The sequence below is a fragment of the Amblyraja radiata genome, chromosome 12, assembly GCF_010909765.2.
Source record: "Amblyraja radiata isolate CabotCenter1 chromosome 12, sAmbRad1.1.pri, whole genome shotgun sequence".
NCBI classification, from domain to species: domain Eukaryota; kingdom Metazoa; phylum Chordata; class Chondrichthyes; order Rajiformes; family Rajidae; genus Amblyraja; species Amblyraja radiata.
The window spans coordinates 56,149,119-56,221,207 of NC_045967.1; the positions used below are offsets into that span (position 1 = coordinate 56,149,119).

Below are 72,089 nucleotides of genomic sequence, written 5' to 3' on the forward strand. Positions count from 1 at the left end.
TAATGTTATTACTGAATGTGTCCTGTGATAGTGAGGAGTCCACATGGACATTTTGTCAATTCCCAGTTTGCATCAGTTGGGTCACATTGTACCATTATTCTTTGCGTTTTATTTTATTTGGCAGGTGAACCTTGTTACATATGGACAAGATCAGAATGTTTTACTTGGAATAGAAAAACGTGATCCGATATTCATTGCACAATGGAAAGAGAAATTAACACTGCAGAATTACCTCGATCATATTTAATATGAATGATACATGCCAATGATTCTTCACAAAAAATCAAGATAAATATCTGCATAAGGTTTCTTCACTATGGATGGTAATTCCTTCATTGAATTTGATAGAATCTACGTTTAATAAACAGTCGTCAAAATAAGCAGATTATTTTTTATTATTTTCTAGTCTAGTAATGGAAGCATAATGCCGTCTCTTTTGTGTAGGAAGGAACTGCAGATGCTAGTTTATACAATAGATAGACACAAAATGCTGGACTAACTCAGCGGGTCAGGCAGCATCTTGGAGAAATGGAATAGGTGACGTTTTGGGTCAGAACCCTACGTCAGACTGAAACATCTATCATGTACGGTCTCATTTAATTACTTTTATCTTTTATCTTTTCCTTTGATTCCAGTTTTCTCACACAGAGAGTGGTGAATCTGTGGAATTCTCTGCCACAGAGGGTGGTTGAGGCCATTTCATTGGCTATATTTAAGAGGGAGTTAGATGTGGCCCTTGTGGCTAAAGGGATCAGGGGGTATGGAGAGAAGGCAGGTACAGGATACTGAGTTGGATGGTCAGCCATGATCATATTGAATGGCAGTGCAGGCTCGAAGGGCCGAATGGCCTACTCCTGCACCTATATTCTATGTTTCCTGCCTTCTCCCAATGTTAACTCTGGGCATGGTGTTGTGAAGCGAGAATATGCTAGAGAGCTCCAGATTACTATCAGGATTTCAAATAACCATTCTAATTTTGTCACAGGGAATTGAGGTAAAATTTCAAAAGTGACTTTTTTTTAAATATTGCCTTGTTTCTTTGCTAGGATAAGGCTTTATCATGTGTACTATTTTATAACTGCATCTTAATGATAAATAACTGGTGATCATTTACCTGGGTACAATAATCCAGTGACTTTGATAATGAGTTTATATTCCCACCATTCCAGATGAATGAAACTGCATTGAATTTTATAATTTGTGGACTGACTCTAGATATAAATGACTGTATAAATCGTTTGATTAGCTGGCTGCAAAGAGAGGTGTAATTGGCAGAAGGTTTTGTGAGGTGATTCTACTTCTGCCGTCTGATAGGATTGCTGTGCCAACTACCTACTTTCTGGAGCTCGGGCTCCTCCTCCTCCTCCCCTTTTCCTTCTTTCTTTCCCCCCCCCCCACCCCCCATCAGTCTGAAGAAGGGTTTCGGCCCGAAACATCGCCTATTTCCTTCGCTCCATAGATGCTGCTGCACCCGCTGAGTTTCCCCAGCAATTTTGTGTACCTTCGATATTCCAGCATCTGCAGTTCCCTTTTGAATACTTTCTGGAGCTGTCTGGTTTCATCTTCATTTTGTGGTTGGATTTTCCAACCGCTGGGAAAGCTAGCCTGGAGTTGTTGCATTTACATCAGCCTTCCTTATGCCCCTGTCCCACATAGGAAACCTGAACGGAAACCTCTGGAGACTTTGCGCCCCACCCGAGGTTTCCGTGCGGTTCCCAGAGGTTGCAGGTGGTTGCTGGAGGTTGCAGGTAGTGGAAGCAGGTAGGGAGACTGACAAAAACCTCCAGGAACCTCCGGGAACCACACGAAAACCTTGGGTGGGGCGCTAAGTCTCCAGAGGTTTCCGTTCAGGTTTCCTAAGTGGGACAGGGGCATTCTGGTCAGCATGAGCCTGAATGAAGTTTTATAATTATGTGTGCTGTCTTGCCAAGGCAAGATCCACTCTCACCTCCACACCCACCGTCGTAAAATTGAGGGGTTATCGGCTAAGGGGGGTGGCATCCACAAATGTATGACTGAATCCTCTCCTTTCGATTACCATTTGGGGAAGAGTATTCAGGTCAACACTCTGCGGGGTTGACTCACAGCCGCCTGCATTCCAAAACTTCCTTTTAAAAAGTTTGCTTGAATTCTCCTTTTTTTTTACCCTCTACACATCTACAAACATTCAGTCTTGAATATTTTATGGAATTGGTTCAGATGAAGAGTTTGGCAATATTCTTCCTTCCCCGATCCAATGTTAAACTGTAAATAGATCTCTGGAGTAAGTTATGCAAAGGAATCTTGATGTTTTAACTCTATAATGTACACGGTGACCAATTTGTATTGACACGTGACTCTCTCTGGTTGTCCAGAAATATTTTGGCCAAGATTGAAAATGATTGACCAAAACGTGTCATTCGCTTGATCTCATTCCACAAAAAGAGCTTCACAAAGTCAACATTTTGACCATTGTCTCAATGGTGGTATGAAATGACCTTAAATAAATGACCTCTATTGGGCTATGTGCGATACATCATGGCTTGATGCATTCCAACAGCTGAATGGGCACTAATGTACCACATTCCTTGGCAGATCACCAAGGAATGGAACTGACGTATATTCTAACAGCCCAGTCCTCTCAAAGCTGGAAGCCCACCCGAAACGTCACCCATTCCTTCTCTTCAGAGATGCTGCCTGTCCTGCTGAGTTACTCCAGCATTTTGTGTCAACCCTTTACCACACCTTGGTTATTTCTTTCAGGCCTTTGTGACCAGAACTCTGGAGTATTCTGGTGCATTATGCAGTTTCTGTTGAATATCTTCAGAGAGTACTCTTATAAGTTGACATTCTGTAGGTTTTAGTTGGTTGTTGTACAATATCCAAACAGGTGGGTGCTAAAATGAGCAGAAACAAGGAACTACAGATGGTGGTTTATAGAAAAAGATGCAAATTGCTGGAGTAATTCAGTGGGTCAGGCAGCATTTTTGGAGAACATGGATAGATCATAAGATCATAAGCGATAGTTGAATTAGGCCATTCAGTCCCTCAAGTCTACTCCATCATTCAATCATGGCTGATCTATCTCCCTCCAAACCCCATTCTCCTGCCTTCTCCCCATAACCTCTGACACCCGTACTAATCAAGAATCTATCTATCTATGCCTTAAATATATAATTGACGGCTTACTGTAGAAAGAATTCCACAGGTTCACCACCCTCTGACTAGATAAATTCCTCCTCATCTCCTTCCTAAAAGAACATCCTTTATTTCTGAAGCTATGACCTCTAGTCCTACTCTCCCACTCGTGGAAACATCCTCTCCACATCCATTCCATCCAAGCCTTTCACTATTTTGTATGTTTCATTGAGGTGCCCCCTCATTCTTCTAAACTCCAGCGCATATAGGCCCAGTGCCATCAAGCGCTCATCACATGTTAACTTACTCATTCCTGGGATCATTCTTGTAAGGTAGGTGACCTTGATAGGTGACGTTTCAGGTCAGGACCCTTTTTCAGACTGACCCGACCCGAAATGTCACTGACCCATGTCTTTCAGAGATGCTGCCAGACTCACTGAGTTACTCCAGCACATTGTGTTTTAGGTGCTAAGATTAGTTTGACTCCTTGATTCTCTCGTTGCCCATATCTCACTATTATTTGAGTATATTCCAATTGTCAGCCCATTGCATTGAACTGAACTGCAATTCATTTGCCTCATTTCTACATGTTTCATTTATTCTGTACTTCCTTAATTGTTTCATCAATGCTTACTGGTCCTCCTCTCCAATCCCAAATGCACACATAGTCAATTGTCAGTGCAGTTCTGAACACAGGTTATTTAAGTGCATTCTTCTTCTTGTCGAGTCCACACACAAGATTAGAAGTTGTTCAGCCAGAGCTGAACACACACTCGGCATCTGCACACAATGGTGTCTGTCTTGTCACTTCTTGTGCGTGGTGGTGGAAAGATTGGTGGAAACAGGGCCGTGACGTGAACGCTCTTTCCTTGACCCCATTTAAGTGCATTGAAAACAGCAGGCAGCATTCAGTGAGTCATCTCAACCACAATATATTTCTGGTCTTACGGCCAATTCTTTATCCATCTACACTTTTTACTTGACATATGCAATGTTTAACCCGATTTAACAGCCATTAATGGATAGGTTTGCAGGAATGCAGGGACAATATATCACATGAGTTCTTGGAACAACAAAAATCTCCAATCTCCTTGACATTTTGGTGTGGCAGTCAGAAACCATGTTAGTTACATGGTGGACTTCTATATGATAATCCTCAGACTTGTTCCCAATTATAGTTACAGGCAGAAGCCAAATAATCTGTCAAATTTTTATGTTTAAGAAGGAACTCATCGGGTGAGGCAGCATTTATGGAGTGAAGGAAATAGGCAACGTTTCGGGTCTGAAGAAGGGTTTCGAAACATTGCCTATTCCTTCGCTCCATAGATGCTGCCACACCCGCTGAGTTTCTCAAGCATTTTTGTCTAATCTGTCAAGTTTGTTATCTTTGTTTCATTCCAGTGAAACCTTGCTACGCATCGACATCTTAAGAGATTGTTAGCCTTGATCTGATATCAGTTATTTTCACTTAAAGAAGCATCCCGACCTGAAACGTCACCTATCCATGCTCTCCAGAGGTGTGGGCTGACTCGCTGAGTTACTCCAGAACTTTGTCTTTATTTGTTTTTTTTCCACTGTAAACGCCATGCACTCTCAGCTGCACAAACCTTTGCCACTGAATATTGAGGACAAGAAGTAATGAGAGCTGACAGGATCAGGACACTGAACAGTTATGTTCGGGCTCAGAATGGATTGGCTAGGCATTACAGGAATATTATATTACCTGTCCCACAGCAGGAGCTATAAATCTGTATGGTCCAGTCCCTAAGAGAATGCACAGGGCTCTCAGGAAATATCACGTTGCATTAAGAAAGTGTGCTCAAGTCTACTATGGAAAATAATACATTATGCTCCATCCATTCACCCAGTCTGCTGGATTCTGGAATGAAGCCAAGTCCTGTGACTAAATACACTTTTCCATTCCACTCATCTATTTATAGTTTGGACTCATTTATCATTTTATTAAAACAAATTCCACATATACATGGCCTGCCATTTCACAGCATGGTAATAATGCATCATATTTGTCAGTTGCCATTCTGTTTCCTATAACAGTGAACCAAGGCTCTTGAGAAAATGCAAACTTTTTTTGAATGCCTTTTTACATTAAATATAATCTCTGTCTTAATCAAAAGTACAGAACCTTCCCATTTATTTTTGATTTCGATTTCCATTTATAAAAACTAAATGCAGAAAATTTCAATGAAAGAGGAAACTGAGAATTAAAAATCTTCAGAATTTACTTACAGTAGGTTTAGAATATTTTGATGGATATGAAAAACAAATAATAAAAGCAAAACAAATAATAAAAGGAAAACAAAATATCCTGGATTGGATCAAAATCATTTTTGACAAGAGAACCAGCTTCAGTCCATGTTCCTCGGTAACGGCGGCAGCGGTGAAGCCTCGCGGCGGTGGGACCTCGGCAGCGGTGAGGCCTCGCCAGTGGCAACGGTGAAGTCTCGCGGGTCAACCCGCAGTCGGCGGTCGATGAGAGCGTGGGGGAAACCACAGTGGGGAGGGGAGCGGAAGAACAATGGATGACCCGGCATGGGGTGCGGAAGACCAATGGACAATGGGGATGGAGGGGGGTGAGGGGGAGAACAATGGACAATGGAGAACCCGGAGTGGGGGGGGGGGGGTGTAAAACAAAGGAAGAGCCGGTGTACTTTGTAACTTTGTCAGCGCCGTAGATGGCCGCTACTTGCATGCCTCGTGTATGCAAGCAAATAATTTCCATGTGCCTTGTTTCATGTGACAATGAGCTATTCCATTCCACTCTCCAGAGATGCTGCATGAAAACCACAGGTGATAGATATAGTTTTCTAAGAATTATCATGCCATAGTCATCTCCACTTTCCAACTTCCCGGCTTTTCACACTGTAACATTTTTTATTTCTTTACAATATCCAGCCCCATTCTCTTTATCAGTTTTATATTAAATTAAATTGTAAACCTTTTCATGACTTTTGGAGTTCTGTGTACAATCATGGGTGACTTTCTAAGAAATTCAGACATAATTAATGACAATTAAACACACAATCCACCGTGCACATTGATTTGAACTGAATTTTATTAAAGCTGCGTGAATGGCTAACGGAGCCACCCATTATGACTGTGTGTGGAAATTAGGGATATCATTGTTTGGGATGAGAAAGTGGTGACAAATGTTACGCCACACGTCAGGATAATTTAGGAAGAGAATTCATGAAAATAATTATAAACTGATTGGCATGTCCCATTCACAATGGGAACTCTCATTGGACTAAATCTTAACATTTAGTTAAGTTTAGAGGTACAGCATGGAAACAGAACCTTCAGTACACCAAGTCCATGCCGACCATCGATCACCCGTTCCCACTAGTTCCATGTTATCCACTTTCTCATCCAGTCCCCACACACTAAGGGCCATTTCCAGCAGTAGTCAACTAACTTACAAACGTGCATTTTTGGGATATGGAAGGAAACCGGAGCACCCGGAGAAAACCCACAGGGTCATAGAGAGTGTGTGCAAACTCTGCACAGACAGACTCCGAGGTCAGGGTCGAACCCGGGTCTCTGGCGCTGTAACAAGTAACAACAAGTAACAAGTAGCCTTTATTGTCATTCAAACCTTGCGGTCTGAACGAAATTTTGTTGCCTTGCAGTCCCACATATAGTAAAAATGACAAAACACACAATAAACACAAATTAACATCCACCACAGTGAGTTCACCAGGCACCTCCTCACTGTGGTGGAAGGCAAAAGTCTTAAGTCTTTGTCTCATCCCTTCTTATTTTCCCTCTGCGCCGAGGCTGCTGCCGCTGTCCCAGCCGCCGCTGTCGTCCACTGGGCCCGCGGTCGGGTCGAGTGGCCGCTGCCGCCGGAACGTGCCCCAGCTCCGAGTTCTGGTCGCCGCTGTCCCAGCTCCGAGGCCAGGCCGCCGCTGTCGCTGTCCCCGCTCCGAGGCCAGGCCGCCGCTGCCGCCGCCCCAGCTCCGAGGCCAGGCCGCCGCTGTTGCTGCCGCTGCCGCCGTCCCAGCCGCCGCTGCCACTGCCCAGCTCCGAGTTCTGGTCGCCGCTGCCGCTGTCCCAGCCGCCGCTGCCGCCGCCCCAGCTCTGAGGCCAGGCCGCCGCTGTCGCTACCGCTGCTGCTGTCCCAGCCGCCGCTGCCGCTGCCCCAGCTCCGAGGCCGCCAGCTCCGCCATTAGGTCTCGGCGCAGGCAGAGACGGGGGATACGACAAAAGAAGTCGCATCCCCCGAAGGAAGAGACCAAAAACGTGTCCCCCACCCCACCCCCACATACACAACATAATAAACCAAAAATCAACTAAACAGGACAAAAGAACAACACAAAAAAAGAAAAAAAAGTTTAAAAAAACAGACTGCAGGCGAGCCGCAGCTACTAAGGCAGCGCCGCCATCTTTTTGTTAGCTCTACCCGCTGCGCCACTGTACTGCATCTTGGTACCAAATTGGGTTTTTTTCACTAATACTCTGTCACGAGTTGCCAGTCTGGAAATTGTGTTGCTCTGCATATATTTTAGTCATTGAACTTATTCCGAAGTGTATAATAGAGTGGGCACACTCATTCCTTCTCACAGTGCATTGTCTTTGCTCCATGAGTAACTGTGAATTTGTTGCTCTTTACAATGCTTGTGCAATTCAATCTTTGGTGAACTGCTGTGTTTGTGAAAACCTGCACCATGCACTTTGCAATCGGTTGTTTCAGGCATTTGGTAGTCAAATAAGCAACCCCGCCCGAATAGGATAATTGGAGACATTGTTCCTGCATGTAGCTACACCTGCACACTTTATCTAACCTATACCAACTTTAATAGGACGAGAAGGTGTGATGAGTTGATAGAAATTGGCTTAGAAGTTGTATATCTCTTACCATTATACTTGAAAGAATCAACCTTCAAAAGGTTCTCAAAGCAGACTGAGAGTGTACCATCCCTTACATCAGCATGCAGAGTGGTTCACAGTAGTACAGGTAGTTCATGTCTGCAGTAGCTGTTCCTGAATCTGGTGGAGTTGGACTTCAGGTTTCTGTACCACCTGCCCAATGGTAGCAGTGAGAGAGGTCACAGCCCTGATGATTAGAGCCAGGATACAATACAATTCAATTTATTGTCATTTGGACCCCTTGAGGTCCAAATGAAATGTCGTTTCTGCAGCCATACATTACTGTGTACAATCATGGGTGATTTTCTAAGAAATTCAGAAATAATTAATGACAATTAAACACACAATCCACCGTGCACATTGATTTGAACTGAATTTTATTAAAGCTGCGTGAATGGCTAACGGAGCCACCCATTATGACTGTGTGTGGAAATTAGGGATATCATTGTTTGGGATGAGAAAGTGGTGACAAATGTTACGCCACACGTCAGGATAATTTAGGAAGAGAATTCATGAAAATAATTATAAACTGATTGGCATGTCCCATTCACAATGGGAACTCTCATTGGACTAAATCTTAACATTTAGTTAAGTTTAGAGGTACAGCATGGAAACAGAACCTTCAGTACACCAAGTCCATGCCGACCATCGATCACCCGTTCCCACTAGTTCCATGTTAACCACTTTCTCATCCAGTCCCCACACACTAAGGGCCATTTCCAGCAGTAGTCAACTAACTTACAAACGTGCATTTTTGGGATATGGAAGGAAACCGGAGCACCCGGAGAAAACCCACAGGGTCATAGAGAGTGTGTGCAAACTCTGCACAGACAGACTCCGAGGTCAGGGTCGAACCCGGGTCTCTGGCGCTGTAACAAGTAACAACAAGTAACAAGTAGCCTTTATTGTCATTCAAACCTTGCGGTCTGAACGAAATTTTGTTGCCTTGCAGTCCCACATATAGTAAAAATGACAAAACACACAATAAACACAAATTAACATCCACCACAGTGAGTTCACCAGGCACCTCCTCACTGTGGTGGAAGGCAAAAGTCTTAAGTCTTTGTCTCATCCCTTCTTATTTTCCCTCTGCGCCGAGGCTGCTGCCGCTGTCCCAGCCGCCGCTGTCGTCCACTGGGCCCGCGGTCGGGTCGAGTGGCCGCTGCCGCCGGAACGTGCCCCAGCTCCGAGTTCTGGTCGCCGCTGTCCCAGCTCCGAGGCCAGGCCGCCGCTGTCGCTGTCCCCGCTCCGAGGCCAGGCCGCCGCTGCCGCCGCCCCAGCTCCGAGGCCAGGCCGCCGCTGTTGCTGCCGCTGCCGCCGTCCCAGCCGCCGCTGCCACTGCCCAGCTCCGAGTTCTGGTCGCCGCTGCCGCTGTCCCAGCCGCCGCTGCCGCTGCCCCAGCTCTGAGGCCAGGCCGCCGCTGTCGCTACCGCTGCCGCTGTCCCAGCCGCCGCTGCCGCTGCCCCAGCTCCGAGGCCGCCAGCTCCGCCATTAGGTCTCGGCGCAGGCGGAGACGGGGGATACGACAAAAGAAGTCGCATCCCCCGAAGGAAGAGACCAAAAACGTGTCCCCCACCCCACCCCCACATACACAACATAATAAACCAAAAATCAACTAAACAGGACAAAAGAACAACACAAAAAAAGAAAAAAAAGTTTAAAAAAACAGACTGCAGGCGAGCCGCAGCTACTAAGGCAGCGCCGCCATCTTTTTGTTAGCTCTACCCGCTGCGCCACTGTACTGCATCTTGGTACCAAATTGGGGTTTTTTCACTAATACTCTGTCACGAGTTGCCAGTCTGGAAATTGTGTTGCTCTGCATATATTTTAGTCATTGAACTTATTCCGAAGTGTATAATAGAGTGGGCACACTCATTCCTTCTCACAGTGCATTGTCTTTGCTCCATGAGTAACTGTGAATTTGTTGCTCTTTACAATGCTTGTGCAATTCAATCTTTGGTGAACTGCTGTGTTTGTGAAAACCTGCACCATGCACTTTGCAATCGGTTGTTTCAGGCATTTGGTAGTCAAATAAGCAACCCCGCCCGAATAGGATAATTGGAGATATTGTTCCTGCATGTAGCTACACCTGCACACTTTATCTAACCTATACCAACTTTAATAGGACGAGAAGGTGTGATGAGTTGATAGAAATTGGCTTAGAAGTTGTATATCTCTTACCATTATACTTGAAAGAATCAACCTTCAAAAGGTTCTCAAGGCAGACTGAGTGTACCATCCCTTACATCAGCATGCAGAGTGGTTCACAGTAGTAGTTCATGTCTGCAGTAGCTGTTCCTGAATCTGGTGGAGTTGGACTTCAGGTTTCTGTACCACCTGCCCAATGGTAGCAGTGAGAGAGGTCACAGCCCTGATGATTAGAGCCAGGATGTTTAGGCACTAAAAAACTTTGAAATAGGCAGGCATGTTTCGCCACGCTTCTCAAGTTTGCGGGAAGTTTGCAAAATTGGAAGCGGTGGAGGGAATTTTTCTGCATGATTTCACTGACGATCCTGACTGCTGCAGATTCTTCTTCTTCAAAACAGATGAAGATTTTTTTTATCTTTGCAAAATTTGTAGCCTAGTAGAGTACAGCAGAGAGCCATGGACCCCACCTAATCAAAATGGGCTGAGGACGTAGCGGAATCTCGGGTGCCATTTCCTTGAACAACTGCACATGTGACGGTGCTTTGAGGAAGGTTTTCTTGACATTGGAAACTAGGCGATCGACATTTGGAAACAAGCTACGTCTGTGCTTGGCAATTCTATGAAGTCCTTGAGCTAAGTATGTCAAATGCAACATTTTTGGGGAATAAAACTTTAAGAGCATGAGCAGCTTTTTTCATGTACAGAGCTGCATCAGTCACAAACAGAAGAACATTCTCTTGTTTTATACCTTCTGGCCAAAGTACAGCAAGTGAAGATGTAAACAACTGAGCAATAGTTGAGCTGTTTGACCTCCAATACTTCCGATGTCAACAAATACTTCTTTGATGGTTGGCCTGCCTCTAGTGTACCGATAACCACATTGGCAACATATCTCCCCACAGCATCGGTTGTCTCGTCTATTGAGATCCATATTATGTTGCATGCAATTTCATCTCTAATTTTCTGCACAACAATGTTGAAGTTCCTGTCAACATAATTTTTCCATAACGATGACTCGCTTGGTATATGTTCCTCTGTGTATTTCTCTAAAAAACCTCTGAGAGATTTATTTTCCAACTTCCACAGTGGAATTCCAGCATCAATGAATGCCTTGCATCAGTCAAAAACTCAGATTTGCGACTGGTGCCAGCAGTAAATGTACTGAGGAGACAAGCTTGGGTATTTCGCTTGGATAGTCTACACCCCAGCGGTATCAACATTGTCTTCTCCCTCCTCCCCTTCCCTCCTTCTAGTCCTACTGTATCCACCTCTTTCTTTCTTTTTCCCGTCCCACCCCCACATCAGTCTGAAGAAGGGTCTCGACCCGAAATGTCGCCTATTCATTCTCAATGCCGCCTCACCCGCTGAGTTTCTCCAGCATTTTTTGTCTACCTTTGATTTTTACAGCATCTGCAGTTCTTTCTTAAAAAGTTCTTGGAGAAGACTGAAGCGGCCTTTTCACGGGGCGAGTTGACGCAAGATGTCACCAGAGTGAAGAGGTCGTGGTCCAGCACGAGTCTCGCACGATATAACGGCAGTAGATAAAGAGTTCCCACGGTACTCGGCATTTCTGCTATTTGTGCGAGTGAACTTGTCCGTTTCCCGAGCTTTCCCGTTAAATCTTGAATGAACATCGTGAACTACACGTGACACAAATGATGTAACTTTTTTTTTCACACACTATATATATCCTCCCTTGGTTGAATTGGCTCATTTGGAGACATATTTTACTGTGTATGTGGGAGACACAGATGGACTGAGCACAGTACCTCGGTCTTACTGTGTGTGGGAGAGGGGGAGAAAGAGACGTACACTCACAGAGGCAGAGTCTCTCAGCCTGTGTAAGAGGGAGGGAGAGAGAGAGAGAGGCACACACAAGGTGGATGTGAAATCTCACCTGCCTGTTTCAGTGACAGACACCCGCCGTCAGTAAATGAAGACACCCCCATCTGTCTCCCCCTCCTCTCCCTCGACTCCCCCACCTTTCTCTCCCAACTCCAGTCCCGTCCCGACCCCCTGGGAAACTGAATAGAGCAACAGTCAACTGCTGCCTGTGCGCTGATATGACAATAAAGGCTACTTTACTTTACTGAGTTAAAGAGTTCCCACGGTAGACTGTAAAACTGGGACCCTGGTTCTGGACTCCCCCAACACCGGAACCCTTCTTCAGACAGCCTAATCGGAATTGAGTCTGAAGATGTGTCTCGTCCCGAAACATCAGCTTTTTTTCTCCAGAGATGCTGCTTGACTCGCTGAGTTACTCCAGCTTTTTGTGTCTGTCTTCGGTTTAAACCAGCATGTGCAGTTCACTCCTTACACGGGTCTCTGTACAACATTGATTGGTAGCGTTCCGGACCCCTGGACCCGAGGACTCCGACCTGTATCTCTCAAAGAAGTACATGTGAAAGATTTCTCACGGACCATAAAAATGCGTAACCTTTCAGTAAAGTCCCTTTTAAAGTCCCTTTTAAAGATTATAGTTATTTTCTTGAATCTCATTAACATAACTCATGAATAAGTTGATGTCAATATGCGGATGCAAATCTTTATTTTTATTTATTTTTTAAATTCAATCCCACATAAGATAATTTTTACTCACCTTCTGTCCCCTCTGTCCAGCTTCCGGGTTCACCGTTCGCAGGAGTTCCCACGGTACCCGCAAGAGTTATTACGGATATCGCACTGGCCACTACGTTCATATAATGTTGCAATACTCAACCACAAGTGTACAAGTCACTCTTGGAGAAATTCAAACTTTCTTGAATTTTCTCCCGAGTGACCAAGTTACACGATGACCTGCCGTTAGCGCTACGGTGGTCCACGGTGGTCCACGAATGCCGCACTGTTATCGCACGAGGTTCCCACGATGTTAAACTCCGGTTAACTCTTGCGTCAAGTCGCCCCGTGAAAAGGCCGCTTAAACCAGCGGGCAGCGGCACGAACGAATGAACGACCGACGGTGGCATCCCCGGTTTCGCCCCGGTGGTGGAAATTTTATTTAAAATAATATATGTTAACACGGTAATAATAAAATTAATATTAACGTGTTAACATAGAAAACACCATTGTAATCATGGTACAACTAGAGAAAATAGCACAACGTTTTAGCAAAACGGCAAAAAAAGGCACTTGATCGTGAAAAATGCATTATCTTGGTGAAATCATCAAAAAAGGCATGAAAAGGCACATGGCATTTATGACAAAATCCTGGTTCTACTGATGATAATGCCACCTTCTTGAGGCAGTACCTCACCTGGATTTATTCAATGGTGGTGAGGGCTATGCCCATGATGGCCTGAATTGGGTCCACCCCTCCCTGCAGCCTCTTGCTTCCCTGTGTTTTGGAATTGCTGTACCAGGCCATGATGCAACCAGTCAAGAGACTTCCTACAGTTAATTTGTAAAAGTTTGTTAGTGTATTTGGTGACATGATGAATCTCTTTAGGGGCAGCACAGTGGAAAGCTGGTAGAACTGCTGCCTCACATCGCCAGAGACCCGTGTTCAATCCTGACCTTGGGCATTGCCAGTGTGGAGTTTGCCCCTTCTCTCTGTGACCATGGAGAATGGAGGAGGACTGACCAAATTTTGTGCATTCCACCACAGTGATGAATGCTGTGGTGGATGTTTGTGTTAATTTTTTTATTGTGTATTGTGTGTTCTTTCTTTTAATGTACCGCTGCTGGCAAATTCATTTCACTGCACTTTATGTGCACGTGACGAATAAAATCTGACTTGACTTGATGTGGTTTTCCTCTGACTTCCTCCCACATCCCAAAGACTTGTGGGTCGGTAGTTTATTTGCCCCAAGTGTGTTGGAAGTAGATGAGAAGGTGGAATAACATATAACTAGTGCGAACGGGTGAAAGACTACAAAATGTAGTAAACACTGACCAGTCCATCTTCGGCTCTGACCGCCCTACCATCGCAGTCCCTACGATCTATCGCAGTCGCTGCCTCAAAAAGGCTGGCAGCATCATCAAGGACCCACACCATCCTGGCCACACACACATCTCCCCGCTACCATCAGGTAGAAGGTACAGGAGCCAGAAGACTGCAACGTCCAGGTTCAGGAATAGCTGCTTCCCCACAGCCATCAGACTATTAAACTCAACTCAAACAAAACTCTGAACATTAATAGACCATTATCTGTTTATTTGCACCTTATCTGTTTATTTATTCGTGTGTGTATATATTTATATAATGGTATATGGACACACTGATCTGTTCTGTATTCATGCCTTCTATATTCTGTTGTGCTGAAGCAAAGCAAGAATTTCATTGTCCTATCTGGGACGCATGACAATAAACTCACTTGAATCTTGAATCTTGGATGGTCGGTGTGGATTCGATGGGCCAAACGGCCTGTTTCCGTGCTGTAACTTTAAATTCCACTCAAGTAATGAGTGGAGACCCAACAGTTTTCCAAATATCCCTTGGATGTGGCTCGATTCCAGCAAGATCTTGTTGGACATGAAGGACAATGTGGGAGTGTGGGGTGGGGGAGGTTGGGGCCATGGTGTGGCCTTGCTGGCCTCCTGCTTGTTGGCTTTATGGAGGGCCCTGGGCTCAGGATGTCCACATGAAATGTGTAGCAAGGAAGGGCAGAGATGCTGCCTGTCCCGCTGATTCACTCCAGCTGTTTGTGTCTATCAGATGTTCACACGTCCTGCCTCAAGTCCCTGGAGAGCGGCCTTCATGGCCATGGATGGTGTCCAAGCTGTGCGCGCCCCCGCGTCTCTCTCAGCGCGCCCCCGCTGGCGAGCCCGAGCCGCCAGTGCGCATGCCCGGTGCTGTCGAGGCCGGGAGCCGGTCGCCATGGCGTCTCAGGTGAGCGGCGGCCTCGGGCCTCGGGCCTGGGTCTGTATCTGTGTCTGGGGCCTGCGGAGCGGCCTGGCTCGGATCTGGAACCCGGGCAGCAGCGACCTGGCCTGGTCTGGGTGCGGGGACCGGGCCGCGGGGTGAGGGGAGGGGGCGGAGTGTATGGGGGACGTGATGGAGGGGCAGGGGCAGGGGACGGAGGGAGTGATGGAGGAGAGGGGTGGGTGCGGGGGGGACGCGGTCCGGTCCGGGCCTCGGTGGGGGGTGTGGGGGGGGGGGGGGGGGCAGCGCACGGCCTCAGCTGCCGGGATCTCGGCGCCTGTTGAATCCCGGGGCGGTCGGCGGGGGTTTGACCGGTTGTTCCTCGCAGTCTCGGCAACATCAGGCTGCCCACTCCGTGCTGTTCTGGGGCGGCTAGAGGGGCCAGTGGGAGGGAGAGGGGGACAGAGAGTGGGAGGTTGGGTGTGGGGACGGAGAGATGGGCTGGGGGCAGAGAGAGGGGAGTGGGAAGGTAGAGGCGAGGCCAGAGAGTTGGCCTTTGAGGAGTATCTCGGTGTTGTAGGAACCAAAGTTTGCAATCACAGCGCTGGAGATTCGGGTTCAATCCTGGCCTTGGGTGTTTTCTGTCTGGAGTTTGCACGTTCTCCCTGTGATAGTGTAGGTTTCCTCTGGGTGCCCTGGTTTTCTCCCACATCTGAAAGACTTGCGGGTTTGTAGGTTAGTTGGCCTCTGTAAATCGCCCCTTGTGTGTATGGAGTGGATGAGTAAGTGGGATAACAGAACGAATGTGAATAGGGGATCGATGGTCGGCGTGGATTTGGTGGGCTCAAGGGCCTGTTTCCCTGTTGTATCTCCAATTTAAACAACAGGCTTCTACAGTAGCATAGTAAACTCTGAAACTGTTATCTGTAAGGGTGGTGGTGAACGAACAAAATATCACACCCAGTGGACATTTGTCCAGCAAGATTAAAAAAAAGTAGAGCCTCCCATTACTTTTTAAAATTTCATTTCTGTCTGAATATCAGTGGCACGCAACAGTATGTATTTTTTCTCGTCTTCCCCATTCTACTGGCCTTTACAGTTTTTGTGTGGACAGCAAATAAGAACGTGAGAAATAGTAGAGGCAGTCCTTTCAGCCCCGAGAGTTTGCACCATCTTTGAACAAGATTGTGGTGAATCAACTTTACGCAGCATTTTACTTTTTAGTTTAATTTAGAGATACCACATGGAAACGGGCCCTTTGGCCCACTGAGCCCATGCTGACAATCGACCATTCACACTTGTCTGTCTGAATATCAGTGGCACGCAACAGTATGTATTTTTTCTCGTCTTCCCCATTCTACTGGCCTTTACAGTTTTTGTGTGGACAGCAAATAAGAACGTGACATGGGTAACATGAGGGGGAACTTCTTTAGTCAGAGAGTGGTGGCTGTGTGGAATGAGCTTCCAGTGAAGGTGGTGGAGGCAGGTTCGTTTTTATCATTTAAAAATAAATTGGATAGTTATATGGACGGGAAAGGAATGGAGGGTTATGGTCTGAGCGCAGGTATATGGGACTAGGGGAGAATACGTGTTCGGCACGGACTAGAAGGGTCGAGATGGCCTGTTTCCGTGCTGTAATTGTTATATGGTGAGAAATAATAGAGGCAGTCCTTTCAGCCCCGAGAGTTTGCACCATCTTTGAACAAGATTGTGGTGAATCAACTTTACGCAGCATTTTACTTTTTAGTTTAATTTAGAGACACCGCATGGAAACGGGCCCTTCGGCCCACTGAGCCCATGCTGACAATCGACCATTCACACTTGTTCTGTTATCCCACTTTCTCATCCATTCTCTACACACGAGAGGCGATTTACAGAGGACACTTAACCTACAAACCCGCATGTGTTTGGGATGTAGGACGTAAGTCACAGGGAGAATGCGCAAACTCCACAAAGACAGCACCTGAGGTCAGGATTGAACTTGGGTCTTTGGAGCCATAAGGCAGCAGCTCTATTAGCTTGAGTATTTTCCTGTATTTTGTTGTATGGAAATCTATCTGCCTCAGCTGTGAATGTAATCATTGACTCAACACGGACAGGTCTAGGGTAGAGAATTTCAAAGAACATGCTCCATATAAAGAAGTGTCTCTTCACTTTAGTCCTGAGTAAGTTGCCTGTTGTTTTGCACCTGATTTCTGCTTATTGATCTGTACAATACTCCAGGTGAGCTTCTGCCAAGGCATTAAAGGCCAATGTACCATTTTTTTTTCAAATTGCCCCTGCATGTTAGCTGTCAGTGACTTGCAGAGAAGGGGATCCAAGTCCATATAAACATGAACATTTCACAATCTTTAATTATTTAAAAATACTGACAAATTATTTTTCCATCAAAGCTGTTGAAGTGTTGAACAGGCCGGTTGATTTGTGAGAATGTAGTCATCCTTTCTCTGGTTCCTGCAACTAAATTCTGGAGCTTATTGACCCCAGTTCAGTGGGAGCACGTTCATCATACACTACAGCTTTTCCACATAAATAGGGCTCAAGTGTAATTGGTGATGGGTAATAAATGCTGGCTGACCCAGCGAGCATTGATTTTGGGGAGAAAAGTGCAAGTCCATTTACATTACGCTGGTGCCATTGTTGTTAAACACTTTCACCGCACTTACAAGAACGGTCCACAGTTAAGGCATAATGTGACTCTGGAGCGAAAGTTAATGTGATTCATTGAAGCTAACTCCAGATCAAGTTCGAACATGATGCAGATATCTACTGCAGAAATATACATTGGTAATGCAACTCAAGTAACATGGTAACCACGATCTATTCAGTGTCACAAAGTTTACTTTTCAATTACTACCCTGGATAGAAATAATTTCAATGAATAATGATGTTAATGTTTTTCTTAATCAAGTTTTCAAACCTGATATTTTTACTTGTTCGAGGCCAGAAAGTTGTTCAAGTAAAGCAATTGATTACAGTCTGAGCAGAGGACTATTCTTTTTATCAGATGCTCTTATAAAAGCACACTGTTTGGGTGGAATTTATTCAGAATAGTCTCTCAATCTTAAACATTGAACTTGGTTCATGGACAAAAGTATGAAAAAATGTTTTTATTCCTACTGACTACTGAAAAATAAGCTGCGTATATAGTTGCAGATTTTCAGATTGGAATGATTTTTGGGCTTGACGTAAAAAGTATTCAAGGTAGATTCTGTAAATTGAGATTTAATATGTGCACTGCTTACCAACACAAAAGAGCGAAAATATTTTTTTGTAAATACTAACATGCAACCGATTCTCCAAGATCAGTGGGCATATGTAAGTTCTGCTTAATAGGGATACTTAGATTTATTATAATACCTTTCATAACCTTGGAGCAACTCAAATCATTGTGCAACTAGTTCTGAGGTGTAGTTATTGTACTGGACGGCCAGTTTGTCCAGAGTAGCATCAGCTACTGTGTTTAGTGTTACATCAGGCATGGCACAGATAAGTTTTCTTTGAAGTGGAGCATAGCTCATTGGGCAAATGGGGATTTAGTTGAACAATTCTTCTGAAAAACAGCATTGTCCTCTATCAATGCAGCATTCCTTCAAAACCTAAGTCCCTTTTGGTACTTAAACCAACAAACTTCACATTGAGGTGAGTATGCTGCCATTCACGTTTGAATGTAAAAGTTCCATGTCTAAAAAACCCTTGTGATCACTCATGGCGTATCTACAACGTGCCAATTTAATGATATTTATCTAAATAGCAAGTCGTCTTATTTGTAAGCAAGGCTTTATTTGAATTTAGCTACTATCTAGAAGTTCAATATCCATGATTTAGGAGCATGTAAAATCTAAATGATTAAATGAAATTTTACCTATAACAATCAAGATTTTGTATAAACGTTCATATAAATGTTAGATTTAGCTATTAGGGCTAAGGGAAACCAGGGATATGGGGGATAAAGCCAGAACGGGGTACTGATTTTGGATGATCAGGCATATTGAATGGTCTACTCCCGCACCTATTTTCTATGTTTCATGAATTGCATTAGCTGAGTCGAAATCAAGGTGGAGAAAGTTTAGGTGTTGCTAATTATATCTCCCAGCACCTAGACACAGGCTGGTTTAATACATCACCATGATCAGCCATGATCACATTGAATGGCGGTGCTGGCTCGAAGGGCCGAATGGCCTACTCCACCTATTTTCTATTGTCTATCACTGTTTTAAAGTCATACACAGTCCTTTTGGTATGAAGCATTACCATTCTAATCCTGCGTCTAGTGGTATTTGCCATATAAAAGAAAAAGAATGAGCATTTATAAAATTCGAGTTGAGAAAGCACAGAGGTGATGAGTGACCGACACGAGATTTGAATTGAAATAGGATTCAGCAGCAGAATTTTGGGTGAAATCATGTTATGCAAGGCTAAAGCAGAGTGTTAAAATGGTTGATTGATGCAGCAAAAGCATTAATTCAGGAGCGGATGAGCTGAATTGGAGTGGAGTGGTGTGAAGTTAAGCTAATATGGGTAACAGAGCAAACACGTGTCAGATTGGATAGGATGTCAAGATTCAAATGGTCGGTTTGCTGGAGTTGGTGGCTGTGATTTGGAGTCTGAGCTGCAAACAAAGATTTTCCATGTGGAACCGTCATTGCTTTCTTGGTCCTTCCCCACTCATCTGGTCTGATCGACTTCTGCCTTCACTCTGTTGAACATAGACGGAGATAGATGTACACAGGCAAATGATTTTATCTGCTTGTTCTCCATTAGCTCTAGTTTGTTGGAGTGATTGTTTGATATCAGGTCAAGTACCACAAATGACAGCACATTTTTATAACAAACCTTTTAGACAAAACGTGGAATTGGTCATGGGTTGATATTAAAATTCGTCAGATTTTATAAATTAAACAAAGAAACAATTTATCGCTAAAATCGTATTTCACAATGAATATATTCTAGATTTAATAACTGCTCTGGTCCAAAATGTGCTGCAACTGGGCATCCTTTCGTGTCGGCCAGTTGTGAGGTTTGTTTCGCTAACGTTGCAGAAACATCTCACAAAGTTGCTGAAAGTGCAAGCCGGTAGCAGAGCAAAACAAGAAAGGCAAGCAACTATGTGTCTCCTTTTTCATCACGATGAATAGTTGGGTTAATTTAAGCTCCAAAATCTGTCACTGAGATTGAAACGGACAAAAAATAAATTGAGGACAAAAATGATATGAGCAAAAGTAATAATATAACATTCAACATTTCTTAAACGTCCTCAGATCTTTCCAGATTTGAAGAGTCCACACACACATTTTTGATCCTATATCAGTCATCAACGTATCACATTGTTAAAAATGGTTCTTTGCTTGTAACTCTCTCGATTTATTATATTGTTTACAGTGTACTATATTGTCATATTCCGTTGTGCTGCAGCAATTAAGAATGTAATTGTTCTATCTGGAACATATGACAATAAAATACTCTTGACTCTTTTTCTGGTGATTTTATTGTCCAATGTACGGAGAGACGGGGGTGGCCCTTTTTTTAAATCAATCTCAACGACCAGTGATGCAGTTCAAGCAACTGCACAAAGTCTCTGCTTGAAATGATTTTGACAGCAAATTCTAGCTCAATATTTACTGAGGTAACAACAAATTAATTTTTAAATAGGAGGTATTCAACCTAATCAGTTGAGCAGGTCTCTGCATACACAATCCCCAGCTGTGAAAAGTAATCAACAAACTTTGTGTATTGAAGGACAGCAATCCTTGAGTAGAAGAAATAGTTAGAAAAATAGGTGCAGGAGTAGGCAATTTGGCCCTTCAAGCCAGCACCACCATTCAATACAATCATGGCTGATCATCCAAAATCAGTACCCTGTTCATGCTTTTTCCCCATATCACTTGATTCCTTTAGTCCCAAGAGCTAAATCTAACTCTCTCTTGAAAACATCTAGTGAATTAGCCTCCACTGCCTTCTATGGCAGAGAATTCCACAGATTCACAACTCTCTGGGTTAACTCATCTCAGTCCTGAATGGCCTACGCCTTATTCTTAAACTGTGGCCCTTGTTTCTGGACTCCAACAGCATCGGGGACATTTTTCCTGCATCTGGCCTGTCCAATCCTTTAAGAATTTTATATGTTTCTAAAAGATTTCCTCTCATCCTTCTAAATTCCAGTGAATACCAGCCCAGTCAACCTATTCTTTCATCATATGTCAGTTCCACCATCCCGGGAATTAACCTGGTGAGCCTTCCCTGCACTCCCTCGATAGCAATAATGTCCTTCCTCAAATTAGGAGACCAAAATTGCACACAGTACTCCAGGTGCGGTCTCACCAGGGCCCTGTACAACTGCAGTAGGACCTCCATGCTCCTAAACTCAAATCCTCTCGCTAGGAAGGCCAAAATGCCATTAACTTTCTTCACTGCCTGCTGTACCTGCATGCTTACTTTCAGTGACTGATGTTCAAGCACACCCAGGTCTCTTGCACCCCCCCTCCCCCCCCCTTTTCCTAATCTGACACCATTCGGATAATAATCTGCCTTCCTGTTCTTGCCACCAAAGTGGATAACCTCACATTTATCCTCATTATACTGCATCTGCCCACTCAACCAGCCTATCCAAGTCACCCTGCATCCTCATAGCATCCTCCCCGCGGCTCACACTGCCACCCAATTTTGTATCATCCGCAAACTTGGAGATGTCACATTTAATTCCCCAGCACTGAGCCTTGCGGTACCCCACTAGTCATTGCTTGCCATTCTGAAAAGGACCCTTTAATTCCTACTCTTTGCTTACTGTCTGCCCCAATACCATACCCCCAATACCATGTGCTCTAATTTCGCACACTGATCTCTTGTGAGAGACACCACATCCACTGGCTCTCCATTATCCATTCTACTTGTTACACCCTCAAAAAATTCCAGAAGATTAGTCAAGCATGATTTCCTCTTCTTAAATCCATGCTGACTTTGATCGATCCTGTCACTGCTTTCAAAATGCGCTGCTATAACATCTTTAATAATCGACTCAAGCATCTTCCCCACTACCGATGTAAGGCTAACTGGTCTATAATTTCTCATTTTCTCTCCCTCCTTTCTTAAAAATTGGAGTTACATTGGCTGCTTCCAGTCCACAGGGACTAATCCAGAGTCGAGAGAACATTGGAAAAGGATCATCAATGCATCCACAATTTCTAGGCCCACCTCCTTGAGTGCTCTGGGATGCAGACCATCAGACCCTGGGGATTTATCTGACTTCAGTCCCAACAGTTTACCTAACACAATTTCCTGACTAATGTGGATTCCCTTCAGATTCTCCCTCCCACTAGATCCTCGTATTTCCGGGAGATTGTTTGTGTCTTCCTTAAGACAGAACCAAAATATTTGTTTAACTGTTCTGCCATTTCCTTGTTTCCTATTATAGATTCACCTGTCTGTTGTAATGGACCTATAAGTTAGTCTTCACTAATCTTTTCCTGTTTACATATCTAAAGATGCTTTTAGAGTCCGTTTTTATATTCCTCGCAAGCTTTCTTTCATGCTCTTTTTTCCTCCTCTTAACTAACCCCTTTGTCTTCCTCTGTTGAGTTCTAAATTTCTCCCAGTCCCCCGGTTTGCTCCTTCATCTGGCCAATTTATATGCCTCTTCCTTGGATTTAACACTATCCTTGAGTTCTCTCGTTAGCCACGGTTGAGCTGGCTTCTGCATTTGATTTTTTCACCAGACGGAAGAACAATTTTTGCAATTCATCCATGCGGTCTTTAAATCTTTGTCATTGCATCTCCACCGTCAACCCTTTAAATATAATTTGCCTGCCTATCTGAACCAATTCCCGTCTCATACCTTCAAAGTCTCCTTTCTTTAAGTTCAGGACACTAGTGGACACCAGTGTCACTCTCCATCCTAATAACTGTGTCATTCAGCCTTTCGAGCCAGCACCACCATTCAATATGGTCATGACTGATCGTACCCCGAACCAGCTTTTTCCCCATATCCCTTGATTCCCTTAGCCCTAAGAGCTAAATCTAACTCTCTTGAAATCATCCAATGAATTGGCCTCCACTGCCTTCTGTGGCGGAGAATTCCACTGATTCACAACTCTCTGGGTGGAAAAAGTTTTTCCTAATCTCAGTCCTAAATGGCCTACCCCTTATTCGTAAACTATGACCCCTGGTTCTGGACTCCCTCAACATCGGGAGGTATCTTCTCATCCTTCTAAATTCCAGTGAATACAAGCCCAGTTGACCCATTGGTTTCGGCCCGAAACGTTGCCTATTTCCTTTGTTCCATAGATGCTGCTGCACCCGCTAAGTTTCTCCAGCACTTTTGTCTGACCCATTCTTTCATCATACCTCAATCCTGCCACCCCGGGAATTAACCTGGTGAACCTACGCTGCACTCCCTCAATAGCAATAATGACTTTCCTCAAATTAGGAGATCAAAATTGCACACAATACTCCAGGTGTGGTCTCACCAGGACCCTGTACAACTACAGTAGGACCTCCTTGCTCCATATTATGGCCACTGTTGCCCAAGGGGCTTTGCACAACAAGATCGCTAACTAATCCTTCCTCATTACACAATACTCAGTCTAGGATGGCCTGCCCTCTAGCCGGTTCCTATACATATTGTTTTAAAAAAACCATCCTGTATATATTCCAGGGAATTCTCCTTCTCAGCGCTGTTACAAATTTGGTTGGCCCAATCTATATGTAGATTAAAGTCACTCATGATAACCGCTGTACCTTTGCAACACGCATCCCTGAATTCCTGCTCGATGCTATCCCCAACCTCCAAACTGCTGTTTGGTGGTCTGTATACAACTCCCAACAAGCATTTTCTGCCCATGGCTATTCCGCAGTTCTACCAATAACGATTCTCCATCGTCCAAGTTCACCTTGGTTGTCGTCTGTCTCTGTACTTGCATGAGGTGCAATGCTGATTCCTGTGCTAACCAGTTGCATGGACATGTACTTGAATTCCAAGGTCCAAGAAATGTGTTGTCCAATCTAAAAGCTCGCAAGGATTAAATTTGCAGCCATTTCTTAATAGATTAATTTTTTCATTGCATTGGCTTGTGAATCATTCAAATACTAAATATTTTGTTCGGAAACTCCTCTCAAGTTTTAAGTTAAACTTTGCTCTAGTGGAGAAAAATGAACATAACTTCTTAACCAGTCTGGGAACTTACATCAATCTAGGGAAGAGATTTAAAAGGCTGAGAGCATTTTCCTTTTGAACTGTTCCCAGTAAATTTAGGCCTGTAACCCTTTGGAATACAGCACAAGAAAAATATTAAAATTATCTCTAATGTTGGAAATACATAGGGATATGTTCTTCAAGATGAAAGTCTGCTTGATCAGTATAAATACAATAAAGTTGAAAGTCTTCCTCCTGAGCTGTGTCTTAGATTTCGAGGCTGTCTGGCTTGAAGTGATTCTCTGTCATTTTTGCCTCTGGAAAATGCATTTCCTTGAAGCCCAGACTATCACTGAGAGAATGGTCTCGACCCGAAACATCACCCATTCCTTCTCTCCATAGATGCTGCCTGTCCCGCTGAGTTACTCCTGCTTTTATCACTGAGACATTTGAGTTTACTATTGAGAAAGGGGGACACTGTTGACCAGCTTTTGGGTATTTTGTTCACTTCTCCAGTGAAGAAGCATCTTCAGCGTCACTAAAGCTCTTAAACTAAAGATTATATTCTTGTGAGCCCAACATAGTATACTCTGGAGTTTAGAAGGACGAGAGGGGATCTTATTGAAATATATAAGATTATTAAGGGTTTGGACACGCTAGAGGCAGGAAACATGTTCCCGGTGTTGGGGGAGTCCAGAACCAGGGGCCACAGTTTAAGAATAAGGGGTAAGCCATTTAGAACGGAGACGAGGAAACACTTTTTCTCTCAGAGAGTTATGAGTGTGGAATTCTCTGCCTCAGAGATCGGTGGAGGCTGGTTCTCTGGATTCTTTCAAGAGAGAGCTAGATAGGGCTCTTAATAAGTCAGGGGATATGGGGAGAAGGCAGGAACGGGGTACTGATTGGGGGTGATTAGCCATGATCACATCGAATGCCGGTGCTGGCCCGAAGAGCTGAATGGTCTACTCCTGCACCTATTGTCTATTGTCCAACCTTGTGTTTCGAACCCTGTCCCATTGCCTGTTCGTCTGTAAGCTGAATGCAGGACTACCAAAGCTACTATGTTGTCCTTGGGTCACTTCCCAGTGAGGGCATGAATTCTAAAGCGTTACAAAGTTATTTGACAATGCTTATTATCATCTGAGTTGAGTTCTGTACCCATGCTTTCTAGCTGGGCTCAATGTTTGGATTCATTGATGGTATTTTCATTGACTCCCTCTTCTCACGACCTAAGGTAAATTTTAACCATCTGTAGCTTCCACCACCCGCAAAGTTTGAACAGCCAAATACACAATCCTGATTGTATTGTATTCAAATTTATTGTCATTGTCTCAGTTAGATCTGTGTACATCAGCTTTACTGTTCCTTTATATGTAGAGTCACAGGCAAAGAGATAGCCTTAGCCTTTAACACGCATCTACATCCATGGTCAGTAAATTGTGATGTAGCAAAAAAAAGGATTGAGGATGCAAATAACAAACCCGGGTTATCCCTGCTGTGGGTCTGAAGTCCCACAAGATGCTTCTATCAAAGCAGGCCATCTAAAATCATTTTTTTTTCCAAGAGCTGAAAACACAATACAGTATAAATAATGAAACTCTTTGATCTTTGAATCTCTGCAGTATATCCACTCAACAATTTGTTGAGAGTTCAGCTAGTTCTTGTTGCTAAGCTATAATTTTATCCCAGCTACTGAGTGTGTGTATGTCTGCACTTTGAATTGGTGAAAGATGTTTACATTGGCACAACAGTAATCTTTAAATTGGATGTGTTCAATCATTAGATATAGACTTGGAAGGAGTGCCCTACTGAAGTCTAGTTGAAATATTGAAAATGCTTGATGGTAACAGAGGCAGTTTTATCAACTTCCCAAGATTTAAATAAAAGGAATCCAGTAATATGATTGGGTAATACATTCAGAACTGGCAACGTCAGTTGCTGCCAAAATGCCCTTCGAGCTCCTTAATATCTCAGATCAACTGCTCAAATTGGGTGTTTTGCCCGACAGAGTAGTCAAGTAAAGGCTTAACATAATGGTACACCCAAAATCAAAAGACTCTTCAACCCCTTCATCATGATCCTTATAGGTATGCGTTGTCCTACCAGTAGAGCATGCCACAAAAGAGAGGACATATTGAATATAATCGGGAAGAATTCTCTTGGAATCTACAACCTTGACACCGGATCATGGGTCAGATATGAGCAGCAAAACTGCCTGCTGATTGTCACCCGCTCCCTTCCCTCGACTAATTAATCAACATACCTTTCTGAAAATCTTACCACAACCAGAGAGCAGCACTGAACTACTAACTACCTCTTTGGTAATGCCCCTGTCCCACTTAGGAAACCTGAACGGAAACCTCTGGAGACTTTGCGCCCCAACCAAGGTTTCCGTGCGGTTCCCGGAGGTTTTTGTCAGTCTCCCTACCTGCTTCCGCTACCTGCAACCTCCGGCAACCACCTGCAACCTCCGGGAACCGCACAGAAACCTTGGGTGGGCCGCAAAGTCTCCAGAGGTTTCCGTTCAGGTTTCCTAAGTGGGACAGGGGCATAACCCTCAGACTTCCATTGATTGGACTTTGCTGGCTTTACCTTGCACTAAACTTTATTCTCTTATCATGTAAATGAGTCGATTGTAATCATGTATTGTCATTCTGCTGATGGATAGCACGCAACAAAAAACTTTTCACTGTACCTCGGTACACGTGACAATAAACTAAATGATTCTGGGAGAAGGTTTCATTGTCCGTTATTAAGAATTACCTATTGATTCTACCATTGACCAAGGTGGCTGAGTCTTGAGTTAATGGAAGTTGTCGGTAGCAAATACATTCTGAAGAACTCTGATCCAGTTCTCATGAAAGCCTTTCCAGTGTGTGATTGGACTTGACATCGTGGAGCATGGGTAAAACTAAAGTCAGTGGGTTTCAAGTGGCAATTTCTCCAATGGTTTATCTTGCATGTTCCAGAGAGCAAGATGGTTGTGATGTTGGGGATTATTCACTTCACCCCAGGATATTTCTTCAGGAATCTCTCAGAGTAATGTTTCGGGCCCATTCATCTTCAGCAGCTTCATCAGTGGTTCATCATGGTTGCTATTTATTCTACGTTAATTTGGAACCCAAAAAAAGAGAAGCTGTTTATAACTAAATACTGCTGAAAGACATAGGCATAATTCAGGCATAAGTGCCAAGTAGCAATGAATGACTCCTCTTGTATTACCATTGTTAAATCTTTCACCGCTAGTGTTCTGAAGGTAGTGCGAAAAGGGTGAGATCACCATTAATTAATATGGATCAGCCGCATACTGTGGTTCCAAGATCAGATCCCAAGGCTGGGAAATATGCAGCAACACAAAACTTTTCCATTTCACCATCTGCACGGCAGTGTTTGGGAAAGTAAGAGAATGATCATTCCTTGCCTGGATGAGTTCTGCAGCAGCAGTAGTCGAGCACAACGCTATCCATAATAAGTGGAAACAAGGAACTGTTTCTCTGGGTGCAGTCTGCTTGATTCGCTTCCAGTCCTCCATCCTTACTATTTTCTCTCTCCATCATCACTGCACTGTGCTTCATCCACAAAATTCAACCACGGCTACTTGGTCAACACTTCACAATTTCTGCCACTCAGAAACAAAGGGGCAGCGAGTGTATGGGAAGACCATCTCAAACTGACACTCTATTCTAACAAATGATCTTTTCATGCCTATGATCTTGTATATCTTTAAATTCAATCCCCAACAATAGGATCTCTACAATCCAAGTTACCACATCCTTAAGGTGCTGGCTCTGGAGAGGGTCCAGAGGAGTTTTACAAGAATGATCCCAGGAATGAATGGGTTAACTTATGATGAGCGTTTGACAGTACTGGGCCTGTACTCGCTGGAGTTTAGAATAATGACGGGGGACCTCATTGAAACGTACCGAATAGTGAAAAGCTTAGATAGAGTGGATGTAGAGAAGATGTTTCCGCTTGTGGGAAAGTCTAGGACTAGAGGTCATAGCCTCAGAATTAAAGGACATTCCTTTAGGAAGGAGTTGAGAAGGAATTTATTTAGTCAGAGGGTGGTGAATCTGTGCAATTCTTTTCCAGGGAAGATTGTAGAGGCCAAGTCAATGGGTATTTTTAAAACAGAGATAGATAAATTCTTGATTGATACGGGTGTCAGGTTATGGGAAGAAGGCAGGAGAATGGGGTTACATTGAAAATAGGTGCAGGAGGAGGCCATTTGGCCCTTCGAGCCAGCACCGAAGGAGCAGGAGATAGATCAGCCATGATTGAAGGGCGGAGTAGACGTGTTGGGCCGAATGGACTAATTTCTGCTCCTATCTCTTATGACCTTACGATAACTTTGATAGGCATTATTGTTTCGGTTTCGTTAAACAGACAAGTCCCTTTTCAGTGCTGCAGTGTAACACAATTAATTCATTGCAGCACACGGTACAATATATTTGCAAAAGGACGTGCAACAAATATTGCCTTTGAATATCAAATAACCAATGTAAACTATAAAAATGTGCACGTGTAACATAGGTGCAAACAGTAGTAGACTTGCAAATTTGGTATGTTAACACATGGACTGATTCAACCAATCATTACAAATTAAAGCTCCTACAATCTTTGACTTATCGTGAGTGTAGGTAAGATATTGGGGCAGCACAATGGTACATCACGTAGAGCTGTAGGCTTACTGTGACGGGTTTGCACATTCTCTCTGTAACCGCGTAAGTCGCTTAAGGGGGCTCTGGTTTCCTCCCACACCCCAAAATCAAACAAGTTTGTACATTAATTGGCTTCTTTAAAATTTCCCCTTCTTCCTGCGAATGAAATATAAACCAAAGAAATAGTTAGATGTCAAGCCGGGTGATGAGCAGCCAGGTTGTTGTCTCTGCGTCAAGAAAATTTCCCTCAGTGTGTTAAGGGGCTGTCCCACTGCGGCAACCTAATTGGCAAGTTTAGGAGAGTTTGAAAAAGTGTCATGTTGAAGACCTCCTTCGACTATGTAGAAAACCTTCGAATATGTTGAAGACTATCTTCAACTAGCTTCGGGAAAATTGGACACCGAATAGTGGAGAGTGAAGACGACCTCCTTCGATCTCCTTTGACTTCCCTTCGACTATGTTGAAGACTATCTACGACTACCTTCGACTACCTTCGATTACCTTTGACTACCCTCGATTACCTACGAATAACATGCCAACATTACTACGACCTACTTCGACTAAACCTACGAGTAAAAAAAAAAAAAGATTTTTTTTCATGGCAACCATTTTTTACTCGCGCCATTTTTCAGCATGTTGAAAAATACGCCGCGACCTAGCTGAGGCCTCGAGTACGCGGGGACCACTCTCGAGCATGAAGGAGAGTTACAAAGACCTCCTAGGACTTTGTGTCGACCCTGCTGAAAGTATGAGTCGAGGGCAAACTCGCCAATTAGGTCGCCGCAGTGGGACAGCCCCTTAAGGAATGGATGTGAAAGTGGGATTATCTGGAACTAGTGATCGATGGCATGGACTCGGTGCGTCAACGGACCTGTTTCCATGCAATGTCTCTAAACTAAAACTATTATTACTTGGGGCCAGTTAGGACAAAATGAAATTTTCTGTAAGCGCTATGTAACTACTTTTCCAATAGTTTCGTTTTTGAGGATGTTACCATTGCTGGTGAGTCAAGCAATATCTCTTAATTGCACTTAACAAAGTGACAGAGTCCCCCTCTTTGGTATCTGCAGTCTCGTACAGGGTAGCGTGCAATTTGTCGGGGGATTTGCAAGTGGTTCTACGGTAACAGTCTCAGGAATGATCACTACCCAAAACATCACCCATCCATGTTCTCTGGATATGCTGCCTGATCCACTGATTTACTCCAGCGCTTTGTGTGTCTTCTGTACTTTTTTGTTATGTGTGTCTAGGTACAGTGAAATTCCTTTTTACATGCATTTCAGAAAAAAATCTTCTTGTACATAAGCACAATTATACTTAAGCATAGGAGTGTAAGAATAATAAATTACAAGGATGCAACACACAAGAGTCACCATTTTTCTGGCACATTTTTAAGAACTTTTCAAAGTTCTTAAAAATGTAACATGGCCTTAAAGGTCTATTGGATGCTGGAGTAACTCAGCGGGACAGGCATCATCTCTGGATAGAAGGAATGGGTGTCGTTTTGGTTCGAGACCCTCTTCAGACTCAGACTCTCAATCTGAAGACGGGTCTCAACCTGAAAAGTCGCCCATTCCTTCTATCCAGAGATGCTGCTTGTTCTGCTGAGTTACTCCAGCATTTTGTGTCTATCTTTGGTGTAAACCAGCATCTGCGCTTCCTTAATTCACTTAAAGACCTGGTCTTTGACGTCCCATACATCTTTGCATTCTAGATTGCAGCATTGAAGTCTCAGCTGGAATCTGCAGTGCATTTTGTGGATGAGGTGCACTGTCGCCCCAGTGTGCTGTTAAAATGGGAAATTACTTCCATCCTGCAATTAAAACTAAAGGGCCTGTCCCACTTAGGCGACTTTATTTGCGAGTTCAGGAGACTGCGTTCGCCACATGGTCGCCACATGTTCGTAGGTGGTCTCTAGTGAGTCTCCTTCATGGTCAAGAGGAGTTCCCGCATTCTGGGAACCATTCGCGGCCTCAGTATGGTCGCGCAAAATTTTTCAACATGTTGAAAATTTTTCCGCGAACAAAAATTGGTCGCCATGGAGAAAATCGATACTTTTGTAGTCGTAGTACAGTGGTAGTGGGGTCGCCATGTCGTTGCAGGTAGTCGAGGTAGTCGTAGGTAGTTTTAGTTCATCTCCTTTGCTGACTGGGCATTTTAATTGGCTCATTGGGGAATAAAAACATAAGCACGAGTTTTCAGAACCAAGGAAAACCGACCCGTAATGTTAAATGCCCGCCGAACTTCACAGCTGTGTATCTCTGGCTTATTAAAAGTTGTCTGGCTTCTTAAAAGTGTCTCCATTCCTTCTCCCCCCCCCCCCCCCCCCCCCACCCACTCTTTTAAAGGACTTACCGTACACTGTGCTAGCCGTCTTTAACCTTTCTGTTCATCGTGGGTATCACCTTGGTTTTGCACCGTTTGAATTTCAGACAGCGCTCCCCCGCTTTCTCCGGCCTTTGCGATGTGTATGTATGTGTGTGTTCCGTACTGACGGTCGTTCCAGCTCGCGGTTTTTCAGGCGAGTGCCCCCGAGCTTGAAGGTCGCAGACAGTCCGCTGAAAAGTGGGACAGGCCCTTAAAGCCCTTCATCTTTTAAAAACAGTATTAATAAGTACTACCATGAATTCGACCTGTCCTCGCGTCCTACCAGCGGGTCCTGGAGCGACGTTTCCCTGAGGGGACCTGGCCAGAACATCGGCTTTGGTGGCGGCGCAGAACGTCGGCGTTGGCGGCGGCGCAGAACATCGGCTTTGGCGGCGGCGCAGCGCTGGAGCGCTGTCGTGGAGCGGGCAATGCCTTTCCTGGGTCGCCGCGCTGGGACTCCAGTATGCTTGGTACCGCCGAGGAAAACATCGTGGAGCCGCGGTTCTGTGGAGCGGCCAGCTGCGACATTGAACTTACATCTCGCCGAGATCACCAGTGTGCGGAGCTCCGTCTGGCGTGGTCTGTTGGCTTGGAAGCCGCAGGCTCCGGTGGGAAGGCGGCCGTTCCTGGCACCCCAAGCCGCTGGGGGTTCTCCCGACGCCGGAGTACCACCACCTGGCGAGAACATCGGGCGCCGTGGCGGCGACTGTGGAGGCCTCAATAGGCCCGACTTTGGGTGGACAAGAGGATGGGGACTGGACTTTGTGCCTTCCCCCACAGTGGGAATCACTGTGGGGGGATGTTTTTATGTTTTGGTGTTGAATTTCTTCATGAATACAGTGTTGTATTTTATTAGTGTGCTGCAAGGACATCAGAATTTCCCCTGAATAAGGGGATTAATAAAGTCTATTAATCAATCAATCAATCAATCAATTGTTCAGACATGGTCTCCTGAAGGGGAGAACACATTGATGAATAACCTGATTATTGATAATGGTCCCAGCCGCTGGGAATGTTGTCAGTGAATATTGTCTAAATCTTTTCTTAAATCTCCTCAGGTTATCAAACTGTCAGCTCTTCCAACTGGCCTCGGGCTTGTCACATTCAGAGTGTACGCTTCCAATAAAAATCAACAAGGCAGGCATCTCGTCAAACCTGAGCAGGTGGGTTTCTAGTTTTTTTTTGCTGCTTTTGACCATCAGATTTTAGAGTGTATATGATATTTTTTATTAATCTCTTTGCTTTAATATGGTGAACATCTCATGGTTTGGTGGTATGTTGGATCTCAATAAGTAACCCCAGCATCCCCCTGTGCTAAAGTGAACTAACCATTTAGATGATCAGCCTGATAAAAATAAATATTCCCCATATTCTGTTCCTTGCTCTTGTTCCGTTCACTGATTACACTTTTGGGTTTGATCCACATGCAGGGAGAATAGTAAAACCCATGGAAAAGACACCCTTTGAGAGCAAATTTGATTAGATGCCTCTTTGGTGTGCCTCAGAATATACTTGATCAGTCTTTGCTGGCTTTACCTTGCACTAAACGTTATTCTCTTCTCATGTATCCACACTGTAAATCGCTCGATTGTAATCATGTGCGGTCTTTTAGCTGACTGGATAGCACGCAACAAAAGCTTTTCACCGTACCGTGGTACACGTGACAATAAACTAAATTGAACTGATTAGTAGTGTGGCATGTGTTAATAATATTCATACAGAAATGCTTGAAACATATCTGCAGTAGCGATTAGAATGCACCTTTCATTTTAGAATGTAGTCACTGTGGTGTTGTAGGCAAATCCAGCAGCTAATCTGTGTACTACTTTGAATGGTACACCTGATTTGTTTACATTCATGAAGGTATGAAGGTGATTTGAAAGATTGTTTTTCTGATCGTCCAGCCTTCCCTCAGTTCAGCACTGAAGTGACTTAACCTCAGGACTGCGTTAAAGTGCCAGTGCAGTTATGAACTGCAGTTTCTTGAACCAATCACCTTCTAAGCAAACGCCAGATAAGACCAATTTGGCTTGCTTTAAATGACACGGGAGCCCCGATGCATGTTGTATAAACATGTCTGCGTAGTTCTCATCCTTTGCTCTGCACTGAACAAAGACCCACCAAGATGAAGTCATACCTGTGATTGCTGTCATATCTCTGGGTTATACTGATACATCGGCACCATCCAGTGGCTGGGGTTTGCTACTGCTCACATGTAGCCAAATTCACCAGTAAGCAAATTCTTCAGTCGAATGAGTTAATTGCACGGAACTAGACTGACATGATGCATCAAAGTCATTGGCACATTGAAGCTATTCTTCATGAGTGCTTAAGGCAGACTTTCATCATGTACCTAGTCATTCTAGTAAGGTTTGTCTTACAAAAAAGCTGATTGGAAGTTCATAAATAAAGTGCTGGTGCCACTTGCTGGGTCAGGCAGCTTCTGTGAAGAGAATGGACAGACAACGTTTTGGGTCAGGACCCTTCTTCAGACTGAAGATTCGGTTCCCAACCTGAAACGTTGCCTGTCCATTCCCACCACAGATGCGGTCTGACCTGCTGAGTTACTCCAGCATTTGTTGTTTGCTCAATATTCCATCATCTGAAGTCTCTTGTGTCTCAATTTTATTGCTTGTAGGGTCAGTTAAGTGAATTGCAATACCGTTTATGTCTTCACTTTTGATTGTTCTACAAGGTTGCTTGAGTTTCTTGTGCAATTGATTAGATCAGCTGGGTCCGTTGCCTTTGGGGAGAAGGCAGGAACGGGGTACTGATTGGGGATGATCAGCCATGATCACGTTGAATGGCGGTGCAGGCTCGAAGGGCCGAATGGCCTACTCCTGCACCTATTGTCTATTGTCTTTGGAAGAGCTACATTCCTGGGAAGGGAGCACACAAGATGGTGAATTGGTGGATATCTAATTATGCAAACTAATTTATTTATTTCAGTAATTGAAAATCAAAACATAAAATCTACAGATGGTGGGAATCTGAAATTAAAATAGCTAATGCTAAAAAAAAGCTAATCTAGTTATCCAATCTAAAATGGTTAAATAAATAAACCTTAAGTAAAATATGGTTAAGGGCCTGTCCCACTTGGGCGACCTAATCCGCGAGTTCTGGTGAATTTGCCCTCGACTCGTACCCGCAGCATGGTCGACACGAGGTCGTAGGAGGTCATCGTAACTCTCCTTCATGCTCGAGAAAGGTCTCCGCGTACTCGAGGTCTCAGCTACGTCGCGGCGTTTTTTTCAACATGTTAAAAAATGCCGCGAGTAAAAAAAGGTCGCCATTGAAAGAATCGATACTTTTTTTATTCATATAGATGTGGTAGGTCGGCATGTTAGTCGTAGGTAATCGAGGGTAGTCGAAGGTAGTCGTAGATAGTCTTCATCATAGTCGAAGGAGGTCATCTTCACTCTCCACTATTCGGTATCCAATTTTCCCGAAGTTAGTCGTAGCTAGTCGAAGCTGGTCTTCAACATAGTCGAAGGAGGTCTTCTACATAGTCGAAGGAGGTCTTCAACATGGCATTTTTTCAAACGCTTCTAAACTCGCCAATTAGGTCGCCCAAGTGGAACAGCCCCATTAGATATGTAAAGGAGCTTCTGGAGCAGAGTGATCCTGATGGAACTTTATTTTAGAGCAGTGAACATTGAAAAGTACAGCTCAGGAACAGGCCATTCAGCCCACAACGTCTGCCAAATATGATGCCAAGATACCTTAATCTCATCAGAGGTTGAACACTTAGGCCTTTGGAGAAATTTCTTTGGAGAAAGGGTTGTATATCTTTTAATTCTGTAAAGTCTTTCAATAAATCTTTGGAATAATAAGAGAATCCAGACATGGCTTGGTAGAAAGAAAATGAGAAAGAAAATGAGCCATAATCACTTTGGAAAGTGGTTGAGGCTCAACAGACCAAATCGTCTTTTTGTCATATAGTACTTGTCTGTTTTAGAAATTGAATCATTTTTACAAAGTTCCTCAGAGTATCGAGTACTCATATTTAAAATATTAATTGTAATGAAATATTTTCTTTTGCAGCTTTCAGTTTATAATGAACCTTCAGCAAACTGCAAGTTTGTAGTGGAGCAGCCAGGCCGTTTGCTTGAGGGGATCTCTGCTCTGAGACAGACTGTTCAACCGTATGCTGCTCGGTGTAAGGTACAAGACAACACACACCACTTGTTTCATCTGTGCAGTGCACCATAGAATTTAAATGCATGTTTTGCCAATGAAATTCAAAATATATATATTTTTAATTGGCCAGAATCAGTAACATTTATGCATTGGTAAACAAAAATGCTAGAGAAACTCAGCAGGTGTGGCAGCATCTATGGAGCGAAGGAAATAGGCCGAAACCCTTCTTCAGATGTTGCCTATTTCCTCGCTCCATAGATGCTGCCACACCCGCTGAGTTTCTCCAGCATTTTTGTCTACCTTCGATTTTCCAGCATCTGCAGTTCCTTCTTGAACATTTATGCACTGATTGGATCATTTTTTTGTGGGGAAATATTTTCAATATATCTTATTAGCAATATTTTAGAATCACTCTTTATTCAGTGAAATTTAATTTAAAAAAAACACTGTCGAATAATTATATTTAACACTTACGATTAGAACAAAAGCAAAATGAAGGATTTGAGGGATATGGGCCAAACGCGGGAAATGGGTCTTGCTCAGAAGGGCAAGGATTGGTTAGCAAGGATGAGTTGGGCTGATGAGCTCGCTGTCTGACTCTGTGACTCTAATGTATTAAAATGTTAACAAGTTAAATCAAGCGTGTTCCAGTTGGAATCTTATGATAGGGATGAACCACCAGGATACTGCCTGTCTATCATTACATTGTGTGTATTGCCCAGAATTCTGGACACCTGTTGGGTGAACTGAACAAGCTTTTTTCACAAAAAATGTAGGAAAAATCTTTGGCAGGTGGTGGATTGATATTCCCAGTTTAACGGAAAATCAAATCACTCAACATTTAAGAATGAATGAAACTATTACATTAAAAGGAATCTTTTCTAGAAAGAAACATTTGAACCAATTCAAGTTACCATCATTCCAAAAAATGTTTTTTTTTAATTGATATTCGGTTATTCCATAACTGTAATTAAAACTAATTAATCATGATTTTTTTTTTTAAATTGTGTAATTAATTTCTTGGCTGCCCAAAACAATTCTGTGGGAAATAACTGAATACCTGCCTATGGTGATGCTGTAATGTTAATAATTCACAACATTTCTCAAGAGCAGCTTTTAATTAAACTGATTACTTGGGGAGTGGAAGCATCCAGCCTCTCACCTAAGGAATAAATTGCTCCTATGAGAAGTTTTGCTCTGATATTTAAAACAAAAATAACATGCTACAGTTTTAATGCTATAGAGGCTGTGACCAAATTTGCGATTGTCTCTGCCTGTTTGTGTGGTGCACTGATATGGATTTGGAGGGAGACAGTGTGTTCATGTATAATTTCTGAAATTAATGCAATGCTGCACAGTCACGTTTTGAATTAAAGTCGCTTGAAATCACTGAGTTTACACCGATGGATAGACAAGATATCAAGTCTTAAGTAAACATGTGCCTTTGCCTAATTTCTGACTTGTTTGCTCTGCATGCACTTTGTCATGAAACATCAGTTTTTGTTTTTTCAAAATGGCCGCTGTTCATGGTCCTGCATTAATTTTCTCCTGCCTTCAGTATGATTCAAAGCCTGTTGTGGAATAATTAAAATTGGAACAATCAGTTAGTAATGATGGCCTTGGGTGGAAGTAGTTGGAAAATGGATTGTTTTAAGGTGTGGTAAATGTTTCTGAGATATCAAAATGTTGATTTTTTCCATGAATTAATATTGGAGGTGTGGAATTCATCTCAATCTTTGAATTTCTCTGGAAATAAATACATGTTCAGAGCAAAAAGTACAGAAATTATATTTGTAATAATAATTAGCTTCTTTTGAGTAGTATTTTGATCTATTCGCGGAATTGGATAATAGACTGTAATCTTTTTCTGTTGCTTTTAAAGACTGGAGTAAAGTAGACAAGTGGATATTAAAAATTGCTGCTAATTGCTTAACTGTATGTACCCCAGGCATGTTGCTGAAAGCTTACCTGGACTCAAGTCCCTGCTAGTTACAAGCTGTTGACAAGTGGCTTGTAGGCGGTCCTTGACTTCCTTTGTAGAAGTCACATTTTAGGAAAGTACAGTGTATTCTGTGGATGGGACATAGTGCAATGTTAGTGGGAATAGATATTTAGGGTAATGGACGATAGCCCGAACAAGCAGATGGCTTTATCCTGCATGGTATCAAGCTTATTGAATGCTATGGGAGTTGCTTTTACCCAGACAACAGTTAAGTGTTTCATCATGCTCCTCGCTTATGTCTTGTAGATGGTGGAAAGGCTTTGAGTTCTCAGGATGTGAATCACTCTCCACAGGACATCCAGCCCCTGACCTGCTCTTGAGGCAATAGTATTTGTATGGTTGATCCGGTTATGTATCTGGTCATTGATAATTCCAATGATGTTGATGGTGCTGGACTCTTATGATGGAAGTGCCATTGAATGACCAAGTGGCTAGTCAGATTCTCTTGTTGGTGATGGTTGTTTTCTGGCACTTTAGTGGCATGACTAGTCCTGGCCAATTAGCAGCCCATGTTGTTCGGTTCTTGCTGCTTGAACTTGAAGGCCTGGACTGCCTCATTTTCTGAGGAACTGTGAATGGATTTTAACATCATCGATGAACATCCCCACTTCTTAACTTGTGATGGAAGGTGTTTTGATGAAGCATTTGAAGATTGTTCTCTGAGGAACATCTACAGTGATGTTCGTGCCTGGAATGATTGAGCTCCAACAGCCAGAGCCAACTTTTTTGTAAAAGGTACAAGCTCAGCTTTGGAATGATTTTCACCCAGATATAAATTGACTACAATTGCATTTTTTTTAAAGTTCTGGAGTAACTCAGCGGGTAAGGCAGCATGTGATTGGTCACTGAGTCCACACCTTGTACAGGAGCTCACATCGAGAACATTGGTTGCAGAAGATGAGGTTAGTGGAGGTGCGCATGGGTCGGGCAGCATCTCTGGAGGACATTGATAGAAACATAGAAAATAGGTGCAGGAGTAGGCCATTCGGCCCTTCGAGCCTGCACCGCCATTCAATATGATCATGGCTGATCATCCAACTCAGTATCCCGTACCTGCCTTCTCTCCATACCCCCTGATCCCTTTAGCCACAAGGGCCACATCTAACTCCCTCTTAAATATAGGCAATGAACTGGCCTCAACTATTTCTGTGGCAGAGAATTCCACAGATTCACCACTCTCTGTGTGGAAATTTTTTTTATCATCTCGGTCCTAAAAGATTTCCCCCTTATCCTTAAACTGTGACCCCTTGTTCTGGACGTCCCCAACATCGGGAACAATCTTCCTGCATCTAGCCTGTCCAACCGCTTAAGAATTTTGTAAGTTTCTATTAGATCCCCCCTCAATCTTCTAAATTCTAGAGAGTACAAGCCGAGTCTATCCAGTCTTTCTTCATATGAAAGTCCTGCCATCCCAGGAATCAGTCTGGTGAACCTTCTCCGTACTCCCTCTATGGCAAGAATGTCCTTCCACAGATTAGGAGACCAAAACTGTACGCAATACTCCAGGTGTGGTCTCATCAAGGCCCTGTACAACTGCAGTAGAACCTCCCTGCTCCTATAGGCAAAGTTTCCAGTCGGGACGCTTCTTGGGGAGAAGGCAGGCACGGGTTATTGATTGAGGATGATCAGCCATGATCACAATGAATGGCGGTGCTGGCTCGAAGGGCTGAATGGCCTCCTGCACCTATTTTCTATGTTTCTTCAGCCTGAAACATTCTCACCAACACAAAGGAAAATCATAGTGTGAAGGGTTTAGATGGGGTGCAATTTCATTAAGATGTTCAGGAGAGTTTTTTCCAGCAGTATGTAGAGGCCCCCACCCATGAGAGGGCAACACTTGATCTGGTCTTGGGATATTGGGAAGGGCAAGTGAATGAAGTGTTTGTGGGGGAGCCTTTGGGATCAGTGATCAATGTTCGATTAGGTTTAATATAGTTGATTAAAATAGGGACAGAGATGGCCCACGTGTTAAAATACTCAATCGGGGTAAGGCCAACTTTGATGGTATGAGAGAAGGTCTTGCTCAAGTTGACTGGAGCAGATTATTTGAAGGGAAAGGAACATCAGCCAAATGGGATATTTTTTATGTGTAATGACAAAAGCTCGGGATATGTACGCCCCTGTTAGAGTGAAGGGGCAAAGCAGTCAAAGGTAAGGAAGCTTGGTTGATAAGAGAAATTGAGGCGTTGGTCAAGAATAAGAAGGATGCATGGGAGAGGTATAGGCAGCTGGGATCAAGTACATCCCTGGGGGAGTTTCGGGAACTGAGGAGTAAACTAAAAAAGGAAATCAGAAGAGCAAAAAGGGCCAAGAGATGGCAGATAGCACTAAGAACAATCCCAAGAGATTTCATCATTACATAAGGGGAAAAAGGGTAACTAGAGATAGAGAGAGAGTGGAACCCCTAAGGATTCAAAGCAGTCACTTCTGTGTGGAGCCACAGAAGATGGGCAAGGTCCACAATATTTACCGAGAAGAAAGACAGGAGGACGGGGGAACTTCCTGCAGTCAATGCAGGAGCGGTCAATGTGAGCAGTCAATGTTACGGTCGAAGAGGTGCTGAAGGTACTATCATGTATGAATGTAGACAAATCTCCAGGACCTAATCAGATATATCTGAGGACATTGTGGGAAACTAGAGAGGAAATTGCCCGAGCCCTGGTTGAAATTTATGTTGTCTTCAAGAGGTGCCGGAAGACTGGAGGGTGGCAAATGTGCCTTTATTCAAGAAGGGCTGCAAGGAAAATGCTGGGAACCATAGGCCAGTGAGCTTAACATGTGTAGTTGGAAAGTTACTAGAGGGTATTCCGAGGGCAGAATATACAGGCATTTGGATGGACTTTGTCTGATTGGGGATAATCAGCATGGTTTAGTACATGGGCGGTTGCTTCTCACAAATCTGATTGAGTTTTTTGAAGACGTGATCAAAAAGGTTGATGAGGGTAGAGCTGTAGATGTTGTATACATGGATTTCAGTAAGGCGTTCGACAAGGTTCTGCATGGTAGGCTGCTCTGAAAGGTTAGATCACGTGGGATCCAAGGAGAGATAGTTGAATGGATAGAAAATTGGAAAAGGGAAGCAGAAGGGTGGTGGAAGGTTCGGTGCTGGGCCCGTTACTGTTTGTCATCAACATCAATCATTTGGATGAGAACATACAGGTCAAGATTACAAGTTTGCTGATGATACAAAAGTTAGTTGTTTTGCAGATAGTGAAGATGGTTGTGAATGATTGCAGCAGGATCTGGATCGACTGGCCAGGTGGGCTGAGGAATGGTTGATGGAATTTAATACAGAGGCAGGTGTTGCATTTTGGGTAGTATAACATGGACATGACCTACGCAGTGAATGGTAGGGTTCTGGGGAGTGTTGTAGAGCAGAGCGATCTAGGAGTGCAGGTGCATTGTTCCTTGAAGGTCGAGTCGCAGGTGGATACGGTGGTCAAAAAGGCTTTTGGTACATTGGCCTTCATCAGTCAGAGTATTGAGTATAGAAGTTGGGAGGTCATGTTGCAGTTGTATAAGATGTTGGTGAGACTGCATTTAGAGTATTGTGTTCAGTTCTGAGCACCATGTTATAGGAAATATGTTGTCAAGCTGGAAAGGGTACAGAGAAGATTTACGAGGATGTTGCCAGGACTAGAGAGTGTGAGCTATAGGGAGAGGTTGAGTAGGCTGGGACTCTATTCCCTGGAGCGCAAGAGGATGAGGAGTGATCTTATAGAGGTGTATAAAATCATGAGAGGAATAGATCGGGTAGTTGCACAATCTCTTGCCCAGAGTAGGTGAATCGAATTAGACAGGTACGATAGGACAGGTTTGGAGGGATATGGACCAAAGTGAGACTAATGTAGCTGGGACATGTTGGCCGGTGTGGGGAAGGGCCTGTTTCCACACTGTATGACTCTATGATCCGCAATGTCACCTATCCATGACCTCTGGGGATGGTGCCTGACCCGCTGAGTTACCACAACACTTTGTGTCTTTTTTGGTAAACCAGCAACTGCAGTGCCTCGTGACTACAATGAAATCAAATTTAATTCAAATTTTGCTTGATTTTTGATGAAGGGTTTTGGTCCTTGACATTCCAATAGTTGTGTGCTGGTGAATTCAGATGGAGTCTTGATTGCTCTTGTGTTGTTTAAATGTTTGTTGATTTTGAAGAAGACACTATAATGAACCAGTAAATTTATTCTGTAGAGCAAGTAAAGGCTTATTCTACTAATTTGCTGATTGTTCCAACATTGATTGGTTCCAAGGTCATTCATATCACTAAATGTCTTCTGGTTTCCTGCTGTTCAAACGTTGTATTCTATTAATGCCGGTGATACCACCAGTCTACCATTGAACATAAAAAGCTATCATCCATCCTCAGTTTCCTTTTTCATCACTTAATTCCATGATTTTTCAGTGTCTAGTTTTTATACTTAAGGATTTTGACAGGTCCATTATCTTTTTAAGTGCTGGCATTTCCAGAGTTAATGGCTGGTTGCCACCAGATCCGGCCCCAGCCTGGACTTGCTTTCTGCAGGTTGCCTGTAGTCACTCCTGTTGAGACTTTGCAGCTCTTGATGCCTGTCACAGACATCCACACAGCAGAGTCTATGGATAGTGACAAGACCACAACTGACAGAAACTGAGTTCCTGCTGACAGATGCCCTGGTGGTGCTGTCGGTAGATCTTTTTCACTGGTCATTTCAACAATTATTTGAGTTTATTGTCCTATACAGGTTCCTCCAGACTTTAAACCACGCTCATGTCCTATGGGACTCAAAAGCTAAACCAAGGGGTCTATTTGGTGGACACTTGAATATCAGAAGTATCATATCAAAATGAGATCAAGTACAACATCTGCTTAATAACTCAAACTTGGACTTTCTGTGTATTTCTGAGACTTGGCTACACGCCAACTCTCCAATGGCTGGTCTAAATGTACCGGGGTATAACATCTTCAGAAAAGACAGGTCTGAGGGTAGAGGTGGGGGGGGGGGGGTGATGTTTTATGTAAGGGATCACTTAAAGTGTAAACAAATACAATGGTCATGTGTAAATAACAGAATGTATTGGTCTCACGATAATCCTCTCCCCACAAATGACGATCACACTGATTGGAATTTATAGACCTCCATCAGCCCCTAGTGTATTTTATGAGGAACTGCAAACTATTCTTAAAGAATGTAATTTTAAGAAAGAGGTTATTTTACTTGGAGATCTTAATATAAATTGGAATGACAAAACAAATCGAAAACGTTTAAAATCAATAACAAATAGCTTTGATCTCTCACAACTAATTACAGGACCTACTAGAATAAGTAGCTCATCAGAAACATGTATAGACTTGGTCTTCAGCAATAAATATGACAGAATACAAAAAACATATAATATGGTTACAGGTCTCTCTGACCATAATTTGATCCTCTTTTCAAGAAAACTGTCAAAAAATAGGTTCACCTGTCACTCCAGTAAAAGGTCTGAGCAACTAAGAATACCCAAGGGTGAAATAAAAAACCTGGAAAATGCCTTGAATGAAATTGACTGGTCTGATCACCTCAACCATGAACACGTTGATGAAAATTGTAATGTACTTATTTATGGCAGTTATTCAAGAAACAATGAATTGTTTTATGAAAAAGATAAAACCAAAACCACGGAAAAAGAATCATCTTCCCTGGCTAAATAGTGAAATATGGTCACTGATGAAACAGCGAGACCATACCCTTAAGATATCCCTGAAGATAAAAGCAGCACATAATAGACAAATATTTACCTCACTCAGAAATAAAGTCACTAATGAAATTAGGAATGCAAAGGCAAACTTTTTTATTAATGTAATAAGCAACGCAAGAGGTAATGCTAAGGAGATTTGGACAAACATAAGGAAACTAACTGGAAATAATATCATCAACAAGAACATTAGGGAGTTGCAACTAAATGAAAATCTGACTAATGATCCAAATGAGATTGCAACAGCCCTTAACACGTATTTTATACATTCTGTGAAGAACTTGACTCATAGTTCCTGTTCTGCAGTCCGACATGCTATGCCGCTGAACACTGCTTCTCCGGTTCTTATTTTGAATGAAGTGTCTCAGCCATGGGTTAACAGGATTATTTGTGGTCTTAAAAATTCAAAAGCCGAAGATGCTTTTGGTATGGATATAATGTTTCTTAAAGCTCATAAGCAGTCACTCATTGCTCCAATTACCAGCATCATCAACAAGTCCATAAACGAATGTGTATTCCCAAATTCTTGGAAATCTGCAGTAATAACTCCAATTTTAAAATCAGGAGACCCCACTATAATGAGTAATTATAGACCAATAAGCATTCTCCCGGCAATTTCCAAGATAGCTGAAAAATGGGTTGCAGGACAGAGAATTAAACATTTAAACAATAGTCCATATACCCTAAACCCAATGCAGTTTGGCTTCAGAAAATGTCACTCCACTGAGACGGCACTTTGCTTCCTTTTGGAAAATATGAAGTCCAAAATTGATGCAGGTGGTGTTATAGGAGCTGTTTTTCTTGATTTACAAAAAGCCTTTGATACTGTGAACCACCAGATCTTGATGACCAAATTGTCCTATTTTAACCTCTCTTTGAGCACGATAAAATGGATTGAGTCATATATGGTACAGAGAAAACAATGTGTTAGAGTGCACAACAGTAAATCTGCAACTTCTAAAAACCCTCTTGGTGTACCTCAAGATTCAATCTTGGGACCGCTATTATTCAGTCTGTACATTAATGATCTACCAAGTAGCTGTACATCAAATGTAACTTGCCAGATGTATGCTGACGATGCAGTTGTGTATGTACATGCCAAAAACAAACATCAAGCTGCACAAGACCTATCAGCTGCTATGATTAATGTGTCAAACTGGTTGCAGTTTTCTGATCTACATCTTAATGTGTCAAAGACTGTCTGTATGTTTTTCTCCAAAAAGGCAAGTACTGATGGAGATCCTGATGTGTTTGTACATGGAACAAAACTTTAAATTGTACATGAGTTTAACTATTTAGGAATCGTGATCGATTCACAGCTCTGTTTCAAACAACAGGTGAAAAGAACAGTAAATTTAATTAAATTTAATTTGTCCAATTTTAGATATATTAGAAATAATTTAACTATTGATGCAGCCAAACTATATTTTAATGCAATGATTGTGCCATACATGACCTACTGTATAACAACTTGGTCACTGGCATGTAAGTCCACACTAAAGCCTGTTGAAATTGCTTATAAACAAGCCCTAAAAACTCTTGACAAAAAGCCCATAATATACCATCACTGTAGCATCCTGAAGAAATTTGATCTGCTGAGCTGGGAAAACGTAATAAAATATTCGGACTCGATTTTGGTTTACAAAATCTTCCGTGGACTAGCCCCACCTCCGTTAAAGGACTTCATAAAGAAAAACACAAATAGGTCGACAAGAGCAGCCTGATTGTATAGTCCCGTTTAGGAAAAGTGTCTTTGGGCAGTCAGTATTTTCATATCGAGCGTCGCAGACCTGGAACGCGATACCATGCGTCATACGGGATCTGCCAACCCTTACCTCATTTACCAAACATCTAAAAACATGCTTACTGCAAAATCAAAACTGCAATCATAATCTACCTTAAAATTATCCTATGGTACTCTTTTATTGTTACTTTTTTACTTTATTGTTTGTTTTATTTTGTTTTTGTCTTTTGTATTGTCTCTTTACTTATTGATTGATTGTGTTGTGATGTGTTTACCTTGTTTACAAGAGGGACTAAAGATGGAAATTAGCTACTGGCTACAATCTTGCGTATTACATGTAAATGTTTATTAATAAATAAATAAATTACAAATTACAATACATAGAACATGGGAGAGTACAGCATAGGAAATGTCCTTTGGCCCACAATGTGTGTGCCAAACTTAATGCCAAGACCAACTCTTATCCACCTGCACATGATTCATATCCCTCTATTCCCTGCACATTCATGTGTCTCCAGCACCATCCCTGGCAGCATGTTCCAGGCACCCACCACTCACTGTCTCGCGCATTTTTTAAATTGCTCCTGTCACCTTAAAGCTATGCCCTCTAGTATTTTATATTTCCACCCTTGGGAGGGGGGAGGTTCCAGTACCCTATCTATGCCTCTCATCATTATATATACTTCCATCAAGTCTCCACTCAAGTTCTGGTGTCCCAGAGAAAATATACAGCAGGATGCAATGGACGTCCCTGTTCACATGTGTAAACAATACAATAATGATAAATACAACAACAAAATACAATGCAGAGTTACACTTTTTATCTGTGTTTTCCCTATACCCATAACATTATATTCTGCATCTTGTTTATTTTATCTCTCTTATATTTCCTTGATGTCATGGTATGGTATGTAGACAAAAATGCTGGAGAAACTCAGCGGGTGAGGCAGCATCTATGGAGCAAAGGTGATGTTTTGGGCATGATTTGTCTGGATCAACAATGTTTTTCTCTGTATCTTGGTGCACGTGACAATATTAAACCCGAGGTCTTTGCTTTACAGAGGTCTGCAATCTCTCACCATTTAGATATTCTATTTTTCAATCAAAATGGACAATTTCACATTTTCTCAAAAAAGGACATCATTTGTAAAAGATCTACTGACAGCACCGGCAGACCACAAGGGCTGTGAAAAAAGTAGCCCCTCAGTTCCCTTTTAAATTTGTCACCTTAAACCTGTGCCTCATTTTTGATTCCCTCCCCCAATTTCAATTTTATATTTGTAAATGTATGCAATTTTTAAAGGGAGATAACATTTTTGAGTTACCATTGACTTTTATATTTTGTATTTTTCCAGGGTGCGTATAATGCTGTTAAAGGTGGCGCAGAAAACTCTGTTGCAATTGGAAAAGGTGAGAGTGGCCTTGTTTAGTGTTGTTTCTTCCAGAGTTTTAAGGACAGTAGTCAACTGTTGCCTTTACTGTGAATGGCTTTCGCAACATATATTGGCGCTGGGTTCTCTTGGCTCATGTGCCTCATCTTCCATTGATACATTATTTGTTGATATGCAAAGGCTCTGACAAATATATCACATCTTCACTGACTGTTGGAAATCATGGATCCATGCCAATTCAAATCTGAGAAGGAGTATTCAGGTTGGTACCGAGAACCCTAGCTATGCATAAATTGTAGGAGGGATGTATCATCACGCATACCTGACCTGTAGGGGACTTTTGTGGATTGGGCCACAGTTCCCTTATTGCCCACATCAGTCATTTCAGAACCCACAAAACCAGTGGAGACAAAGTACCCTCAATACCAATGGGCTGACCCAATCTGAAGAAGGGTCTTGACCCGAAAACGTCACCCATTCCTTCCCTCCAGAGATGCTGCCTGGCCCGCTGAATTACTCCAGCTTTTTGTGTCTATCTTCGGCTGCCTAAGAAGACAGATTGAGTAAAACACAAATGCTGGTGTAACTCAAGGGAACAGGGAGCATCCCTTGTGTTTGGTAAGAACAGTTGGAAGTGATGACAAATGATAATGAGAGACAAAATGTTGAAAGACAAGATTGCAATGGAAGGGGAAAGACAAAGGCATCTCAGTATTATTTATACGTCATACTTTAAAAGAGTGGTTGTGGCAAATCTCCCTCTGGACATTGGAAAAATAGTCCTATTTTGGAAAAACTACTTGTCTATAGTTGGAGGGGTGATGGCAAAAATGTGTTGGAATCAAAAATCTCCCGCACTTCTTTGAGATAGTATTGGAGGAGATATGTTTGCTGCATTTAGGATTGAAGGAGGTAATGAAAATGTGTTTGCCGTCACCAAAGATAAGAAATTATAGCCATTTGTGCGTTTGAGAAACAGTTTGTGAAATTAAAAGAATAAGACTTTCAACGAGACCTGGGTGTGCTTGTACATCAGTCACTGAAAGTAAGCATGCAGGTACAGCAGGCAGTGAAGAAAGCTAATGGCATGCTGGCCTTCATTGCGTGAGGATTGGAGTTTATGAGCAAGGAGGTCCTACTGCAGTTGTACACGGCCCTTGTGAGACCACAAGGAGTATTGTGTGTAGTTTTGCTCTCCTAATTTGAGGAAGGTCATTCTTGCTGTTGAGGGAGTGCAGCGTAGATTCACCAGGTTAATTCCCGGAATGATGATGAATGAAAGAATGGGTCAACTGGGCTTGTATTCACTGGAATAAAGGATGAGAGGGGATCTTATAGAAACATATAACATTATTAAGGGAATGGACAGGTTAGATGCAGGAAAAATGTTCCCGATGTTGGGGGAGTCCAGAACCAGGGATCACAGTTTAGGAATAAGGGGTAGGCCAATTAGGACTAAGATGAGGAAAAACGTTTACACCCAGAGAGTTGTGAATCTGTGGAATTCTCTGCCACAGAAGATAGTGGAGGCCAATTCAATTTAAGAGAGAGTTAGATTTAGCTCTTAGGGCTAAAGGAATCAAGGAAGATGGGGGGGAAACAGGAAAGGGGTACTGATTTTGGAAGATCAGCCATGATCATATTGAATGGCCGTGCTGGCTCGATGGATTGAATAGCCTACTACTGCACCTATTTTCTATGCTTCTATAACCCACTTAAGATTTCAAGGTAATATTTGTTGTACATTTGATAAAGTAAAGCACTTTTCCGGGGGTAAAGGAATTAGTCTTGGTGGTTCACCATTGCCCTGTGAGTGGAATGAATGTTACAAGTGGTGACTTTGTGCAGTCTGGGGGGAAAAAATCAATGAATGTAGAGCAGAATTGTCAGCAAAAGTGAATTGTGATTAGAGGAAAAGGCTGAACGAGAGAGAAACTAATATGTGAAAAAGAGCAGAGTTCTGTGGAACCAATGAATTATTGATTAAACCTGAAATGCTGAAGAAAGCATCAAATATGTAACAGATAAAGGAGCATATGCAGAACTAGATTTGCCATGAAACACTTGAAATCTCAGTCAAAGCCTTGAAAGGTGGAACAACTTTTCCAGCCCAGGGCAGACTTTAAAAAAAACAAAACAAATATCTGCAGATGCTAGAAATGTTAAATAACAGGGAATGTTGGAGATACTCAGCAGGTCAGTCAGCATCTGTGGAGAGACAAACAGCTAATGTTTCAGATCAATGGCTCTCATCAGGACTGGAAAGGTGAGAAAACAAGCAAATGTTACGTTGCAGGCAGGAGTCGAGAGAACCATAGGTGGATAGCAGGCACATGCCGTGAGTAATTACTCAGGGTAGGCAGTCAGCCGACTTTTATAAAGTCTTCAAAAGCCAAATCTCTTAATAAAGTACCGTATTTCTCGGCAATGAAGACACACTACCATTTTGAGTTACTAAATTTTGAAAGGAGGCTGGTGGGACATAGAATTTCTCACGCTCAAAAAAATAAAAATAAAGAAAGCAATTTGCCCAACGCTTCCAAAGCTCCTTCATTCTGAATTACTGGATGGGTGGGGGTGGAGGGTGACGGCAGGTGGAAAGATGGTGGGAAAAACAGGAGCACACCGAGACAAGTTGAATCAATTGTGATCTTATTGAATGACAATACTAGTTCAAGGGACCAATTGGGGGGAGAGTTCCTTTCACAGCGTGTGGGGAGTCTAGCCAGGGGTAAAGTTGCGGGGACGGCAGGAGCATTGAGAAGGAGGGGGTCGGGGATCATGCCAGTAACTCACTCACTCAACGTAGCCGTGGCGCTTGTGGCCGGGGAGGGAAGCAGCTCGGGTGGCCTTTATAAAGAAATTATCCTTGAACCCCTTCCTAAATCTCACCCCTCTCTCACTTAATGCCAATATTCTCCAGTTTTAAAATCCTCCACGCTGGGATAAGAACAGAGTGTGTTCACTTTATCCAGGATCCCCGTAATATTTTTACAGAGGTGCCGGAGTGGCGTACCGGCAGCGTTGCACCCCTGGATATAAGATATTTAACTGTGGGTTTGTGCAGCCTGCAGTACGTTGTGGCCTACTGCTGACATATTTAACAGATACATACATTTATAAATCTCATTAAAATGAATACGCAGGTCCGTACACACGCAGCAACTCAGCTGGCGAGAATGGGCCTATGACCCGAGTGACCTATGACCTGGGCATGCGCAGTTGAAATACCGAACTCGCTTATTAACAAACAGTTGTTTCCCCTTCTCACCTGAATACCCTTGGTCTCTGTCACATCCCTCTCCACCTGTTGTTCAGATTTTTTCCTCACAGAGAGTTGTAAATTTGTGGAATTCTCTGCCTCAGAAGGCAGTGGAGGCCGATTCACTGGATGCGTTCAAAAGAGAGTTAGATAGAGCTCTTAGGGCTAGTGGAATCAAGGGATATGGGGAGAAGGTAGGAACGGGGTACTGATTGTGGATGATCAGCCATGTCAAGAATGTCAAGTGGCTTGAAGGGCCAAGTGGCCTACTCCCACACCTATTGTCTATGTATCTATGCTGGAGTTGTGAGATGCAAGACAGTGTGCCTCGAAAAAAGTGATGCATTCCCAAGAGCTGATGGAACGAGAGTTGGAGGGGAACCTGCAGGTGGCGGTGTTGGCATTCACCAACCATCCTGTCCTTGGTGGCAGCCACTGTGGATCTGGGAATTTTGGTTGCAAGAACCTGGTGAACAAGTGCATTGGATTTGAATGTGAAATATAGGGGGTTTTTTTTTACAGAGGATGGTGAGTTTCTGTAATACAATGCCTGGGTTGGTGGTGGTGCCCACCCCTTGGATATGCATTACTTTTAACCATAAATTATATAGAAAGTAGAAGTTTTATCTATTTTTGATCTGAACTGTGTGAACTCCCATTTCCTATGTTGAAATCCATTTGCCACAGTTTTTCCATTTGCTCACTATATTAGCATAGGAAATAGAAACAGGACATAGACATTCCAACCTACAATGCAGGCAAGGCTGCATTAACCAAAGATTACCATAATATATAAACATTATATTGAACTTGGTCTTAAATATCTTTCATGACAGAGTCTCCACAGATCTCTTGGATTCTGTGGGTGAAGGCGTTTCTTCTCATTATGTCTTGAATGACTAATCTCATATTAAATTCATTCCAGGGTCCAGTTGCCCCAGGCAGGGGAATTATCAGTTCTGCATTTACCTTGGGAAAAGTATTGGTTAATTTCAATAAGATCACCTCTCAATTTGTGTGAACTCAAGTCAGGCTGCTTAACCTGCCCTCGAGAAATGTCCGCCTCCCCAGAAAATGATCCCTCTAAAAATTAATTGTCATTGGCAAACATGATTAATTGGCTTTTTGTCCCATCAGGGAGATTATGTACAATCATGGAGAATAGTTCAGCCTCAGATCAGCTCCATTTTGAACTTTGCTGAATGCATCTTGTCATCATTCTTGCTCCCTGTCTCCTGCAACTCAATCAATTTCCAAACCAAAAAATGAATTATTTTGCAGCCTCTACAAGCTTTGACTATAAATTGTCTTTCTCAAACTCCTTGTAGATTAGTGTCCTTGGACATCCCCCCCCCCCCCATCAACTATAAAAAGTCACCTCCTCAAAAGAAGGGTCTCGACCCGAAACGTTGCCTATTTCCTTCTCTCTTTAGATGCTGCCTCACCCGCTGAGTTTCTCCAGCATTTTTGTCTAACTTTGATTTTCCAGCATCTGCAGTTCCTTCTTAAAGGTTCACTTCAGCTCATCGGCCATGATTAGGCAACTTCAAACATTCAGGTTCCCCAGTTTATCCCACACTTTCTTAAAATAGGAGAGTGAAGTGCAATTTTCTCACCACTTTTCATTAAACCCTGAAATGGAGCACGTTGCCCTTGGGATTCGTCAATGTACTAAAGTCAACTTTATTTGTCACATACACATACAAGATGTGCAGTGAAATGAAAGTGGCAATGCCTGCGGATTGTGCAAAAACAACAGAACAGAATAGAACAGAATCAGTATTTACATGTTTGAAAAAAAGCCTACTGTGCAATGATTTCCTTTACTGCTGTCAAATTGTAGCCTATATATATTAATATTAGCAAGTCGTGATTTCTGATATAATATAAATTGTCTAAAGATGAGTGGGATGTAGTACTGTTTGCTGTAAGCACTGATGTAAAATAATCATGTTTGCCATTACTTTAACATGCATTTGCAATGTCATTACTTGGTTTAGTGTGTTTTTCCTGGTGTAAGTATAAAAATGTTTTGTGTTTATTTTAATATCACTTGCACATTTATTCCCTTGCCCCCTTTGTGTACAGCTACTTTCATGTGGCCACTTGTTATCTCTTTTATCAGAGTTTGACATTCTCCAACTCTGCCATGCCACTTGCTTTTGCTTTGAATTTGTTTTTTTGAAGCTGCACTTTAGATTTTCATGGTTGTATTTTTGGCAACTGGAGGTCTTCTCTCCTGTGGGTTTAAAGTGTTCCACTTCACATAAATCATTCAACATCTCCCACTGCTGTACAGTGATTTTATCTATGATGATTATGTGCATTCTCTGTTTTATCACTCAAAGTCAACCTTGAGTAAAATCTAGGATCTTGGTACCCATTTCATGTTCCTCATTTTCAAGCACCATGCTGAATTGGTCATTATGATTTGCAATTGAAATCTATTTAGATTGTGAATTAAATCTTGCTCATTGCTTTAGTTTAGAGATACGGCATGGAGACAGGCCCTTCTGCCCACCGAGTCCGCACCAACCAACGATCACCTGTACACTAGTTGTATGTTCCTAGTTTTGCATCGTACACACTAGGGGCAATTTACAGAAGCCAATTAACCTACAAATCCGCATGTCTTTGGAATGTGGGAGGAAACCAGAGCACCCGGAGAAACCCCAGGCAGTCAGAGGGTTAATGTACAAACTCAACACGGACAGCACCCATAGTCAGGATGGATCCCGGGTCTCTGGCACTGCAAGGCAGCAACTCTACTGCTACACCACTGTGTCATCCGTTATTTCTTATTTCTCCATTGCCCATCAGACATGTTGTTGCAATTTTAATGATCTTGTGCAAATGTCCTGCCAAGGATGTGAAGAAAAAAACCTGTATCTTTTTATTCCTTGAAGGTGCGTACATCTTCCTCAAGAATCCACCCGAAGGCTTCTTTCCAAGAATGGGTGTGATAACAGTATCTGGATTGGCAGGACTAGTTCTATCGTCAAAAGGTGCGTTATGATCACAAAACAATTGTTTCTTCAGGACTTGCATGTATTGATTCTTGCATGTATTGATTCATGTTACATCAGTTTAGTTTGATATACCAGTCAAACTCTCCTCACCTGCGTCCACCTATCACTTGCCAGGTTTTGCCCCGCGTCCACTTCTCTTTTCCAGCTTTCTCCCCACTACTCCATCAGTCTCAAGAAGCATCCCATACTGAAATGATGCCTCAATAGGGGATTTTAGCTACAGGGAGAGATTGGAAAGACTTGGATTGGTTGAGGGGAGACCTGATAGAAGTATATACAATTATGAGAAGCATAGATAGGGTAGACAGTCAGAACCTTTATCCTAGGATGGAAAAATCAAATACATGAGGACATAGCGTTACAATGAAAGGGGTACAGTTTAAAGGAGATGTGTGCAGCAATGTTTTTACACGGAAGGTGGTGAGTGCCTGGAACGTGCTGCCAGGGGTAGTGGTGGACACAGATTCGATAGTGGCATTGAAGATATTTTTGGATAGGCACGTGGATGTGCAGGGAATTGGGGAATATGGATTATATGCTGAAGATAAGAGTTGATCTTGGCATCATGTGTGACACAGACATTATGGGCCAAGGGGTCTGCTCTTGTGCCGTACTGTTCTATGTTCTGTAAAATGTCACCTGCCCATCCCCTCCACAGTGCTGCCTGACCCACTGAGTTCCTACAGCACTTTGTGCTCAAGATTCCAGCAGCTACAGTCTCTTGTGTCTCCAGGTTAATTTGATGCTCATTTGATAGTCCACTTCTGAAGGAAATTTGGGACAGATTTTAATTGTGAAGCAGCCTTGTCATAACTGGCTGGTCCATTGTAATTTTGATCTGAACAATGACCAATGTTTGGAGTTAGAGGACAATAGGTTGTTATCATGCCTGATAGAGACTTAACAGTGAAGCAATGTTTAAATCGGCCTCACGTGGTACAACTACAAAATGCCTCTCTAGTTGGGGTACATTGTTAATGTGCACATTCTGGCATTGGTTATATCTACTTGGCTGTACTAAAGCCAAGTTTTTGGTCTGTTATTTCAACCTCCATTGGCAATTTTATTAATATCAGAAAACACAAAGGAAAATGTTTTATTGTCTTTGAACCAAATGCTGCATTTTGACATTTGACAGGAAAGTAATCATTTTCTATCATATTGGTGATGCACGGAATTTATTATAGTTTCCAAAAGTTTATTTAAAATATCACCATTAATCTCCAGTCAACATATACTTAATATTAAACCCTTGAAAAGAATATATTTTGAAGGCTGAGCAGGATAAAAGAACCATTATGTAATTCATGTTTGTTTGATGTCCTTTTCCATTCTGCATTGTGTGTTCCCACGTGATAATTTAAAATGAAGGATGATATTTACTTTCCTAATGAGTTAGCTTTATTCTACACCAAATAATCAATTCACTAGTTTGACTCGACATTTGATAAAACACATCCACTCATTGGTTTAGAAAACCTTTGAAGATAATTTTTCTCCCTACGAACGCAAAAGATGAAACTGAGACATCCATCGTGGATCAGTTTCTGTATTTGAAAATGAAATGCTTTGAGCATAGACTTGAATGGTTGAGAGAGAATTATTTTTAAGTTAGGCAAGTGAAGCAGCCCACAGTGTGCAAGGTAATGAGGTCAGTGTTTTTTGTATCATAATGTGAAAACAATTTGTACCTATTGAACTAAATGAACCAGATCATAACTATTAGTCTGTTGGTTTATGCTGAAGAAATAAAAGCATTCTGTTTCACATCAAGCTTTGACTCGCCAAATGTTTACACTTCTAAGAGAAAAGAAAAATCATATGAAATGCATGATTACCTGGTTTGGTTCACAATTATATGATGTTGCATTTCTGGCTCAAGGTACTGTGAAATATAATCGTAGGGCTGTGTGAATTCTTCTAAAAAAAATAAGATGTGGGGTGAGATTTTTTAAATCTAGAGTGTCGGGTGTCTAGAACTCTCTGCCAAGGGTGGTTGGGGCGGCAGATATGATAGTGCTATTTAAGATGCTTTTAGATTGGCACATGGATATGCAGGGATGGAGGGGTGTGAGTTGCCTGCAGGCAGTTGAGGTTAGTTTAGCTTGGCAGCATATTCAACACAGACATCGTGTGCTGAAGGGCCTGTTCCTTTTGTTACATTTCTATGTTGCTGTGGCATGGCGGCGCAGTGGTAGAGTTGCTTCCTACAGCACCAGAGACCAGGGTTCGATCCTGTCTACGGGTGCTGTCTGTACAGAGTTTGTACGTTCTCCCCGTGACACTGGGTATTCCCCAGGTGCTCTGGTTTCCTCCCACATTCCAAAGACCTGCAGGTTTGTAGACCAATTGGCTTCGGTAAAAATGGTAAATTGTCCATAGTGTGTAGGATAGTGCTATGTTAATGGGGATTGCTGGTCGGCATGGTCTCAGTGGGCCGAAGGGCCTGTTCACTTTCTGTATCTCTATATGAAACTAAACAAATTAAAATGCCTACACTCACATCTGTCATCTTTGAATTCCAACAAGTTATTGATCAGACTCGTTTGTAATGGTGTCCGTGCCTGACTTTCATTGGGGTTGTGTGGTTTTGGCCTTGACGTAGTATTATTTCTTTATGAGCCTGTTATGCCAGCTTCTAACTGGAAAGCCGTGAGGAAGGATGAACATTGGAATATGCAGTTTTGTTCATGCAATCTTTCAAAAATATGCAACGCCTGCTGTACTTCAGGCCACACAGATGTCTTTGGGTTTGAAGATCTATGAAGTTTGTATATGAAAAAACAAACAAACATTGAATTCACAATACAAATGACCACCTAAAGAGAGAGTCGTTTTCCTTGTAATTTAGGAAAGCACAACGTTTTGGAGTATGTGAATTTGAATAGTTTGTGTTTTCAAGTTCATCTCCACACCCTCCAACAATAAACCAATCAATATTGTCTGAGAGTATAGACCTTATGTTGCAATTTGTTTTCCTTAACCACGATTTCTTGTGGCCCTTTTGAATTTCCGTCTACACAGCTTCCCGGGTTCAGAAAATGGCATATCCTGTGGGACTCGCAGCTGTGGGAATGGCCATTTGCTACCCTCAGCAAGCTATTGCTGTTGCAAAGGTAAAATACTTCGAACTATCTTATGCCTTCCTTCCTAAAATAGTACAAAATAAAATATTTATGTTACTATGTTTTGGGACATGCACAACAAATATAAATAATGCCAATGTCCTGAAGACTAACTGTGGAAGTAGTGAGAGAGAGAGAGAGAGAGGCACTGAGCACTTTGTTTTGTGTTGTGAAACTATTGGGAAGCCAGCATAGTGGTTAAGGTGCGTAGGCAATGGGACTAGCAATCCCAGTTTACAAACTGAGGATTTAAATTCAGGTGACTGAATAATGTGGATAAATTAGATTAAAGTCCAGCATATGAATGTAAAAGACAAGGCAGCATTGTCCATTCTAAGCAACAAGATGCAACAATTTCAAAGAAAACTGCAAAGAAAATTGAGGCTCTGGTCAAGACAAAGGAGGAGGCATAGAGCAAGTGTGGGCAGCTGGGATCAAGTGTATTCCTGGAGGTGTTTTGAGAGCTGAGGAGCATGCTAAAGAAGGAAGACAAAAATGCTGGAGAAACTCAGCGGGTGAGGCAGCATCTATGGAGCGAAGGAATAGGTGACGTTTCGGGTCGAGACCCTTCATCAGACTGAAGAAGGGTCTCGACCCGAAAAGGTCACCTTTTCCTTCAGTCTGAAGAAGGGTCTCGACCCGAAACATCACCTATTCCTTCGCTCCATAGATGCTGCCTCACCCGCTGAGTTCCTCCAGCATTTTTGTCTACCTTCAAATTTTCCAGCATCTGCAGTTCTTTCTTAAACATCTTATGCTAAAGAAGGAAATCAGGAGATGGCTCTGGCAGAAAACATTAAGGAAAATCCTTTTTTTTTAAATGTACTTTAAAGGAAAAAGGGAGAAGGGTCAGCTGTGTGGAAGGGGAGAGGATGTGCATGGCTTCGATCCAGAGGCATTTTTTACTTTCTACCTATTTAATGCGATAGGTGCTGCTGTAGAGAGAAAACGTACTCATGCAGTTGCAAGCTTGGGGATGTAAAGGCACCCCATATTTGCTCAGAAAAATAGCCATTTCGCAGAATATTTTACGGCTGATATTCTGCTATCATAATTTATATAGCGGCTGATTCATTTTGAAAATATGGTAAACTGATCTATCGTTTAATATTGTGGTAACTCCAAAAACACAATTGTCCAGCACAAATTTCTTAAAAATGTCCCAAATCAGAAGCCCCTCCAGTGTTAGTTTTATTTTAACAGTTTATTGGTGGTGCAGTTTATGCCGGGGAAACAACGTTAAACAGGGAAGTTGCCAGTGTTATATATTTTTCTCTTTAGTTTTCTGGGCAGAAGATGTTTGCCATAAGCCAGGGGAGTTATGAGGCAATCCGATCCCTCTGGAAAGAGAGTCCACAGAAGAAGGAAAGACTAACAACGACTAAAGACCTGCAGGTAAACTGGATCTCTGTAGAATTATAGCTTTAATGGACTAAAATGGAATGAAGTGCAGAAAATATTTAATTTGCCTGCACTTATTTAAATAGGTACTTGCCTGCACCTATTTAAAAATGATACCTTTCCTTACATCTTTTGAACATTACAATTTGCACTAAATGATTATCTTCTAGAAACATAGAAAATAGGTGCAGGTGTAGGCCATTCAGCCCTTCGAGACAGCACCGCCATTCAATGTGATCATGGCTGATCATTCAAAATCAGTACCCCGTTCCTGCTTTCTCCCCATATCCCTTGTTTCTTTTAGCCCGAAGAGCTATACATATCTAACTCGCTCTTGAAAACATCCAGTGTATTGACCTCCACTGCCTCCTGTGGCAAATAATTCCACAGATTCACATCTTTTTATGGAGCTTCTTCTAAATATAAACTTGTCAGTGCTGCACTTGTATTTCAAACACAAATCCAAGGTGATCATCAGCTTGGATTGGATTTCTTGTCTGTGGCAATGTCAGGGGAAATGAATTCTAACCTGAAACCTCAGACCTTTTGTATCTTGTTACTCCTGTTTCACCCTTGCTTATCTAGACGATTAGGAATATGGACCAAAGAGGGAAAGATTAATATTTTGAGTTTATTTAGGATTTTATTTGTAGCTAGAAATTAGAACAGAATGAGTAGATGTGAGACAAAGGTTGAAAACACAGCAATGGGCTGGTAAACTCGCCCAAAATGTTAACATCAAAAATCTATTGATCCATCTTGTTTTATATTTTCAGTGTGCATTTTGTTTTGAGTTCTGTACCAAACTGTATAATCAGACATTGCAGAGTTAATATCCTTTGCAAAAGTTAAACCATTCAAGATGACCCATGACGGAATGCTTTTTGGCCACATTTTTGTAAACTGAAACTGACTGTCAGCCTTTGCATCTTGGAGCAAGTAATGGGCCTGTCCCACTTACGCGATTTTTTTGGCGACTTGCCGGCACCCGTCATAGTCGCAGCAGGTCTCCAAATTTTTTTAACATATTGAAAATCCAGTGGCGATCAGAACAAGGTACGACTCTTTGGGCGACTACTCACGACCATACAGGCTTCACCCCGCGACATGTCGCCTGTATGGTCGTGAGTCGTCTCCCAGTCACCAAAAGAGTCGTAGCGTCTTTCTGGTTGAACATTTTCGGCGACCTGCAACGACCTATGATGGGCCAAAAAAGTCGCGTATGTGGGACAGGCCCATAAGGATACAGATGTCAGGTTGTGTGTGATCAGGGTTGTGGTGAGGTAAGTGCTGATACAAGACAAATCTGCCATGAGCCGAACTGGAGGGTTTCATGGCCAAAATAGCAATAAAAACTAAAAATGACCCTTGCGCAGTCTGACAAACTTTACAACAAATGTTAACTCGAGAATGACCGAACTGTTGTTAAATATTCTGCTCAATATGAGCATGATAAAATAAGCTATTCATCTTTGTTATTGAAGTGTTATTTTTTTCCTGTTCAGATCACTAAAGGACAGGAGCCCCAGCCAAACCAAGAGAGATTTAATAGGATAGAAGGCGGCATCTCTCCATTGCCACAGAATCAGCAGCCAACAATATCGGATATTGTGTTTGTGGCAGCAGAAGGTACCAACCAGCGCTTCTACCTTTCTGCACCTCTTCAGACAAATAATATGTTCCTGAATATAGTATTGTATGTGGTCTGTGCTGAGGCATTTGTTATTTTCTTAAGTTCATAAATTCTAGCAGCAGAATTAGGCCATTCAGTCCATCAAGTGTACTCCACCATTCAATCATGGCTGATCCATCTTTCCCTCTCAACCCCATTTTCCTGCCTTCTTCCCATAACCCCTAGCACCCTCACAAATCAAGATATTTAAGATAATCAAGATTTTGATGATTAATTATGAATGTCTCTTTCTATTCTCCACTCTTTCTCTTACTCTGTGTGTGTGTGTGTGTGTGTGTGTGTGTGTGTGTGTGTGTGTGTGGCCTCTGCCTTATGTGTTGAGATTTAGCATTGTCTCCACATAACGTTTGAGATTCTGACTTTATTGCCATTCTGCAATGTTCAGTGCAGAGACAACGAAATGCAGTTAGCATCTCCCTAGAAGAGCGACATAGAATATGAGGAATAAAAAGTTTTTTTAACGTCTGGGGTAAAGCTAAAGGATCGTTGTTCCGTTGTGGGTCAGCAAGAGGCTAATTATGCTCTCGGGTCAGTTGGATCTCGGGCTGGCTTTATTTGAACATTTTTATCAAGCATACCAATTAGAAAATATTTGGTCGATGGAAAATTGTATAGTTGTGCCAGAAATAGCATTTCATTTCTTACCCATTTCAATTACCAGTTTATTTCTTATAGTTATACATGTTTTATGAAATCTAGCATGAAGTAATGTTCACTTTCTTTTACACAACAGAAAAACGAATGATTCCAGTCGACTCTAGCTTGCTAGATCATGGTCAGTCAAGTCCTGAAGATACAGACTTGTACACCACTCGAAGTTAAGAGACCAGATGTCTGCAGATATTTACAATGTCCGATGTCTGAATTTGTTAGTCGTGCGTAAGTTCATAAATTCAGTACCTCGAATGATACCATTTATACCAGTGCATGAAGTTACTTTATTGTACACTGCCTATTTATATGTATCTCAGATTAAAAAAAGTGTTCATAATTTTGTCTGTTGTGTAAATGTGCTGGAGAATGCATAAAACTTTAACAAATACACAAGATTTCTGGCAGTCTACACCACAACTTTTGAGCCATGTGCTACATCTAGAAAATAGATGAGCTTTTCACTTTTCCATCTACACACTCTCCCGTCTCCACAACTCATCAACAAAATGCAAGGGGCAAAGTTAATACCGTGACCACACTTGCACCTGCTATTCTCCACTCTTATAACTTTCTGCACAAAATATGTTTTCTCCCTCCATTTCTCCTAACATTAGTCCTGCCTCCAAACTTTTATTTTTCTCCAGTTGCCTTTCCACCTCCCTTTGATATCTCGCTCTCCAAACTCATCGATTGCTGAGCCCCGTTCCCAACTCCCTTCCCGCTTTTCTCACGACACTTGATCATTTTCAATTTCCTTCCCAGCCTTCAAATTTGCCGATACTGTTAACTATTCTCTCTTGGAAGCTGCTCCCAATTCCTTCAAACCTTCTATCATCCCCTCTCTCATACAGAAATCCAACCCTCATATTTAGTTAAAATAACATTGAGTTAACACCACAAGTTTGTTCTTGATTCTTCAAAGCAGATCGCCATTCCATTTCTATACGCTGTCCTTGGAATCGGCTTGTAAAAAACGATCTCCTTATAAGAATAGCCTTCTGTTTTTTAATTAGGAAAACAACCTTGCATTGAGATGAATCTTGAAGTCCCAGCACAGCGAGGGAGGCCATGCTGGCACGGGCTCTTTGAAAATTTCTATTCAGTTGGTCCTTATCTTAGGTTGAAACTCACTGGCCAAAGCAATAAGCATTCACGTAAGAAGGAATTTCGTGTTCAATATTGTTTCAATGATCTTTTGATCTATTGGTACAACATGATTGGGCTCTTCAAAGCGTGGCTCGCCTCCAGGTTTAGGCGCCACAGCCAGTTATAATTTCTTGAGCTGGTGTATTTTGACTTTGCCAAATGTTTTTGATAGATGTGGATTTTCATTAAAAGGGAACACATTACACTAAATTGTCATGTAATCCTAAATGGTGATGTCAATGTTGCGAGTCCATCATTTTTGATAAAGCAGACATTTTATGCAAAATGTCGACTGGATAATGGATGGTGACAATAAATTTAGTTCCTAATTAGTGCCTTGAAAATTTCACACGCCGAGTAATGCACAGTAGTCGGTGAGTGTTTTGTGTTCAGAAATGGAGTGCAAAGCTATTTGAGGCAAGAGCCAAGGTGTTGTGTACAGTAGATGAAGCCTTGCATAACAGTGGCAACTCTGCTTTGACTGTCCCGTGGATTGGAGTGGGTCATTGAGGGATGGCCAGGATCTGCATTGAGAAGCGGTGGCGGGGGTTAGGGGTCGCTTTGTTGTGGGGTTGGACCAAGTGTGTTCAGCCGTCAGAAATCATTTTGTTCTTCATCTCCTGGTCACCAAGGCTGAAAAATGGCCCCATTTGGGCTTGCTGCTGTAGGTGTTACACTCATTCTAAACGCCTGCTTCTATATGGACCATGTGGGTGAGACTGAAGTTAGCTGCATGATGGTGCAGCGGTAGAGTAAAGGTGGTATCTATATATTACCAAAACTCTCATCTTGTTTGTTTGTTTATATGTGTGCGTGTGCGTGAGAACCTAAAACCCCGCCAAAACGGTTCACGATAGCGCTACAATTTTCGGCCCACCTTACCATTGTTCTGTGATGTAAATGAAACAAGTTTCGTTCAGATTGATGGTATATTTTACAAGTTATTGACATTTTAAACTTTACAAAAATCACTTTTCAAACTTTTCCTGCCCGTCAGCCACGTTCGACGTCACAATGATGTCACAATGGGATCCCGAATCTCATTTACATTAAAAAAAAATCATGATTTTCAAAAAAACTCAGTTTTATCAAATTCTTCTGTTTTCATTAACAGCCAACATTGTGTTTAGATTACTTTAAAGAAAAATCGTGATTTTCATTGTGGGGCGGGTGGGATAGGGGAGTATTTTTTTTTAAAAACATCGCGATTTTCATTGTGTGGGGGTGGGATAGGGGGAGGTGAAGAGTGGGGGAGTAGGGGGATAGAGGGAGAGGAGGGGGGTAAGGAGGGGAGAGGGGTTATGGAGGGAGTGACAGAGTAGGGGCATAGAGAGGGAGGGAGTGGGGAAGGGGAGGAGGAGAGGGGAAAGAAGAAGGAGGGTGAAGAGGAGGGGGAGGAAGTGCTGGGGATGAGGGGGAATGGAGGAGGATAGGGGTAGGAGGAGGGATGGCGAGGCACAGTTGGGGGAGGGTTGCCCTGACTCGCATCACAACGGGGATCTCTGGCATCACAATGGGAACCCCTCACCTGCACCTACGCAGTTGGGGGCTATGGGTGAGTGGTGGAATATTATGTTGGGGTAACGGGACCCAATGGGTCCATCCCACTTGGTCTAGTCGACTGTAAATGTGCGTTACATGCCATTGAATGTCACTACATGTTTAGCCACTTCCACCCATAAGCACACACAGGAACCAGAAGCAATGTAGGTTTCGGTTTATATATGTCACATGTATCCAGGTACAGTGAAAAGCTTTGTTTTGCATGCTATCCAAACACATCAGATATACCATACATCGACACTCAAACTCGAGCACGAGAGGTAGAACAAAGTGGAAGATACAGAGTGCAGAATATAGTTCTCAGCATTATAGTGTATCTGTTCCATAGACAGAGTCCAATGGGGTAGAGGTGAATCGAACAGTACCCTAGCTTATGGAAGACCTATTCAGAAGCCTGCTAACTGAGGGGAAGAAGCCATTCCGACCCTGGATAGCTTTTATCTGGTGAAGAGATGTAGTGGAGACCAGCCAACTGTTGACGAAATGTAAGCAACCAGTCCAGCTTTACGCTGAGGTAAGTGGGTGTTGGAAGTGCAAGCGCCTGGTGTTAACGAAGACAGCTAGCTCTCGCTTAGCTTCCTTGTTGTGTGGATGGGATGCTGTTGACACTGTTTTGCCTTCGCTCAGCTTTAGACGCCACTGTCGTAGGTATACTGCCAAAGTCCCTGAGTCCTGACTCAAGGAATTTTCGATTGTCTCCCACTCTTTGTGTCTCATCAGGATAGCTAGATCGTCAGCATACCCATATTTTCCAGCGTGGTCTCTGGGAGGTCATGGATGTACACGTTGAAAAGCAGCGGAACCAAGATGGATGGATCCCTGTGGGTCGCCATTCTTCAGTCTACGTAGCCTACTCTGCTGTCCATCACTGGTCTTCGGCACAGAGTCCGTATATGTGTGATTCAGTTAGTGAGTCAGTATGTGTTCTACAATCTCACTTAGCACAGACTCCATTACTAATTCCAGCATTTTAACTATTTAACTAAAATTTTTATTAGTCGATTTATAAACTGAAGCCAAGGAGTTACAATTAGTTTATAAAAAGCCTACACTGGCAGAAGGAAGTCACTCATTCTCCTCAATGCAAGTAAGCAGCATTTCTATAAGAGAATTCAGGTTTACTGTTTGGCATTGGTCAAAATATTATTGAATCAATTTCATTGATACTGCTGTTGGCGCAAACACTGCACTGATGGAAAGTGGAAGCTTCTGGCTGTCAATCAGGCAGAGGTTCTTGTCAGTTGGTGCAAGCAGGGTTGAAAGAGTGAGTTTGTTCCCAGTGGCACATCTCAAAATTCTTCAAAATGTAAGGCAGCAACATGCGAGCCATGTTAAATCATGTTGCGTTTTTAAGTCTGAGTACAAATACCTTAATGTGATTATCCTTTAGAAAAATCCCTGATCATTGGCAAAACAATGTGATCTCTTGAAACTAACATCCACGTTTAGGAACATCGTCATCATGGTTGAAAACATCAACTGCCACGGTGCCTTACAATGCTGTGTACGACAGTGATCGCAACTTCTACTGAAGTGTGGATGGTCGTTGGCTCGGTAGGAGCTCATTCCCTCTTTGACAGGTCTTGTTTTTGGTCCTGCTGGGGGTCCACAGCCCCCTCCTCACCTGGCAAACCAGGTGGGGGAGACGGTTTAGTTGTCGACTATCCGACCATGGAGCAGGTAGCACAGGATTACATGATACCCGTGGCGGGGGGGGGGGGGGTGAACTCCCCCCCCCCCACCACCCGACATAAAACAGCTTCTTCCCAACAACTATCAGGCTATTGATCATTAGGAACTCCAACTAAACGATGAACTCCAAACTGCCTTGGGTGCACTAGGGACTGCGGGCTTTGTTCTTGAAATATAATGGGTTTTATATATGTTTTTTTTTTAATGTTGGTTCATTATATTATCTAGTAAATACTGTGTTTAGTAACCTGTTGAGCTGTTGCAAGTAAGAATTTAATTGTTCTGTTTCGATACATATGACAATAAAACGTGTTAGACTTGATCTTTCTCCACTATTTCCAAAATATTTTCTTTACCCTCTTGAAGACAGACAATAAACTGTTTGCTTATTATTTCTCGCTTCACAACATAATTTCTCCTGTTTTCATGTGTAAAAAAACATAGAAAAATAGCAAGAATGTCTTTCCTCAAATTAGGAGACCAAAATTGCACACAATACACCAGGTGTGGTCTCACCAGTACAACTGCAATAAGACCACCTTGTTCCTATATTCAAATCCTTTCGCAATGAAGGTCAACATGCCATTAGCTTTCTTCACTGCCTGCTGTACCTGCATGCTTACTTTCAGTGACTGATGTACAAGCACACCCAGGTCTCGTTGCACCTCCCCTTTTCCTAATCTGACGCCATTCCTGTTCTTGCCACCAAAGTGGATAACCTCGCATTTATCCGCATTGTACTGCATCTTCGATGCATCTGCCCACTCACCCAACCTATCCAAGTCACACTGCAGCCTCATAGCATCTTCCTCACAGCTCACACTGCCACCCAGCTTTGTGTCATCCGCAAACTTGGAGATGTCAGATTTAATTCCCCCGACTAAATCATTAACATATATTGTAAATAAGTGGAGTCCCAGCATCGAGCCTTGCGGCACCCCATTAGTCACTGCCTGCCATTCTGAAAAGGACCCGTTAATTCCTACTCTTTGCATCCTGTCTGCCAACCAGTTCTCTATCCATGTCAATACCCTACCCCCAATACCATGTGCTCTAATGTTGCACCCTAATCTCTTGTGTGGGACATTGTCAAAGGCTTTTTGAAATTCTAGGTCAAGTTTTATAAGTCTTTTCACAGATTTACACCAACTGTCGGTCTGATTTTAAGCTTCTCACAAGATTACATTCCAACACTACCTTCCCTTTTCTCACCAAAGTCCTGGTCTAGCATTGCTGGATTCGGAACTTCTAATCTTTTGGCTCACTGCTCTCTCTGGTAACAATACCAGCCGTTCCCTTTGATAAATACTCTTTTCAACACTGTCATTAACGAAGGGCTTGACCAATTTTCCTGTTGGGATCGTGTTTCTTAAAGAACAATATTGCTCTAACTATGTATTAATTCTTCAGATGTTAGTCATTGCTCATTTAATCCTTAGATCACAACAAATATGTGGATCATTAATACATAAAACTCCTAGTGGGGGAAATAATCCAGTTATAGATTATGAAAGTCAAGTGTGTTTAATTGTCGTATGTACAGAAAACAAAACAATTAAATTCCTGTTTGCAGCAGTTTAATAGACCTAGAACCACAGTACTCAAAAATAACATCATAAAAAAATCTATAAATTACAGACCCCAATATTAGTGAAAAAAGTCCCAAATCCAAAGTACAACCAAGACAGTTTGTAGTTCATAGTTTAGTGCTGTATAGTGTTCAAGAGTCTGATCTTGAATTCCACGTTCTCAATGGCAGGAGTTAATGGTAGTGAGAATAACAGCAGATATATGTTGGACAGATATACGGATAGGGAGGGTTGAGAGCCCTATCGGCCAAATGCTGGCAATTGGGACTGGCCTGGAATGCCAACATGGTCGGCATAAATATGATGGGCAGAAGGGCCTGTTTCCATGCTGTACAGCTCTGATTCAATAAATAGAAGCTCTGTATCACTAAGCTAGATTAAAGTTGAAGACAATTGAAGCCAAAATGTTACACAGAATGGAATGAATTGTACGCAGTCCAGAAGAGGGCAGTGTTGTCCATATCCTGGCGAAGGCAAATAGTGGACATTGGAAGCACATTAGACAGATCCCAGGTTTTACTGACATGGCTTCCAAATCTTAACACAAGAGAGGTCATATAGCAGAGGAACAATGAAACACTGCAATGTTCAGGCACTTTGTAGTAACTCCAATTAAGGGAATGTAAGAGACTTTTGGATAGGCACATTTATATGCAGGGAATGGAAGATGTGTATAATAATAATAATAATAATAAACTTTATTTCAGACTCAAGGTCCAGACAAGGGGCAACATTACATTAAAAATGCATTGCATATCAAATATCATAAATATATATAAAATCATGGTATGTCACATAAAAACATCATAATTTATATATTTTTTAAACCCACAATACTTAAGTTAAAAATCCAGATTAAAAGATGATCAATGTCCTACAACGAGACAACGATACCAGTGTCTCCACAACTGGGATTCGTAGCGTGTAGTGCTAACCCTTTTGTTTGTCAAGGCCACAATAAGCACATTTTTAGAGTCATTTATCCTGCAAATGAATTTATACATGTGATGTCTTAGGATAGCTTCTAAAGTACTGACTCCTGCAGCCACAAACATATTACTGGCACTACACCATCTAAGTTGCCTTAGCAGTGTTCTCATGACATCGTTATATGCCACCTTTAGTCTCTGCATACTTATCTTTAAATAGTTCGACCACAGGTGCGCAGTGTAGAGGGGTGTGCAGTATGCTCTAAATAGCGACATCTTCACCTCATCTGCACACGCACCAAATTTACGCAAGAGGATATTTGCCTGTACATACAGCATGCGTCGTTGCCTATAAATATCCTCATCATCTGTCATTTGTTCTGTAATAATATGCCCTAGATATTTTATCTTATTACAGACACTAAGATTGTTGTCAGACAATTTAAAAACAGGATATTTTAGGCATTTATCCTCTTTGGTTCTACAGACCATAACAGCACTCTTACTAGCATTATATTTAATGTCATGTTCCACACCATACACGGAACATATAGTAAGGAGCTGCTGGAGACCAGCGCTAGATGGACTAAAGACCACAAGATCATCTGCATACATAATATGGTTCACTAAAATATTACCAATCACGCACCCAGTGTTACAGGCTTTCAATTGTTTAGACAGATCATCAATATATAGATTAAAAAGGACTGGGGACAAAATTCCCCCTTGTCTAACACCATTGCTAACCCCAAATGGGGCTGAGACCCTATTGCCCCATTTTATTTGCATAGTCTGGTGGGCATACCAGTAGGCCAGAATTCTAACAATGTATTCAGGCACCCCTCTTTGACTCATTTTACCAAACAGCTTTCTGTGATTAACACGGTCAAAGGCTTTGGAAGCATCAATAAAGCACATAAGGATTGAAGAGTTTTTGCCTCTATATTTGTTTACAATCTCCTTTAGGGCATATATGCATAAGTCAGTGCCATGTTTAGCTTTAAAGCCAAACTGGTTATCAGTGGAGTTAACAAACTAATTTATTCTATCCAGCAGAACTCTTTCTAAAACTTTTGACAATATGCTGGCTAAAGCTATGGGCCTGTAATTATTTAGGCTGCCTACTTTACCAGCTTTGTGCTTAATGACCGGCACTAACAGGACAGACAACATTGAGTCTGGTAACAAGCCATGAATCATAAAGCCAGTAAAACAAATAGCTAGGAGAGGAGCTACCTCATACTCGCATACTTAAGGTGTTCAGCAGAGATATGATCCAAGCCACTTGCTTTGTTGTTGGACAGCTTGTTCATGGCATGATACACCTCATGTGACATAATCACCATCGAGTGATTACTCTCAATATTGTCCACCCTATGCAAGTCATCTTGGACACAGCTGAATAAAGAGCTATAATGTTGTCGCCATAACTCCGCGATATTAGCTGTTCCGGAGATTCCATCTACAGTACATGGTAGAGATGTTTTGCAACTGCTAAGAGCTCTCACTTCCTTCCAAAAATCTGTAGCATTGTTACTTAGGAGCTTCTTAGCCATGGAATCAGCCCTCATAGCTTGCTCATTTTTACAGATGAAGCGAACAGCATACTTATACCTTGCATTAGTGAGCTTCTTGTGCTGAAACACAGGCCCCTGCCTGGGTCTACCTGCCATAGCCCATGATTTGGTGGCTTCACAGGCTTCAGTATGATACTCAGCTACATACTTATTCCAGCCAGGCCTGATGTTATGTGTCTTATTTTTATGCTTGCAGTAGGGCTTACTGCCTACATATAAGGCGCTTACTATATCATTATACATGGAGCAGATATCTGTCCTATGCTTCATATCTTTACAATTAACATTACTACATATTATTGCATCTTTAGGTAGATGAATATTGCTTAAGGATTTATCTGTATGGGCATAATAGGCTAGGATGTCTTCCTTTGTAAGCGTTGACCAGTCCAGTTTTTCTGTATTAAAGCTATTTCTATCTCTGGATACCACAGGTATGTGTTCAACATTTATTGTCATAGCAACAGGTATATGATCAGTCATTGCTGCCCCGTACAGAATGCTCATACACCCCAATGAGGCATGTGCATCGGCTGTACTAATACAGTGGTCCAGCCATGATGTGGTGTGCCAGGCCTCACTAATATAAGTATAGCTATCTAGGTAAAAGCACTTTGCTTGACAATATTAAATTATTATCTTGACAGAACTGAGCCATATGATTGGCAAATAATGAGTTCCTATCTGAGATATCTGCATTCATATCCCCAATGACATATACACTACAATAATTATTGTTTTGAATGAAAGAATAGATGAAAGCAAGTCTCTTTAAATATTCATCCTCATTCTGATGGCATTCATAGGGTGTATATACATTCAGGATAACAAATTCCTTGTCGTTGTGAGCAAAGTGTATGGCAATGCACCCGTCAACATCAAGCCAAATCACATTTACTGATGAGTCAAGCTTCTTGTTCCATAGAATAGCCACACCACCTGGTATCCTACCTCTGACTATTCCCATGTCAAGGTCAGTTGTAGACTCCCCAGCCCCATGAAAGTTGTCATTGAGAGAATTGAGTTTGTCCAAGTCTTGCTTCGCTAAGAATGTCTCTTGCATACATAGTCTGTCTGTATATTTGCAGACAGATAAAAATTGGCTGTGACACCTTGTGCGGTACAGACACTGGGCTGAAGACACTGGGCTGAAGGGCCTGTTCTTGTACTATATTGTTCTGTGTAATTAACAGCATTTTGGCTTACATGCTCTTTTGTCTCAGAATGAATGTGGAATTGCTCTGCGTGTAAAGGGAAGAGATTACCAGGCAGAGGAACAGATTCAAAGAAGTGCTCCAAGTCTCTGTGAGGAGATGCAACATCCCCACTGGTTCCAGGGAATCACTCAAGATGGACAAGGAGCATTCATCTGGGATTAGGTTAGTTTAGAGATATAGCAGGGAAATTGGCCCTTCAGCCCATCGAGTGCACACCGACCATTAATCACCTGTTTATACTAGTTCCATGTTATCCCACTTTCTCACCCATTCACTGCACACTGGTGGCAATTTACAAAGGTCAATTAACCTACAGGTTTTTGGGATGTGGGAGTAAACCTGATCACCCACGTGGACAGAGAGAGAACTTGCAAACTCCACAGAGAGCGCCCGAGGTCAGGATCGAGCCCAGGTCACTGGCGCTGAGCCACTGAGAACGTCGAGGCCATGCGTTCAAAGCAAACAGTGACCTGCTCATCACAATGACCTGCCTCACCAATGGCTGAACCTGCCCCATCCGTCACCTCAGAGCCCATAAAGCAAGTCACCCTCGGTCCCAGGGGACTGCCCAAGAAGGAGGTGTCTGTTGCGCTGCATTGCCACCAGTCTTCAAGTCAAGTCGAGTTTATTGTCAGATGCACACATACGGTGAGTTAACAGTTTGGTGAAAATCTTGTTACATAAGGCGGCAGATCATTCAACCTATGACTGCTTGAACCCCGGGAATTTTCTGACTTGTTTGTAGCTCGGTGTTGGGGGGATTTTGCACAATACAATGAGGCCATTCAGCCCGTTATATCCATGCCAGCCAAAAACGGGTTCTGTCACTTCCATTTTCCAGCATCTGGCCAGTGCCCTCAGGGTTACGGCTCTTCAAATAGTTTAACTGGAACTGTTGAATAGTTTCTATCTAACTCCTTTCAGTGTGTTCCCATGCCAGAACTCGTATAACATACATAGTACAACACCGGAACAGGCCCTTCAGCCCACAATGTCTGTACTGAACACAGTGACAAAATGAACTAATCCCTGCCCGTAATCCATAATCCTCCAATCCCCACCCATCCATGTGCCCATTGAAACGACTCTTAAATGTCACTATCATATCTGCTTCAATTAATACTCTGACAACGTGTTCCAGGCACCCACCACCCTCTGTATAAAAAAGCTTGCTCCGCACATCTCCTTTAAACTTTCCCCTCACCACTTCACCTCTAGGTCTTCTCGTTTCCATGTTTGGCCAATGTGTGGGAAGGAACTGCAAATGCTGGTTTAAGCTGAAGATAGACACAAAATCCAAATGCTGGTTTAAACTGAAGATAGACACAAAAAGCTGGAGCAACTCAGTGGGTCAGACAGCATCGTTGGAGAGAAGGAATGGGCGACGTTTCGGGTCGAGACCTTTCTTCAGACTGAAGAAAGGTGCTGCCTAACCCACTGAGTTACTCCAGCATTATGTGTCTACCTTCGGTTTAAACCAGCATCTGCAGTTCGTTCTTACACAGTTCACAGTTGATGTCATATACAGTTCCAGCATGATTTTCCTGCTAGACAATAGACAATAGACAACAGGTGCAGGAGTAGGCCATTCGGCCCTTCGAGCCAGCACTGCCATTCATCCCCAATCAGTACTCCATTCCTGCTTTCTCCCCATATCCCCTGACTCCGCTATTTTTAAGAGCCCTATCTAGTTCTCTCTTGAATGCATCCAGAGAACCTGCCTCCACCGCCCTTTGAGGCAGAAAAAGTGTTTCCTCGTCTCCGTTCTAAATGGCTTACTCCTTATTCTTAAACTGTGGCCCCTGGTTCTAGACTCCCCCAGCATCGGGAACATGTTTCCTTCCTATAGGGTGTCCAAACCCTTAACAATCTTATGTTTCAATGAGATCCCCTCTCCTTCTAAACTCCAGAGTGTAGAAGCCGAGCTGCTCCATTCTCTCAGCATATGACAGTCGCGCCATCCCGGGAATTAACCTTGTAAACCTACGCTGCACTCCCTCAATAGCAAGAATGTCCTTCCTCAAATTAGGGGACCAAACCTGCACACAATAGTCCAGGTGTGGTCTCACTAGGGCTCTGCAACTGCAGAAGGACCTCTTTGCTCCTATATTCGATTCCTCTTGTTATAAAGGCCATGTGTCAACCAATAAAGGCAAGTATCCTCAATGCCTACTTCACTGCTTACCATCCATCCTGCTGGCATCTGTGGACATCCGCTCCAAGATCCCACCAGTTAGAGGGTATCCCACCTTTTGTTGGCTGCTCCCTTGAATTAGTTTGCCCTCTTCAGCTTTTTTTATGTGCATGGAGTTGGTCCAGGGTAATAAAAGGGAAGACCGGAAAGTGAATGTGCTTCAGCAGAAGCAGATCAGACAGAATAACCAGGGATCCAGACATGGCAAGTGATGCACTTGCTCCCAGCCAACATCCGACTTGGAAGATGATTCCTTAACAGGGAGTCATTGGTAAAATTAGCACTGATCTCAGCTGTGGTTTTGCTGTTTTTTTCCTGCTCTGTCTCCTTCTGAGAGAATAATTGGCGGGCTTCATAAAGTAAAACTATTTCACATACTGCTGATCAAAACAACACTGGAGTGGAAAAACTCAGCATCAGTTCGATGTCCAAGAAAGCTATTTCCTCACAGTCTCTATTCAAGGACTCATTCCAGACACTGAATTTCCGCAGAGGAAGTTCTGATGTCTTGAGTTAACCAAGAGAACTCTTGAAGACAAAATGTTCCAGGGATGCCATGACATTTAAACTGAAGTGATAAATTATCTCACTGGTACACAAAAATGCTGGAGAAACTCAGCGGGTGCAGCAGCATCTATGGAGCGAAGGAAATAGGCAACATTTCGGGCCTGCCCGAAACGTTGCCTATTTCCTTCGCTCCATAGATGCTGCTGCACCCGCTGAGTTTCTCCAGCATTTTTGTGTACCTTCGATTTTCCAGCATCTGCACTTCCTTCTTAAACACAATGATCTCACTGCATTGTTGGAAGGGAGTCCGCTCAGAACAAAGGGTATCCCTCAAATAGCCCAAGCTGTGGAACTTAAATGATTAACTGATTAACAAATCTTGTTGAAGCAAACTTCTTTCCAGCA

The 72,089-nt window shown here is 42.6% G+C and overlaps 1 protein-coding gene across 1 annotated transcript; it reads left to right on the forward strand.

Moving 5' to 3' along the window:
* The first annotated feature begins 14,851 nt into the window (after positions 1-14,851).
* Positions 14,852-59,607, forward strand: apool (apolipoprotein O like). The gene is made up of 9 exons (XM_033030832.1): positions 14,852-14,980; positions 32,167-32,271; positions 35,153-35,272; positions 46,071-46,125; positions 52,275-52,373; positions 55,422-55,513; positions 56,804-56,917; positions 58,429-58,552; positions 59,350-59,607. Exons 1-9 carry the CDS (start codon positions 14,855-14,857, stop codon positions 59,436-59,438), a joined length of 924 nt encoding a protein of 307 aa, XP_032886723.1. The 5' UTR covers positions 14,852-14,854; the 3' UTR covers positions 59,439-59,607.
* Positions 59,608-72,089: the final 12,482 nt, after the last annotated feature.

Bases quoted from the DNA above. Each gene is read 5' to 3' on its own strand.
- apool (XM_033030832.1), top strand. From the start codon at position 14,855: ATGGATGGTGTCCAAGCTGTGCGCGCCCCCGCGTCTCTCTCAGCGCGC. The intron at 32,272-35,152 runs GTGGGTTTCTAG...TTTCTTTTGCAG, and splicing joins ATCTCGTCAAACCTGAGCAG to CTTTCAGTTTATAATGAACC. The intron at 58,553-59,349 runs GTACCAACCAGC...TTTACACAACAG, and splicing joins TGTGTTTGTGGCAGCAGAAG to AAAAACGAATGATTCCAGTC.